This window comes from Impatiens glandulifera, chromosome 8, assembly GCF_907164915.1.
Source record: "Impatiens glandulifera chromosome 8, dImpGla2.1, whole genome shotgun sequence".
Lineage (NCBI taxonomy): Eukaryota > Viridiplantae > Streptophyta > Magnoliopsida > Ericales > Balsaminaceae > Impatiens > Impatiens glandulifera.
In genome coordinates, this window is record NC_061869.1 from 10,493,244 (window position 1) to 10,565,332 (window position 72,089).

The following is a 72,089-nucleotide window of genomic DNA, read 5'->3' on the forward strand; positions in this document are numbered from 1 at the left end:
CACGATTCTTATCCAAAGATCGTCATCTTCTAATTCCTTTTTGCTTAAATATACATGTTGTCTATCCCATAATTGAAGATCAAAATTAAGCATTCATAAATTATTGATTTCCAAAAAGTGACTAAAATGAAGATCATGGTCTTGATTCTGTTGTTGGTGGCCGCATGCTGCAATATTGCTATTGAAACTCTCGCGGATGAGCATGGTCTCCTCCGCGAGGGCTTCAGCAACTTCACGACTGATGGTGGTACGAATTATGATTATAATACTATTTATGAAGACGAGGAGTTCTTGATGGAATCAGAAGTGAGTCGGAGGATTCTGGCTCAGAATGATGGTATTGCTGATAGAGCAACAATGAATGACGGACCCTATTGTAATGCTTTATTGTATTGCAATTGCATTAATGGGCCAAAATGTATCCAAAGAGGGATTAGTAATTAATGGTTGTTCTGAATTATAGACCAGTGGCATTAGTGACCATCCATGAAGAACATGACCAGTTATTGGTTGCATATATTGTTAATTTTTCATATCTTGTTGTTGTTGTACTAGCTAGCTGCTATTCGATCATACCATGGATCGATCTATTGTCTTGTTTTTAAATATCATGTCCAACCCTTACATGGTTTTCGTTTTGATTTCAAGAATAATTGATTGATTGAAGATATGAAATTGTATTATTCACTTCCCAGATTTGTTTGAAGAATTAAGGTTTGATTCAGTTTATCAGAGTTTATTCAGATTATTAGATATAATTCAGATTATTTTAATACCTAAATTTATTTATTTTTTATACTTATAATAATATTTAATAATTCATTATTTAAATTAAAAAATAATCTATTTTATAATACATTATATTAATATATAATTTTAAATATATATATATATAAGTTTTTATTATGATTTATATATATTTTTTATTGTCTATTTTTATCTATTATTTAATTTATTTATTATAAAAGTTTATAAAATTTAATTTATTAATCCTAATTAACAATTATAAAACCAAAAAATATATAATATTGTTAATCTCCATAACTAAATTGTAAAATCTCTAATCTTACTATGTGTTCTATAATTCAGTCGTTTGAAACTCAGTTAATATTTTCAATAAAGATAGGGTATATCTAGATTTGTTTTTTGAAACTCATTTCCCTCTTTTGGGTTTAAATGAAATGAAATCAATTTATTTATTTTTTAAAAAAATCTAATCTTATTTTCTTTTTTAGTTTATTATGTGTTATCTATAAAAAATTATAATTAATATTTTTAAAAATAATATTTTAATATTTTAAATAATGAATAAAAATAAGGTGAATATATATATATATATATATATATATATATATATATATATATATATATATATTTATAATTTGAACGAGTTTAGTTGTGTGTAATGGAGGAAGATTGAAGAAAAAGAATAGATATGTATATGTTTAAATATAAGACTTTATTATTATTATTATTTTATATGAATAATTAATTAATAAATATATATATATATATAATTATTTGATGATTAAAAAAATTATATAATAAAATGATAAAAAGATTAAAATAAAATAAAAAATAGAAATAGAGAATAAATAAAAAAAATATTTAAAAATTAATGATTATTTTTTTGAGATTATAAGTTTTTAAGTTAAAAGATATATTAGAAAAAAATTAAATTTAAACGCAAAATATGTTTAATAATAAATTTTACATTAATTTATTAATTAAAATTATTATAACAAATTATTAAGAAAAAAAAGTTAATCCCGAATTTAAAGTTGAATTAAACCTGCACTTGTTTGAAATTAAAATGTATGCACTAAATGTGTTTACTAGAAAATAAAAATTTATATAGAGATTTTTATTCTTATGGAAAATAGAGTCAGTATAATTTTTCATGTTTACATATGTATATGTAGCAGGTTGTTTGATATTCTACATATTTTGAAAATATTATATATATTGAATCATGCTAAAATTTATTAAATACTTTGTAAAATTTGAAAATACTAATTTAACCTAAATTTTAATTAAGTATATTAAACGTTTTAACTTGTAAATAATTAAAAAATTATCTCATTTCAGATGAAGACACTAAGAAAAATAATATAAAACATGATGAATAACCCTAAAAAAGTGAAAATTTGTGGATAATGCAGACAAGAATGACATACCAGACAAGAATGACATACAAGACAAAGTTTGTGATGTATATTTATTATATTTTTTATTTTCCAGCGTATTTTATTTTAATGTTTAAGTAAAGTATTTTATTTTAATATATATATATATATATATATATATTTTTGTAGTATATACTATTTTATTTTAGTTTATAATATTTATTTGAATAATTTAATTTAGTATGTTTAGTTTTAGTTAATATATTTTATTTTATTTAGTAATTAAGTATTATTAATTTAATTATATATATTTTATATTTATAAAATAAAGTAATTAACGAGTTTAAAGAGACATAGATAGTTAATAGGTTTAGAGATAGAAGAATAATTAGTATGGTTATTAATAGGTTTAGAGAGTGAAGTTGAGTATTTTTCAATGTTTTGAAAACCGTTCTAGTTATCAACTCGAATTTATGAGCGAAATTCGGTTTAAACGGTTCTACCGGTCTGACCACTGGTCTGATCTTTCTTTATTTTATAACCCTAGATTAAACCTGGCCTATTCAGGATGAAAAAAATAGGAAAATATTTAGAAAGGCACGTTCAAACATAAATGAAAAGAAGAAGGACCTCCTCTGACTGACAGAAGAAGAAAGGACACGACGTCATTTAATGTGTCCTCCTCTCAAAAGCAGAGCAGGACTCAAGATCTTTTGTCATCTGTCCCGATTCATGAACATCGTCTGAGCTCCTAACGACCGCTCGATCGAAGACCGGACCTCCCTCGTTCGCAGATCAGGATGCAAGATCTTTTGTCATCTGTCCCGATTCACGAACATCGTCTGAGCTCCTAGCGACCGTTCAATCGAAGACCGGACCTCCCTCATTCGCATAATTGACATGCCATGTTATGCCAAGTCTCGTTAAAGATCTCCTCATATAGTGATTCAGAAAAACAGAATTTATACACTTTAATATGTATTTATATGTTATTTATCAAATAAAATTCAACAATTATATAAATTTCTTAATTAATTACGTAATTTGTTTGTTATTTATGTATTATTTTTTTATAGCAATTATGGGTTTATAGAAAAGATAAGAAATTCGTTCAGACATTGCTTTTCGGCGGTTGGAGAGAGGTTACGATCATAGACAATAAAAAAGATTCTCTCTTTACTGTAGATTTGCAGCCTCTCTCTAACTATATTAATAATTCATTGTTGGTCGTGGAATCAATAGACCGTAGTCACAATCCATCGGGAGAATGATCACCCTATTTGTAACCAATAAGACCGGAGTTGCAAACGGTCATAGTCATGAGAGAGAATGGTCGCCCTATTTGGAACTAACCGGAGCTGCAAACGCCCACAGTCATTGGGGAGAGAAAGAAACGCATCATGTAGGAGATAAACTTTTGAATTGGAAAATTCTAGTTCAGATTTTTCGTCGAATCATTCGATTAGATCGGATTTTGATCGATTCAAAAGATAAACGTATTAGAGTTAGAATTTGGACCGTTCATTTAACCGATTAGCGGTTGGACCGGTTGAACCGCGTAATTTAAAATTATTAAAAGTTTAGAATAAAAATGTAGGTATTATTTGAAAAAATAAAACATGAATAGACACTAAATTACTTAACTTTAAGAGTCAATGTGCAGCTAGTTGATTGGATTGATCCATTGATGTAATGGCCAATTTGATTTTAGGTCTTGTGGTTAAGTTTTGGACTGATTGAGTAGTTTTTTTTCTATAAAAATCAAACATTATCAATCACATCATTTAAATTATTATCCAAAATATTAAAATATTTTTTATTTTAAATTATTATTTTTTATTTTATTTATATATATATCAATAATTTTTAAATTTTTTTATTAAAAATTATTTCTCAAAATCATCACCATTATTTAATTAATCTTCTTTCTTAGTTTTTTTTTTTTTTTTTTTTTAGAAAACTCACCACCAAACCATGTCTAATATTAAGAATAATATTTTTTAATTTATTTATTTAGTTTGATTTATTTAATTTGTTTAATTATTTATATTTATATTTTATTTAAATAATTTATAATTTAATTATTTTAAAATTTAGTTAATAGGGGTATCCCGTAAAAGAATTTATAAAATAATTTCAATTGCCTCGGAAATATTTTTAAATTATAAAATGGGATACAAAATGACTGTAGACATCATCTAAACACTAATTAGAATATATATATTTTTTTTTTATTTTTAGTATTTTATTAAATTTGGATTTGTAAGCTTATAGTAAACTATGAACACCGGGTCATATATACCCAACTTTTCTAGTTGGCAGTATTTTAGCATTTAGAAACTTATTTAAATTTGCATTTAGCAATGTTTTTGCACATGATTTAATATTAAGCAATAATTTCAATGTGTTTAATACTATAAAAAAATTATAAACTAAATGTCATTTTTTAATTTTTTAATATAAGTCAAAATATTATGATCTGATGTGAAATTAAATTTATGTCATAGGTATTTGTTATGAGTATAAAGTGAAAATATTTTTAATTTTATGAATAACTAAATTATGAATAATCAAACTAAAATAATTAATATATTAGTTATTTTGTAATGGTAGTGATTCTTGTTTGAGTTACAATCATTTTTTATATCTAAGAAAAGAGAAAAGAAGATTAAAGAACATTTTTATTTAAATGAAATAAAAGATTATGTATTAAGTTATTCTTCTGTAACATTCAAATTTAATTTCTAACCATTTAAATTATGATCTAATTCGAATAATTTTACGTTATAAACTCTTAAGTAAAAAATGAATTAAATTGACAAGAGCCCGCCTCAATCTCCGAATTAAGTTTTTAAAGTAAAATTAAAATTTTATTAATGAATTTGTGATTGTATTTGTTTCATTAAAATAATTAAGAATTAAAAGACAACAAAAACCAAATCTTTTTTGTGGACTAGGTTTTGTCGAGAATGAAAAGTCCAGCTAGTATTCTGGTATTTCTAGTAACATTTTCCTTTTGATTAATAGTTTTTCATTAAAAATATCTCAAAATAGGAAAGATATATTCATTTTTTTTTTGACAAAACAAATATTTATCTCAATATATTCGAAAATTTTAAATGTAATTAAGCAATTACATCAAAATATTATATAAGAAGGGGCTCGAGATAGTTTAGTTCTGTAAAATTTGGCCGTTTTCTTTCTTTGATGTTATCCTCTATATAGTCAGTGCCGTTTCTGAGATTTTTTAGGCCTTAGGCGAAAGCACAAAATTGGGGCCTTACGCATAAACTTCACTTGTGTTTCACCGTTGATCTTCAATAATCTTCCAATATCTACAAAGATGCAACATAAATTGTCAACGAAAGTGACTTCTTTTTGCATTTTTAGATTCAAAATCATTGATAATTATATCATAATCAATATATTCCAAAAAAATCTTTTTCAATACATAAAATAGCAAGTCCATTCAATCTATCTTTAGACATCGAAGATCTTAGATAATTTTTCAATAATTTTAACTTAGAAAAACTTTTTTCAGCAAAAGCTACCGTAACAGACAATGTTAGTAAAATTCGATATATAATAGAGACATTAGGATAGCAATCTATTGACATTACAAAATCACGAATTTCAGCAGCGGGCATATTCAAACTAAGTAAAGCAACTTGTAGTATTTTTAGTTCAGAAAACAAATCACTCAAATTAACATCACACGTACCTTCATTAGAAAATACATTACAAAATATTTTTTCGGCGCCATCAAACAAGTAAACTATTTTCAAAGATTTTTACGGCTTAACCACACAAATACACAATCTCAAAACAAGGCATAAAAATAAATAACAATCAAACTCTGATGTTGAATTTTCACTTTTAATGGTTAAACTTTACCTCAAGGCTCAATCCAGCGAAACAGAGCCACCGTCGAAATTATTTTGTTGTCGGTTTCGTTGTGAGTTTCGTTGTTGGTTTCGTTGTCGATGTAGGATACAGAGACTGAGAGAGACAGAGAGTAGGGTTTTCAATTTTTTGTTCTGATAGTGTTAGTTTGTTTCTCTATTTGGGCTATAGAGCCATGGGCCAAAAAATCTAACATAATAAAAAAAATTAAAGAATAAGAAACTAAAAATCCTTACTAATACCTAGCATATATAAAAAAAAAAAATGGGCCCCTTTTTGGTCCTAGGCCCTAGGCCGTGGCCTAGGCTGCCTAACTCTCCGGGTCGGGCCTGTATACAGTAACAGGGATCAACATCCAATATTGCTTGTAATCATGTTTTTTTTTTCAATAATCATTCTAAATGTGATATATATATATATATATATATATATATATATATATATATATATATATATATATATATATATATATATAATAAAGATCCAATAAAACTAAATATCAGTGTCAACCAAAACATATGAATTAAAATGTTTTAACCATCAAATGAAGCTATAACAAAAATATGTTAAAATTAGAAAGAGAATATTAGCAATATGGGCTTTTGATTTCAATAAAAGACTGGGAAGTAGGCCAATGAATGGTCACAACTCACAACTCAAATAATGATAAACTTTAGTACTTTTACAAAAAATAAAAACAAAAACAAAAAGTAAGATTAGAATCTTTTGGTAAGTAACCCGTGAACTCATAAATATATATATATTTTTAAATATTTAAATTGTTAATGCTCGAATTCATGACATTGATTATATAAATTTTAGTGTTTTTAAATAGTTCGGTTTAATTTTTGAGTTGGCTAAATTATCTCAATTAGAGTGTTTTTAGAAGAAATTGAATTTTAATTTTTTTTATAAAACTTTTGACATTTGAATTAGTATGAGTGTTAGATACTTAAAATAAGGTAAGTTGGAAGTTGATTTAATATGGGATATAAATCTAAGGGGCAATTTTATCCTTAAATAAAGTACAAGTGTTGTATTGAAAAGAGATTAATTGTTTATTTGTTGCCCTAAATTTTCTTTTGTAAAGAAGCCAATTGGCTAGATTTCTTTTTGACTGAAGCACGTGTCGAATCATTATTGGATAGTACAAATACATACGTGACAAATGAGTAGATATGGCATATTCAATGACAGCAAATACACTACTGTTGTTCCGTACACTATTCTATTACAATCATTCCATAACAATTTTAAAATAATATTATTTGTCATCTTATTTATAAGAAATAATTGAAAGAAAGAATTTGAAATAGTCAAATAATTGGAAGAAATAATTTGAAATAGTGAATGACGTGATACAATTAAAAAAATAATATATTTTTTTTCAAATAATTATTTTAAATTAGTTAATATTAATCTCAAATAATTTAATTTTTTATCTTTAATTCCTTATTAATTACATAATTAATTAAAATAGAAATATAAGAAAATGAATAGTACAAAAATAATAATAATAATAATACATGGAACATATTATTAAACGAATTCTTATCATATATTTAAAATAGTTCAAATAATAATAATAAATAAATAATGTAAAATTTTGATACAAATTGTCTAATAAGACTCCTACTGGGCCCTTTTTAACTTTATATAGAAGGAAGCCCAACTTTACTCAATAATTAGATTATAATATACAAATAATTTATATATCAAATAAAATAGAAGATAATGAATTGTTACATCTTAATTATTTCAAAAATTATAACAAAAATATTAAATTGTGAGCCCATGACATTTTATCTTTTTAAAATAAAAATAAAAATAAAAATTAATTAATTTTCATAAAACTGGTTATTAAATTTGATTGATTAGCCCAACTTTATAATATTTATACATATTCCCAAATATTTACCTGTATTATCTCAATATAATAATATTTAATGAGACAACATCACATATAAATAAATTGGAGATTAACTACAATAATTTTTTCTCATTAGGGTTAAAGTTATATCAAATAAAATTTCATTAATTATCTAAATAATATTTATAAATAAATAAAATATATATATCACTAATTTAACTATCTAATTTTAACTAATTATAAATTTTAATTATAAATTCTCCAAAATTCAGTAAAAATATTAATGAAATGAAATATTTGGTTATAATTTTTTTCTATTAACATGTGGTTATGGCTCTATTTTAATTTAATTTTTTTTAATATAAATTCAATCTAAAATATTAATTTTAAATTATTTGATATTATAAAATTTAACTTAACATTTTAAATTATTCATGAACAGTTATTATTTATAAAAAAAATATCCTTACATTTATTTGATTACATTAAATCTAATATATATATATATATTAAATAATATGTATATTAAAAATATTAAATAAAAATAAACGGGCAGAAAAATTTAGAACGTTCTAAAATTTTGAATAAAAAATTACTTAATCCCTTAATCCCGAAGTAATTTAAAAGTTTCATTTTAATAATATTTGACTATAAAATATTCTTATTATAAATATATCAACAATTTATAATAGAGAAATGATATATATATACAACACCATTATATAGCCCCTACTTAATTTTGTAAGAAAAAGAAATATTTTCTCTTTTTTACCAAATCAAGTAGGTGCTGCATAAGAGTATTTTCTATTTCTTACCAAATCAAGTAGGTGTCGTATGAAAGTGCTGTATAAGAGTGATGTATATATATTTCTCTTTATGATAATATATATATATATATATATATATATATATATATAATGATACTTAATTTTTAAAGTGTCCGGATTGTCGGGTAGAGAGTTGTGGTTAATTTTGATATATATATATATATGTGAGAGTAAATGGATTTTTGGATCGGATTGTGGGTTGACCCGCCCATAAACTTAAAACGGTTAAAAATAAAATTAAAAACGCTATAGATATGGTTCAAACTTGCAACCTAACACAATTAGTATAACCCTTTAACCAATGGGCTAATAACACTTTATATTTTAAATTTAACACCAAATTTGATGAACACGGTGGTTCATCAATAGTTTTTAATCCACCATAATTTTCTTTTGACTCTGTGCTATAGATTTTACTATTATTAGTGAGCAATAATGAAAGAACTTCGTCACATTTATAGAGATAAGAGACATAATTCATATGGATATAATAAGTCTCGTTTGCGCTACTTTAATTGTAGTTTTAACATTTTCTCTTTCACTCGTAATATGGGAAAGAAGTGAACTCTAGAGGTCAAACTAAATGAGTTGAGGAATCAAACTGTATCAATTGTTTTAGAGATCATTCGGCAATGTGAGAGTAATGGATACTTGAGTCGGATTGTGGATTGACCCACCATAAACTTAAAATGGTTAAAAATAAAATTAAAATTATCACATTTTTACCGTAATATTTTTTTCATAATTTTTTATATTATTATCGGTGCAAATGCACGGAATACATGTTATTATTATATAGTATTTCAAATAAATCATAGTAATAAAACATTTCATTATAGGTCCTTTGTTTATATATCTATTTACATCCTCTTTTTAATATTGTTCATTTATTTAATAAAACATTTCATTATAGGTCCTTTGTTTATATATCTATTTACATTTTCTTTTTAACACTGTTCATGTATTTAAAAACTTACAATCAAATATATTTTTTCTTAAAAATAAAATAAAAAGAAAAACAGTTATTCATTATACAATACTTAAAAAGGGAAAAATAAATAGAACACTTTTACTAAATTCTCTCACAACATATCATCTATCCATCATCTTCTCCACCACCCCTTTCTCTCTCTATACATTCTTCACCTTTATCAATGGCAAATATCTTTTCAAATACCCATATTACCCTTACCATCATCATTCACTTTCTTCTTTTCTCCACCATTACAGCTGTAAACATCACCGATCTCTTATCCCCATTTCCAGATCTCTCCGATTTCAATAATCTCTTAACCACCACCGCCGTCGCCGGCGATCTCTCCACCAGATCCTCCCTCACAATCCTCGCCGTCCCAAACTCATACCTCCGTTCATCCGACCTCTTTCGTCGGTCCTCATCACCGGTCAATCTCGCCGATGTAATCCGTTACCATGTCCTTCTCCAATATCTATCATGGTCGGAAATCCAAACCATTCCAACATCCGGCAAACTAATCACAACCCTTTACCAAACAACCGGTCGTGCAACCAACAACTTCGGTTCTGTAAACATAACTAACGACTTCACTATTCGTTCAACAGATACCAACTCACAATCGAATGCAACAATCTTAACACTAGTCAAAACCATTCCTTATAACTTCACCATTTTCACAATCAATTCAACGCTAATTCCATTTGGATTCGATCTCACTGCATCGGAGACACGGCAGTCGTTAGGAATCAACATTACTAAAGCATTAATCGACGGCCATGATTTCAACGTCGCCGCCGCTTTACTCACGGCTTCCGGTGTTGAACAGGAATTTGAAATCGATGAAGGTGGTGCAGGAATTACTATCTTTGTTCCGACTGATGAAGCGTTTTCTAACCTACCGGCGACGGATAATTTTCAGTCACTTCCGGCTGATGATAAGGCTGTTGTTCTTAAATTTCATGTTCTTCATTCTTATTACCCACTTGGATCGCTTGAATCGATTGTGAATCCTGTTCAGCCGACTTTAGCGACGGAGATGATGGGTGCTGGTAGCTTTACATTGAATATTTCTCGGGTAAATGGGTCAGTCACCATTAATTCCGGTATTGTTCAGGCGGCTGTTACAAGAACAGTTCTTGATCAAAACCCATTAGCAATTTTTGGTGTTTCTAATGTTTTATTACCAAGAGAGGTTTTTGGTAACAAACCCGTCGCCGGCGGCGGTAGCGGCGGTGGGGAAGAAGAAGATAATAGGCAATCGAATGCTCAGCCTCCAGATGTAGCGTTATCACCGGCGATTGCGGTGGCGTCGACTTCTTCTTCTCCGGGGATAGTTGAAGAAATCCGGTCAGGTGCGGCGGCGACGGTGGCGGCGGAATGTGGATGGATTATTTGTGTTGTTTGGTTTATAGGAATGTATGGAATGATATACTATTAAGGATTTGAAAATTAATTAGTGGGTAATTAATTAGGTAATTTATTATTTATTTAATTATTATTAACACAAAATTAATTGTATTTTTGAGGTTTGAAAAAAGTTACCATTTTCAAGGTTTTTAAATTCAATATATATATTTTTTTTGCTAAATTTAGAATTGGAGACTAATTATTTAATTAACTTGTTTTTAGTGTTAGAATATTAATTTTAAAATTTTATTTTTGTTATTATTATTATTATTATGAGTTCCATTGAATGATTTTTAGGTGGATAGGATTTTATCTATTTAAAAAAAAAATTGTTTATTGAATTAATTACTATTTTTAAATACTAAAATACCTTTAATTTAATTTTAATTTTTTTTTTTGATAATTAAACAAATTTAAGACTTAAATAGCATATACTTTTATCCAACAAACAAAATTCTAAAAAAAACTAAAAAAAAAAAAGTAAATGCAGATAGTAATATTAATAAACAGGACTGTTACAAGTACTTTTGGTCAATGTCTTATTTTTATTTGGAATATTATTTATTTATTTATTATAATTCTTTTTAGTTTATGTTATAAACATTAAAAATATTATTTTTTATGTACTAAAGTTATTATAAAATTAAAATTATTTTAATAAGTATAGTTTAATAAATTTTCCATTTATTATAAAAAAAAATACAAACAAAATTAAAAATATTAATATATAAATAAACAGTATAAAAATAAAAATTTATTGTATATTAAGCAAGTGTTTGTAGTATGGATGAATTTTTAGATAAATTTTACTATATCTGTTATAACCTATTAAAATCATAAATTTGATTTTAGTTATTTCCGACATATTGGATTGAAGTATCATTGTTTAGATATTTGATCATATCAATTATAATTCATATTTAAAATATTTTAAAATAGATAACTGATCATATCAATTCATATAAAATAATTTTAAAATAGATAACTGAACAAAAGCAATTTTAAAAAAATTAATATAATAACAGTTATTTTTTTTGAACGTTGGATGACATCCTAATTAAATATTAATAAATAAAATATATATTAAGAAATTGTTAAATCAAAAAGGCAAATAATATAAGCTAAATAAAAAATACGCTGAAGTGTGAAGAAAGCATTGTTTTCTTTAAAAGAAAAAAAAGTTTTTTTTTATTGTATAAAGTTAGATTATCTTTATAAAATTATTAAAATATTAATTTAAAAATGTTTTATTGATGTAATTAAAAAAATGATGTTTAATTGAATAACTAAATAATTTCAAATAATTTATATCAAATCAGTTTTTTTTTAAGTCTGATTTCGAGGTTAAAAAATAAATTAAATATCATTCTATTTTTTCTCATTCATCAAGTTAATTATTTTATTAATTAAAATATTAAAATATTTTTTATTTTAAATAATATTTTTTATTTTATTTATTTATATACATCAATATGTTTTAAACTCATTCTATAATAAAAAAACCATTTTCACCTACTCAAAATCATAATCAGTCATCATTTATATTTTCTTTAAGTTATTTAAACAATTTATAATGAACAAACCCTAAAAGTGTTTACCTGGTTCTAAATAAATAAAAGTGGGAATATTGAGTTTTTAACAATTTGACGCAACTTATTTTGTTGTTTTGTGCGTAGCTTTTATAAATAAATAAAAAATTATATTTTATTTATTTTCAATTATTACAATAGTTATAAAATTTAAATAAAAGACATATAATAATTTAATCAATTAAAAACTCAAATAATTTATTTTTTTATTAAATACATTTTTTAACCAAAATAAAAATCCCAAATAACCCGATATCAAACAAGCTCATATTTTGAGATTCTTTACCTCAAAATGGTCCACCTGATGCAGACCTATTTTAATTTTTTTTTTTTAAAATGAACTACTCATTATTTTTGAAAATGATTCAAAAAATTATAATATAATAATAATAGAATGGAATGGAATGGAACAAACCCTTGGCAAGTTGGATGATTGGTCCTACATGGGCCCTATCATGTAAATTTGGGCCTCAGCCCATTTTATTGTCATATGGGGACCTCTCTAATGTCTACTCTGTTCTCTTCATGTTTTCTACTAAAGTCAAAAATAACAAGACTAATAATCACTAATATCTTTCCAGCTATTTTCCAGATCAGATTTACTTTTTTTTTTCTTTATTTCCAACATAATAATTTAATAAAATACAATTAATAATTCACCGCTATAATATAGTACGATTTTGTTAATTCGGTAGGTGAGTTGTTCAATAAAGAGACGACGAAAATTGAGAGATTCGAAAATAGTAATAAAATTTGTATTATTTGTTTCCATTAGATGCCTTGAAGGCTAGGTCAATTTAGAGTATGCTAAAGTTCTATAAGAAAATGATAATAATTCTAAAATATAAAATACATATAAAATGATGGGAGATATTAAGCATAAGAAAAAGTATGAAAATAAATATAAGTTTATCCTGAAATGATTGAAATAATATTTTATCAATAACTTGTTATTTTGAATTGTAGTAATTATTGAAGTACAAATAAATGTGAGGGAACAAATTTTGAATTATTTGTTCCCATTTTCCATTCTACATAAATTACTACCATGTTAGGTTAGGATCAACAAGCATTTGCTTATTCTAATCCTACCCAAAAAATAAAATAAAAAATCGATGAATTAGAAACACTTTCTGTGCACGATGGAAGGCCCCGATTCATCGTACTCTGCCTTCGCTATCCACATCTGTAAAACGAAAGAAAAACGAGTTTATACACTTATTTCATTTTAATTTAACATAAAACGTCTTCAATATACCTGTTGGAAAGTGCTAAGGGATGCCAAGATAGAACCTCCAATCCAAACACTATACTTCCTTTCGGGAGGAGCCACCACCTTTATCTTCATGCTACTCGGAGCCAATGCGGTTATTTCCTTGCTCATTCGGTCAGCAATTCCGGGGAACATTGTCGTTCCACCACTCAAAACGATGTTCCCGTACAAATCTTTCCTGATATCCACGTCACATTTCATAATCGAGTTATACGTAGTTTCGTGTATTCCCGCCGCTTCCATTCCGATCATTGATGGTTGGAATAAAACTTCGGGGCATCGGAAACGCTCTGCCCCGATAGTGATCACTTGCCCGTCGGGCAGCTCGTAACTCTTCTCCACAGAAGAGCTAGTCTTGGAAGTTTCGAGCTCTTGCTCGTAGTCTAAAGCAATGTATGATAACTTCTCCTTCATATCCCTCACGATTTCTCGCTCGGCCGAAGTGGTAAAGGAGTAACCGCGCTCAGTCAAGATCTTCATGAGCGCATCGGTTAGGTCTCGACCGGCTAAGTCGAGACGTAAGATGGCGTGAGGAAGGGCATATCCTTCGTAGATGGGAACCGTGTGGCTAACACCATCTCCCGAGTCCAACACAATTCCTATAAGTTAATCAACATGAGTACTAGTCTTCTCTATGGAATAAACTATGGTTTACAATAAAGACCAATAACTACCCGTTGTGCGACCGCTGGCATAAAGGGATAACACGGCTTGGATCGCGACATACATTGCCGGGGCATTGAAAGTTTCGAACATGATCTGAGTCATCTTCTCCCGATTCGCCTTAGGGTTAAGAGGCGCTTCGGTTAGGAGAATAGGGTGCTCTTCCGGAGCCACACGAAGCTCATTGTAGAATGTATGATGCCATATCTTCTCCATATCATCCCAATTGTTAACAATTCCATGTTCGATAGGATACTTGAGAGTCAAGATACCTCGTTTGGATTGAGCCTCATCCCCGACATAAGCATCTTTTTGGCCCATACCAACCATCACACCGGTGTGGCGAGGACGACCCACGATACTCGGAAATACAGCTCTCGGGGCATCATCTCCGGCGAAACCAGCCTACGAAAAGACAAATGTGTTGATAATAAAAATGAATGGAGATAATTAATTTTATGGTGGTTACCTTAACCATTCCAGTTCCATTGTCACAAACAAGTGGTTGAATATCTTCTGAATCTGCCATGGTTCTTCAATAGGAGATTAATGGATTTCAAAACAACATATTTATATATATTTGTATTGTTCATGAAAAATGTAAGAAGAAACAATAGTATTTGGAGTAACGGCCACGAATTTGTTGTCTATTATTATGGAGAGCCCCATAATATTTACTTCCATCACCCTCTTGACACTTGCATGTTTCTCCCTCCCACATTGCAATTATTGTGTATATATGTATCTAAGTCTCTTATAAAATTGCTATAAATTTTGAGATAAAATGAAAAACATGTTTTTTTTTCAAAATAATTATCTGTTGATATCAAGTGAATTATGAGTCTACTTCTTATTTGAACCTTATTGAATCTTTTCAAAATAAATTTGTCATATTTGAAGGATTTCAAGTTTTTTTTTTTCTCATCTATCGTGAATCTTGGATTCCGCCTTATAACTTTAATGAATTTTAATCCTCTCTTCTAAAGGCAATAAGAAGTGAATACTCCTAGCCTTCTTGAGGTCTTGAGTTTGAACCCGTGAGGTGTTAAGTACTGTATCTGATTAAATGGTTAAGTGTACATATTGTGTGTTTTATCTGTGGGGATTCGCCGCACTCTAAAGAGAATCGGAACTCAGCGTTACCCAAAAAAAAAAAATCTTTAATGATTTTTAAATGTAATTGTGATTTAGTATCCACTTTTTTATGGGTTTTGATCAATAACATGTGAATGAAATTTCCACCTTCAAAATTTTGAAACATGGCACCAACTTTTATAGCTAGCTATTAATAAAACAAATATAATTTGAGGGCTTGAGAAAAGTTTTATACCAAAACTTTTGACATAAACCCTTTTAAACTCTTTATAACAAAAATAAAATAAAATTACCAAATCAATATAAGTAAAATCTAGACTGCAAACATATATGTTAGTTTAATATTTAGGTCAAAATTTAGATAGTAATGAATTATGTTAATATGATAAAGGTTAGGATATGAGATAGGTTAAGGTGAGAATTTTTTATAAATAAGGTAAAATAACAAATCAGTGAAAAAAAATTACTTAGAAAAATGTTAGTTATATATTATTATTAATATAACAAACAATAACTAAAAACAATCATGATTATAAAATTAATCACATTAAATGCTTATTTTTTCTAAATTATAACTTTATTTTTGTAATATCATAAAATTAAAATAATTTATAAATCAATAAAATCTTAAAATTTAAATACCATAAATTAAGAATTGAAAGAATTTAGTTAATTTAAAAGTTAACCTAAATCAAACTTGCTAGCTTATTTTTTTAAATCGTAAAATAAAAAAAATTAACTGCTTATACAATAATCTTATAAGCTAACTTCAACATAGAAACCCTAAATAAGAAAAAAAAAATCACATGGCTTAGCAATAAATCATCTTAAATAAAATCATTTTTAAGTTTTAAGCATTTGGATCTGAATGAAACAAAAATAAGACAACTTTTCAACAACAATGATAAAAGAGTAAAAAATAAGTTGAAAGCAATCCTTTTGAAAGAAGTAAACCAAAAGACAAGTACTTGGTTCAAAGAACACAGGTCTAAGCCCGAGCAGTTGCTGCGGGTGCACCACCAGCTGGGCGTGGACCTTGACCTTGACCAGCAGGCTTCGGCTGATCCTCCTGCAGAAAAGAAAGTATTCATTTTAGATAAAATAAAGTTTTAAAATCATATAAACTTTGTAATCCTCCTTCAAAACTTCTTTCCTGATCTTTGTTCCATTTAATTAGTGCTATCAAACTCATGACTTTTGGTCTTAGGTTGACTTTTTCCACTTAACCACTCTGATGGGGTTAATATAGTGTTTATAGTTTTTTTGTTTGAATCTAGAAAACTAGCCAGACCCTTTAGGTGTACTTAATAAAAATCGAACCTTTAATCTCTTAGGCAAGACAATTTTCCCTAAGAGTTAACCACTAGCTCTTCCATAAAGGATTTCACACCAACAAAACTCATAATTCTAGTTTGATTGTTGGAATAAGGTAAGTGAAAACTAGAATTAGATTTATTAGATAGAAATGGATAAAATCTACTTGGGTGTGTGACTTTGAACATTAAAACTAATATATCCATAAAAAAAAGACCATGATGTGGGCAAGAAAATCTAGATTCAAACTAAAGTTCCATCAAATTCATTTATATACCCATAAAACAATATAACAAGAACTGCATGAAGATCAAATATATTAAACAAGAGAAGGATACATACCCTGCGTCTGAACCGCTGTGGGGGCTCACGGTTTCTCCTATCCACACGAGATCGAACCCTAACAACCTTAGAGTGAATAGCACATGAGACACAATATTGCATCTTCAAGTACAGCTTGGGAAGTGTATAAGCTGTAAAGAAAAATCAAAATTGAAAATGTTAGTCATCATCATTTTCAGTTACATATGCTATATACAAAACCAAATGGGGGAAAATAAACAATTACATTCAAAAGCACAAGCTTCTTGTACATCCCTAACTGCAGCTTGTTCAACAATGTTCCTCACAAGAAATCTCTTGATAGCCTTATCCTGTTTCATTTTTTTTAATTGCAGTCTCAATTAGTAATGGCATCGATAAATTGAGGATAAATTACAACTTCGATTCATTATTTACATTGAAATTAGCAATTCATCAGATTCATATAACAGTTTATGACATTTAGGTCAAGTAATACATATATATATTATGAATTAGTGCAGAAGATGGACTAATAAGTATATATAGAGGATGACCTTGGGACAGCATTTTCCACAGTTGGAGCAACGGATGAACTTGACATGGCCACGGCCATGCTTGTTACGGCCACCGTTTCTTCGCTTAAACGTCTGCAAATGTTGAATTTGAGTTAGAATGGAAGATGAGTGATGAAGATAACTGTAAAACTTTAATCATTGAGATCACTCACCATCTACAAAATGATCGGAGAATTCACTCTGCAGAGAACGTTTGCGGCTCCTGCGCGCTAGCTAGGGTTCTTCTCTCAGGAAGATGGAAAAACGGTGATGAAGGGTTTATAGCGGTTTTTATCGGGTCGGGTTATGTGGCCCATTATAAGCTTTTTTTTTTTAAATTATATATAAATACTGTCCCTGAATTTTGACTTAAGAACTAAATAAGTCCATAATGTTTGGAAAGGACAAAATAGCTCAAAAGCATATAAGAATAATACAAATACTATACCATTAATTAATTAACTCTTTCTAATTATTATTATTACTATTACTATTTTTATTAAATTAGTATAATACTACCATTTTTCACCTCTATTTAACCTATTCTGAGTGGGTAACATTTTATATCGATTTGTAGCTATTAGACGAATTATTTGAAGAGGATTGTTAGCAATTAATCATGTCAAAAGCATGAAAATTTGAGCGTTTTTTTTATCACGAAACTACCAAATTTCAAATAATCGATAATCAAAATTTTCGACTAACTTAAATTTAGTGACATTAATTTTCATTTATTTATAAATGTCACGTAGATAATAAGTTAACAATGTACAAAATCGATAAGACAAAATAAAATCTTGTTTTTTATAACTTTAATCCGATGCCCAAATTATAAGCTTTAAAAAAAAGTCCAAAATCTCAATTTGACAATTCAATAAAAAAAAATGAAGCTATTAAAAAAATGAAGAAAGTAGTCTTAACAAGAAATTTGCAAAAATTTAACTGAGTATAAAAAAATTTCACAAACATGAAATACTTTTATTTTCTTAGTTGAACACTTGAACTCAATCCAGTATATAGATTCTTCCTTCACCTGTAAATAATGATAAAACCCCCTATAACTACTACCCCTCCTTCCCTTACATTGGCACAAACAACTATTTCTTACAAGAAAAAAAAACAAAGCAAAAAACAGTTACATCAAAAGATAGATTCAATCAAACCATTAAACGACAAATTCCTTCAAAATTTTGATTAAACAGTAGTGCAATCTTGTTTTTTCTTATTCCCTCGATGATGATGATGATGGCGTAAAAGGAATCACCTCTGTTATGGATTCACTTTGACATTTGGTGGGAATGAATTAAAACAGATTGACTCATTGATTGATTTCATGATGTTTTTAGGCATGTAGATCCTTGTTTGAACTCCAAGCAGGGCCTTTTGGTCCGGTTATATTGTCTGTCAACGATTTGTTTGTTCCGTCTTCCTCACTTAATAGAGGATCCGACTCGTTTTCATTCACCTTCACCTTTTCACAAGAAGAAACAAATTACTTTCAGTAAGTGTTTGCAAAAACAAAATCTGCATTTGTTATGTTAATCACAATAATACAGAAAATAACTTGGACCATAACTTCTTCTATATGAAATGAAACAAACAATTACACTAATTTGGATCATGATGTAAAAAATATCCAGATCATTAGAAAATCGACAAAGTAAAAAGTGAAAGTAATTTTTTCTTTTATATTTGATATGAAATGTGTGATGAATTAGATGAAACTTCATTCGTAACAGAAAAGCTTTAAGCAACTTTTTTATCCACTTTCTATATTTGAATTTTTACCAGTGTATTGATTATTGTTTTGTAATGAAAGGAGGAGGGTATTTAGGACAAATCACTTCTTTTTTTTACTTAGGAACAATTGGAAGAATGTGCCAAATTTTGGAATGTAATTTTTGTTTTGTTTCTTTTATCATATAGACAAAGATATAAAATAAAAATAAAACTTTTCAATTTTCAGTTTGAAGATTGTGACGGAATATAATTTTCCAAATAGGCTCATTAAATAAATAAAATACAGAACGATGAATGGATGAAGTACCTGGGAAAGTTGTGTTGGGGCTTCAATTGCCTTTTGTTGATTTTCTCTGCTGCAAAAGAACGAATATAGTACCATGCCTATTAACGCAATAAATATGCCCATAATGTTTCTCCATCTAAACGGGTCGTGAAGGAGAACATAACCGAATGCCAAAACAAGGCATGTCTTAAGATGACCCAAAACCTGATAAGTAACAGGAGACGTCTTTCCTATTACAAGAAAGGTACTGAAGTTCACCGAAACAGATATCAGGCAAGATAGAACAATGAAGGCCTGCAAGAAAAATCACCATGTGAAAGACAGTTACATTCATTTTCTACTGCAAAGGGAAAACAAAACTTGATTCTTCGAGAAGTATCGTTGGGAAGACAATCTCACCAGGACTTGAGGGGTGTACTTGAATGCAAACACATTTTGATTTGTCAAAAGTCCATCAAGAAATGGGCCTACTAGGAATAAAGTGATTGCCTGATAAGGGCATGATTGGTACAAGAGCTGGGTTGAAGAAACTTTGAATTTTTTTTGGATTGTGTTTGTCATCTAATTTAATTTGGTTAAGGTCTTACAACATTATCATAATTTTCAAATCAAACAAGGGAGAAATCCACAAGCTTTTTAGTTTTAACTCTGGGAAAAATATTAAATAGAATAATAAGGATACAATCTGAGCTATGCAGGTGGTGATAACTGCCAGAAGAGACAAGACAGATCCTAGGGCATTGAGCTGAAGATCAGTGACAGTTGCAACCCCAACACCCATTAGGAGGACAGTTAGTGAAAGCTGTACATTTCGGCTGCACATAGTGAGGAAATGAAGTGTTAACTCCACAACATATAATGCTGAACAAAAATAAAAATAATGGATCAAATAAACTACAAATGAAAGTCCAAGTTCAAGTCCATGTACAATAACTTTATCAGCATAAGTTTCACTTAGAATGGAAATGCTTTTTTATTCAGATATCGCATGGATCGATCACGTTTGGAAACAGAAACTTAGTCATAATCCGAATTTATTGGAGGTTTCTCATTTGGATTCAAATTCAGATCCTGAAACAAGAAGTGTTTCCAAACACTTGCATTACATTATAACAGTGGACATAAAGTTTAGCAAATGTTAGAACACTGTTGATTTCATAATGTGACTATGTTACAATACCAAATTATAATAGATAGAATTAGCATAATTCTTGACTTAAGCGAAATCAATAGTAGTTTTTTGTGAAAAATAACCAGGTCTGATACCATGTAGATATAATTCACATAATAGGTTTCATCTACATACAAATATTAAATCTGATTTCTTTCAATCAGATCAATGAGGATCTCTTAAAAGTTAAATCCTCCTAACTTATTCTAACATATCTAGGAAACAAAATTAGGAGATAAAACTGGAAGGAAATTTGGGATACAATTAAGCCTACATTGATATTTTCTGCATAAATCAATGTACATAAGTCTTTGGTATTATTGATATTTTCTACATAAATCAATGTACATAAGTCTAGTATTATCAACTGCCAATCCATATGGTCAATAAACTTGTGATTAAACATACAGACTGAACATACAAGAAAATGTATAAAAAAAGTGGAGAGAAATAATTCAGATATATTTGCAAAATACATAATTGTGCCACAATTATGACAATACTTACCTGAACTGTTTCCTGAAAAAGATAGTCTCCAAAAGTACTGTACAGGGTATAATTGCTAGCTTTGTCATCTGGAGGCAAACACAAGAAAAAAAATGTTCAAATTCAACTCTTAGTAAAAAGAAAAAGAAAAATTAAAAAATAAGATCACCATTTAAACCATTTGAACCATGGAAATGAAAACTATTTTTGCTTTTCATAAGCTTTCCAGATCGGAGGCCAGTGCCACAATTTTGAAAATTCAACTAATACGCAATATGATGAATTATTGTTTCATGTTTTTTTTCGTAGGAAAACTGCACTATCCTATATATCATATAGCACAAATTACCCTTTAACGAATTTATCCCTATAATTGAAAACCCGGGTACACAAAAGACTGATTGTCCCCTGGAAACAACACTGTGGAAAACAAAAAGGATACCTATCAAAGGAAATGTGTACACCAACAATAAAATATTTTACCTGGTAAAAACCAACAGAGTTGAAACCAAGACTAAGATTGAGAAGTCCAATAGAAGTTCCATTCAGTATGCCAAAGCCCATCACTGCTCTTGGATCAAAAGGCTTGTGCTCAAACAATTTCATCCATAGAGCAATATGGAGAGAACAGAATGTGACTAGAAGGTGCCAACTTGTCAGTGTTGTAGCTGATACAAAAGACAAAGAAGACAAGAAACAGAAAGATTTAAGTATTGTGCCTATAAAACCTCTGAAGCCATACCTCATGTTTAAGCAACACATTGATAAACATCCTTATAATCATTCTTTGCAAGTCACTACCTTGGAAAATTGTTCAGTTCTCAAACAAAGAATTAGCACTATTTTTTGAAAAGTGAGAATCTTTTCATTTTCAATGATCCACAGTCAATGCGAAAGTCACATTAACCGTGGGGAAGAATTAACACTATTATCATATGGATATCCAATTGATTATCCTTCTTAATAGATAATTGAGGGTGAAACACATTGAAGCATTGATCTTACATTGGACATGAACACAAATCATCAGATCATGGCTTGAGCTAAGAAGGATACTGAAATAGATTATCAAGTCTAACAAGACAAAATATATTTGTCCAAAGTTGAACATTAATGCTACATCTATCTGATAAATACATATGCATTAAACATTTTAGAAACCTTATTCACAGATAGACCATGTATCTAAATACAAAACAAATTGAGGTGCCTTCGTTTTCTTATAATTGAAATGAAATTATTTCCAGCACTTTGGAGGTATAGACAAAAAGTTTAACATGACATCTACAAAAAGCTAACACTTTCTACACTGAAATGAGAATGCTAACTCCCTCACTTGATATTGTGTAGTTACACTGATCTATCTTAGCAAGATCCTAATGTGGCAGTATGATGCAATACTACTCCACTACATCTTAAGTACCAATAAACGATGAAAAATGATGTTTAAGAACATAAAAAGTGAGGACTTCTAATTTGAGGTTACAGTTGTCTATTTGGAAAATCCCAAATCCAAATCATAAACAAGGTTGGAGATATACTTTATCAGAAAATTCATCTTAAGCACCTTCCTTACTTATTCTACGACCTTGTATATTCCTATTAATACTATACACAAAGATATCAGCTTCACAAAGTCCTCAAGATAGAATGATTCCAGGTCTTTAAACTGTTTGCTGAGATTATAATTTGAAGTCCACATGTAATTTCTTCCAGCCTCGAGTAAATGCACATAAGTAGATCCACTAATTCGGCGGACTAGTTAATTTAATCTCAGAAGATCTAACAAAAATACAAGCAATAACATCAATTTTGTAGCTGATGAAGAGAGAAAAACAACTCACCGAATGTAAAGCCAAGAGTGCTAATCAGCGCCTTGTTGCAAATAACTATTGACACCGAAGAAACAACAGACAAACCTAATGCCCCCACAGTTCCCAGCTGAAACCGCTGGTTATCACTCATCTTCTAATCCCTAAGTAATATAAGAACTTCGATCTCTTCCTCTCACTCACAATCTGGTCAATCAATCAATCAATCAATCAATCAATCAATCAATAACCGCATCCATATTAAACACGTGAATCTCAAACCAGAACAGAACAAATAATTCAACTAACCTGCTCTTGATACTCATCAAAATTGAGACGGAATCGGAAATACGAGCAAGCTGAACTGCAAATGGTGAGAAACAATTCAAATTACAGTTTAGAGAGAAAGAAGAAAATAATAATTAGAGAAGAAGAATCACACGAATTCGGTGGTCTGAACCTCAGATCTGCTTGTTCGAATGAAAAATGCTCAGCAGGTGTAATGAACTGAGATGTTTCACATATTCATATCAATATGCATATAGATATATATAGATATATAGAGAGAGAAAGGTGGACTTACTTGAAGAAACACGAGATCAATGGAATTAATGGAGCTTTCTGAGCAAATTTCTAAACGATCCAATTTGCAATTTGGAAGTTATTTGCACTGGTTAGAGAGAGAGAAAGAAAGAAGAGAGAGGAAGATTATTACAATAATGATTTTTCTCCTTTTTAATGAAAGAAAAAAAAATATTTTTTTTAAATGTTAGTTTAGATTTTTTATTTTCTTTCTAAAACATTATTTATTATTTATTAATTGAGAAAAGATGAACAAACATAAAGATTAATGATTGAGAGTTTATCCTTTTGAATAATTTCGAATATCAAAAGATGAAAACAAAAGAACGGATATGATAAATCTAACTAGGGAACAAAACCACGTTGAAGATAACAAGAAACACAAAAAAGTATGGATGAATGATGATGCGTAAAATTATGTATAAGGTGTTAAAAATTGATCATCGTTCGGGTGTGAGGGTTGGAGTTTGGAATTCATTCGGAATGTTATAGGGGTGAATCGAAAGCTTAACATTTGTTAAGGTTAGAAATGACTTGTAGTTACATTATTGATTGAATATTTTGTTTGGAATGAATTGAAAGACACTCCGATTTAAAATTGACTTTTGAAATGTGGTTTAAGGCTTGAGTGCTTAGAATAAACAAATAAGTATTTATGACTATCTACATGGTTTAGAAGAAAATTTTCTTTCAAGCTATATGAAAATGTTGCTACTACGATAATTTGTACTTATATTATATGTTCGATTCTAAAATCAGTTTATTCTTGTCTATCGATAGTTAAGATGTTGTTTCCGTAAACCATTTTCAAGTTAATTGTGTTATTGGTAAAGAGTGGTATTTTCGTCCCTATCAAATAAAGTAGAAGGTGAGAATTGTCCATTCCACCCTGGTAGCTAGGTAAAAAAACCAAAAGATAGAATTTGCATTCAAGGGTTGGCATTGAATGAAAACGTTTCCTCATCTATGTAGAGTCATTTTTCAGTAGAATGATTGCAATCAATATAAAAAATAAAATTCCCTCATTTATAATCGTTTTAAATTTAAGTGAAATTCTGTAAGATAATGTTAACTTTTTACATTAAAATAAATAAATATATTTATTTGATCCAAAAAGTCAAGATGCTTTTCCAGCTGAACCCAACGGTGGTTAAGCGAATACTGGTATTAACATCTAAAGTTTCAACTTTTATAGCCCTCAAAAGAATTTGAAGAGGGACAAAGGAATTTTACAACATATAAAAATGTCTTTATAATCAGATGCCATGCTTAAGTCAGACTTATTGGATTTATTATCATCTTCAAATTTATACATAAAGTTTTTTTTTTCATTTCTTCAATATATGCAGCTATCATCTACTCTTTGGTTAGGTTTTCTGACCTCATCTTGAATTTCTTGGAGATATAATCAAACGGAGACGGGGCCTCAACTACTTTTCGTCTTTCCTCATATAAGATTATTTGTTTATTTAGGAGATCCATTGTTTCCTTCCCAAATCTTTCATTCGTATCCAGGTCTATCCTCGTCATTTTATCCCAAAATTTGTAATGAGATATTTTGAATAAACAAGAAATTCCTATTTTGGTATAACCAAATTCAGGTACCCATTTCCAAATCTAAGGAATGGATAATTTTGTGAAGAAGAATGAAATTATTCCTTCAATGTATAAGTTTGCTTCTTGTTTCTTCAAAAGTTGTGGGGAGATATCGCTCTATTTATTAAAGAAGACTTTAATTTCTTCTAGTAGAATTTTTGGAGTAGGACCAAAACAGTAGAACCAGTTAATAAACTAGTGGGGTATATCTCCTCTATAAATATTTGAGCATACCTTGATGAACTAGGAATGTTTATACCTATTATTCTCGTAATTGAGTGACTTAGTGAAGGCATCATAGTAAAATCCCAATAATTAAATTTAATTGTCATTGTTTTATTAAACAATAGTTCTCTTTCTTTCATTAGGGATATTCCCCAATCTTCTAAGGATATTGCCTTTTTGCGATCATTTTGCTGAAATTATAAATTTTTTTTATTAGCACCAAATAAGTGTGATATTTCACACGATCCGCTTTGACCAAGTATTTGTTCATAAAATATTCGGGACTTATAAGTCCTTGATGGTGAGGACGAATTGTCCAAATACCTCTATATTATTGTCCATGGGTCATTTTTCCATCTAAGGTCTTTTTCTTCTAGGAGAAATATGTATTCGTTTATTGTAAATCCAGTATTATTGGATTCTATTTCATCATCGCCAAATATTTTGGCATAGGTGGGCTGATCTTTTTGACTCTCGAGATCCTGAGAGAGATCCATTTCTATGAGCTTTTGTTTCCCATATTGAGAAATAATTGCCGGTGTCATGCATCGCCTCTTCCTCTAAGAGAGGAGGGTCCCCTTCCTCTATTAGAGAAAGATTCATAACTCTTTATGCTCATTCCTATAAATTTATAAACTGACGAGTCAAAAAATCAAGGTGCTTATTATATTTTCCCTTCTTATACGTTATTTTAAAATCAAATGGGGCCAAATGAGCTTGCCACCTGTCAAACATTTGTTTTGATACATCATGTTTAAAGTCTTTTTGAAACATAAATTTAGATGTGTTGCAGTCTGTCAATTTAATAAATTTTTGATTATATAAATCGTCTTGAAATTTTAAAACACATTTTATTATAGCGAGTATTTCTTTGGCGATTGTTACATAATTCTTTTTGGATTCGTTCTATTTCTCAGAATGGAATCTGACAAAATAGACTATAAGGATTGAAAATATTATTTATTATCTTTTGAAATTCAGAGGGAGCATTTTTTAATCCGATCATATGTCCAATAGGAACATTAAAAACTGTCTTATACCTATCAGACTTTTCAATCTAGATTTGTCAATATCTTGATTTTAAATCAAAATTTGAAAATATTAGACTATCATATAGTCTGTTTAGTAAGTCTTTTTTTATTAGGAATTGGATGTCTAATCCATTTTAATACCTTGTTCAGGGGTTTATAATTAATTAATAATCTTAGTACACCCCTTTCAATTTCTGAGTGTTTATTCACGTAGAAAGCTGTACATCACCAAGGGGATTGTGATGAACTTATTAGCCTTTTTTTGAAAGAGTATCTATTTCTTTTTTACATAATTCTAAATATTCCGAATTCTTTTGGCAATGTCTTGCCTTTGTAGGAATATTCACTTCATTAAAATAATTTTCATAAGGTAGTGAAACCATATGTTTCTTTCTATCCCAAAATGCATTAGGATGCTCATTACAAATTTCTTTTGAAATTTTATCTCTTAGTAAAGTATTTTTTTCTTTTAATCTGGGGGCTTCCTAATTGTTCATCAATTGTTACAAGACTTATTTCTTGTTTTAGAAAATATATTTGATCTGGCTTTGATACTGATATATACTATGTAACATTTTAGTAAATGGTTCAATAATAAATTCTAGAAAAATACATTTTCTTGAAAGGTTCTTGTAATGCCCTTACTATCGATTTTATTAATTGGATAAATAATATTTTAAAATGGGGTACCAATTATGACCTGGTTAGAGATATCTTTAAAAAGTATAAAACTTTGGACAATGCACTTATTATCGGTACATATGTAGGTTTTAGGAAATTTATATTGGATTTAGAGTTTATCTCCACATGCATACCACGGGGTGTGCTTTGTTTTAAAAAAAATATCTAGTCGGAATTAATCCTTCTTGTATAGCATTTAGATCTACTCTGCTATCAACAAGAACAATAAGTCGAATTTGTATAATGATTATCAATTAAAAATGATATTTTTATGTGTCATTTCTGAGATTTGACTATTTCTATTGTGGATAAGAAATTTTCTGAGAAGATGTTTTCTTTAATTTCTTTTTTCTCTTTTCTTTTATGATAAGTTTGATTGTTTTTTTTGAGTTTTATTCTCAAATTTAGTGATTCTTGATTCCTGTATAATATTTTTATGTTTTAATATTTTAATTTATTCTTTAAGATTATTTATTTCTTTGTAAAGATTTTAGATAGATATACTATCTTCTTTGTTCTAGTATTTGTTCTTAAGTTGGTTCATTACCTCAGTCATATTATAAGATTTATTATAATTTAAAATCTTGCCTTATGGTTCTTCTACTCTAGAGGACGAAGTTCCTTCTTCAGTATTGAACTGATATATGATTTGCCTTTTTAATTCTGGACCCTTAATTTGCTTTTAGTCATTCAAAAATATGATTAGAGCTTAAAACATTAATTTTCATATCTGAGAATTGAGATATGATTTTATATAATTCAAATTTTTTGATATTTTGATTTTGGTCAATTTTATTAAATTCTTTATTGGGACATCTTAGTCCCGATTGGCATGGCTCACATTCGGAGTCTTCTAAGCTTAATTCAGAAATGTTCTCATTGTTCAGAACATCTAATCCTGAATTACTACTTGTTGAATCTGATTCGAATTCTTCAGATTCTGAGTTTTAAAGAGTTTAAATAATTAATCGTTTTGTATCTTCTGGGATTTCAAGATTATTATTTTTTTTCTTTTTCCCAACAGTATTTTGATGCGTGTCCAAATTTTCCACAGTTGTGACATTTCCTATTATTTTTTAAATTATTCGGTCTTGTTTGAGATTTTTCATCCCTCCTTTGATTTTTCATTTATAAATGTGTCTGGGAGGATTTTCTATATTTACAAAATTTATTGTATGTTAATCCTCTATCTTCGCTAAATGTAGGGTTATCTAGACCGAATTGTAGGCAGAATTGACCTAATTGTTTCTTTCATTTAAACTATGTTTTTTTAATTTATCGACTTAGCTTAATCTCATTACCCGAGGCTAATCCTTCTTGAATACAAGTATCTATTATTGCACCATATGTATAGTTTTCATATGGTATCATTGTATAATTCTTTTTGAGATGTCTTCTAACTCTATCAGCAAATAGGGCTTGAGATTCCGTCAATAAATTTTGATTTTTAGTATACATTATTACATTCTGGGAGTTCCATGAATCTACTAAGAAATGTATCTTTATATCATCTAAAGTTTGGAAGTGTTTTACACCTTAAATTTTGTAATAATATTCTTATGGTATCACGATTATCACTGAACCTTCTTGTGAAGTGTTCAATAATATTAACTGCATGGAAATGATAGAAAGTAGTGGAGGAAAGTGAAGAGGAGACTATGAAAGTAGATCGCAGTAACTCAGACAAAGTTGAAGCCAATGAATGCGCAACTCACAAACAAACATCATCATATGCAACAGTTCAATCACCAATAGTAAAGTCTAGAGCCAAACATGTGAGGATGCGACGTAAATATAATCGCTGGAATTCGAGGAATACAAATTGGGATTCTAAAGTAGAGTAAGAGTAGTCAAAGAGGAAGTTCACTACAGAATCATAATTTTAAAATTGTAGGTCTTGTATGCTTTTGTTGTTTGTTTGTTTATTTCCAATCAGATACTCTAGGATCGTTGTTTGTCATCCTTTAATTAAAACTATAAATTGTCTAACTTTGATTTTGACTCTTTCCCACTTTTGAACTTTTTAATGAAATAACGCTAAACTGTTTAAAAAAAAATATTAACTGCTAGTGTATAAACTACATGTTCAACAAGACTGTTGTTTTCTTGTTTTACAGTGTTAATGATTGAATCTCTATCATCTTGGGAAAAATAATTATCCCACTATCCCTTTAGTTTGTCTTGTAAACCCAACAACAATAATTGTAGCTATAGTTTTATCAAAAATTTTACTATTATTACAAATGGTTGAGTACATCAACATTCTATGTACTGTATTATAAATTTGTTTGTTTAAATAACCATACATTTTCAATTCATATATCTTTTTACCAGAATAACTGATATTAATTGTATTCTTCATGCAAGACATTCATTGGGGTCGGTTTGCTATGATAGAATTTTCTTTGAATGAGTTTATCAACCCATTTATTGATTTTATTAATCTGGTCTTTGAAGACTTATTTTTGATCTGATTTTTCAATCAAGTTAAATTGTAATTCTTTATCTAGAGTTGTTATTCTCAGTTTGCTAAATTTTTCTTCAAGAATTTTTTCTAGTTCTCACATTGACCTTAATTTGAAATCAGATATTATTGGCGGAGGTTGAAAGCTTGGAGAAACTTCTTTTTCTTTTGGGGATATTCTTATGACACCTGGTTTGATTTCATTTAGTGAACTTATTATTTTTTCAACCTTATTATCGATGGATTGTAACTGTTCTCCTAGAATATTTAGGAATAAATTTATATAATTTTGATGTTCAAACATGTTATTAATATGTTTACAAGTTACTGACAGTGTATCATTTTCAATTAGTTTTGAAAATGCCGTAAAATGTGTTTTCCACTTTTTTCAATATAAAAAGTTTGTTGAGGCGGATATATTCCTATGTAGGTTTTGCCTGGTTCTAGCCTATAATTTCTTTCAATAACAACTATATAATTTTTTACATAAATGCTTATAAACTATGAGATAAAGAGAATTAAATCATTTTTTCATGTTCAGAATTCATAGAATTCTTTTTCAAATTGTTGTATTTTTGAAATATGAAAACTTTCAAAAAACCATTTCCTGAATTGGGTATAACCCGGATCTTTAAATTCTTTTGGAATAATTTTTTTATCTGGGGACCCAATACTGAAATCTATTATGGGTTTATAATTCATTAGATAGAAAAGTCCATTTCCGACATTGTCGATTCTTATCCGTTTAAGGTTTGAGTGTGGGTGTTATTTTCTCTAAAAATATTTTGTTCATTAATATATATATTTTTTGTAATCGGAGTTGAATCTTTCGAAAATGTCGTTTCTCTTATTTGAGATGTGGATGTCCTTAAGGGATATTCAACTTTATAGTCGAATGGTGAAATATATGATCTAACATAGTTGCATTTTTGTGAAGGACACAATTTCATATTTGTATCAAATCTAATTTCTACATTTCCTTCATTATTTTAAGAAATATCTAATATATTATTATAATTCTGAACATGTGGTTTTAACATTGACAACTTAGTTGATTTTCCAGTTGTCTGGAAAAGATCTTTCTTCTCATTTAATAGGTCTTCTTTTAGTAATATTTGATTTATCAAAATTAATTCGTATTAAGATTGTCTCATTATTTGGTTTATCAACTCTCCTACATTGTGGATTTAAAGTAAATAAAGGTTTATACACTAGTAGAAAAAAGGGTATTAGTAAGGGCTAAAACCGTTACTGAAAGCATCGAACGCCGTTACTGAAACTTATTTGTAACAGCACATAAAACCGTTACCAATCGTTACAAAAAATTACGTTACTGAAACTTCAAAGGTATCAGTAACGGCGTTCGAAAACCGTTACTGATAGTCATTGAATAACAGTAACGGTTCTAGCCGCGTAAAAACCGTCACAGAAACAACGCGAGTATCTGTAACGATTATATATAACCGTTACAGATAGTAATGGAACAACAGTAACGGTTTTAGCCGGCTAAAAACCGTTACTAAAACACTGATTTTATCTGTAACGGTTTTCGAAAACCGTTACAGATTCTCGTGTTGTTTCTGTGACGGTTTTTTATTTCTTAAACCGTTACAGTTAGATTTTTATTAACGGTTTTTGTAATTATTTAACCGTTACTAAACCCTAATAGTTTTTTTTTTACAAATTTTTACCAAATTAAAACCTTAATCATTAATAACCAATAACCAAAAACCAAAAACCAAAAACTACAATCATCATTAACCAAAAACCCAAAAATACAATCATTAATTCAAAACAATAATCATCCACAAACTACAATCCATCCAAAAACTATAATCCATCCAAAAACTACAATCATATCACAAATTCACAAAAACCATTAATTAACGTATTTCAAATTACATTTCAACTGACCAGAATTGAAGTGGGAAAGCGACGATCACGAGGAAGGGGATCATCTCTAAGTAGGAGGGGCATCATCTCGAGTGGGAGGGGCAGGTGGAAGTTGATCACGGGGAATCCTGGATAATAAGAAGTTCATTGTCGCTCTCATCTCAAGCATCTCATCCCGCATTCTCTCACGCTCTTTTCGAGCTTCTTCACGTTCATCTTCACGCTGCATCAATAACTCTTCGCGCTCCATTTCACGCTGCCTTTGTGCTTCCTCACGCTCCATTTGACGCTCGAGTAAGGCTTCTTCGCGCTCTCTCCGTGACTGAAGCTTCTCAGCTTCACGCTCCTCTCGCATCCTCTGTATCTCCTCAAGTAAAAGTGCGTTTTGCGTGTCACCGCGCTGTGTGCTAGTACCACCACGAGCATCAGGTCTAAAAGATCTAGGTGTGACACCGGAGCCCAAACCCACAACTCGCCCATGTCCCTGAGACCCGAATGCGCACTCAGCCAACTACAATTCATTTCTATTCGGGTGTTCTTCTATAGCAGTTCGCAAGGCAGTCTACAAACACAAATTACATTCGATTACATACATACATAAAATAAATAAAAGAAATATAACTAATAAACACGACTTACCACTTTTTCTTGAATAATAGGGGGAACCTCCGGATTTGGATCTTGTAGAGTCGGTTTCTTTGTATGAGTGTGCAGAAATAATTCTGCAAAATTAGGCGACGTACCGGTAGTCTTCTCCTGTACAAATTTAATTATTAATAAAAACTTAATAACTTTATAAACTTTGTTATTCAATGATAAAACGAACCATTTGCTTCTCCACTTGCGAAAATGAGATGCTGCCCGCATGATTCTTGTACACAACATGCGACCTATTTTGCGCATTCACAGCACTTGTTTTCTGCAAATAAAAAACATTTGTGTTTAATGAATGATTAATGTAAGAGCTATTTATAAACACATTAATTTACCTTGAATTCCGGCGTGAGAAAGCGACGATCAAGTAGATAATTCCAATCACTAATTTCGATCTCGGGAGGGGGATTTGCCCTAATCGCTTGTTCGTCACCTTCACGGGATTTAATGTACATGGTGTTCCAATGACATCTCCATCTATCCCATAATTTGTTGGCTTGAAATAAGCTTTGTCTTCGATATTTGTTGATGTCATCCCCCACAGCCACGAAAGGATCCTAAATAGTTTTCATTAAAATACGATTATAGATTGTGTTGAATACATAATGGACTTAATAATATAAAAAGTTATATACCGTGATAGCCATCCATATGTGATCTAGCTGTGTGGAGCTCAGGTCCGACCAACGCAAAGTCCTATGAGGTAGTGCATTGGAGTCTCGAATGACACTCCCAATATGCCTCGACCAAGCTGTCCTATTCTCGCACATTGGTTTACCATCAACAGGGTTAAATTGAAGAGTCATCTTTTGCCCCGCTTGCAATCTACCAACAGCTTTATTCTTGTTCTTTCCCCGTCTCCTTCTCGAAATAGATCCTAAAATTAAACAAAAAATTATATAGGATCACAACAACTAACTTAAGCAAAAACACAAGTACCTCCATCTTGCTCCTCAGACGGGGGCTGTGTCTCATCATCATCATCATCATCACCGGGGATAGTGTTGGGTACACTATCAACATTCATAACATCATCAAAGTCCAAATCAATTTCCCCGACAGAGTTACACAATTGCACGGGATCTTCTGAATGCTCCTCGGTCCTTCGTACAAGCTCGTGTAGCGCGCTGCTTAAACTCTTACCTTGCATTCTTTTAGGTGCCATGATAGCTGCAAATATTGAATGTAATGTTTATAAGACAAATTTACAAGTAACCCTTCATAGAAATTAATTCAACCTTAATTAGAATAACGGGGATTTATTGGTGTCACAATTTTCCATTCAAGCCTTGATGCCATATCTGTAGAGTAAAAGACTTGTTGTGCTTGGCTTGCCATTATGAATGGTTCATTTAATTGAGTCTGTAGAATCCTGTTGATATTTATACTAACATAACCATACTTATCAACTTTAATGCCCCGATCTTTGTGATAAACATCAAACCATTTGCATTTGAAAAGAATCACTCGTCTTCCACAAAAGAATATCACTTCTATGATTTCATTGATCACTCCATAGTAGTTAATAGTCTCGGTCCCATTATTACCAACAACCAAAACCCCGCTATTTTGGGTAGTCAAGCTCTCGTCATGTTTTTCAGTGTTAAACTTGTACCCATTTATTTTGCACGAGTTATATTTCTTTGCATACAATGTAGGCCCACGTCCTAAAATCTTAAGATTCGTTGTCCTATCGGATTGATCGGTTAGTTGCTCCACCTATATATTCATTAGAAATTATTGTTAAACTAATTGTCATATACTAAAAAGGAAAATTGATAGCACGATTACTTACTCTTTCTTGGAAATATCTAACGTATTGTTTATCCCGAGCCTCATTGGAAATATTAGGAGGGCATGATTGAACGAAATCGCTGCCCAAATGACAGATTAAATTATTATTTAAATCATAGCTCATAAGGACATTAATGACATTAATGGACTTACTTATAATATTCTTCAGCTTCGCGACAATTTTTTAAAATGTACCAATGAGCACGCTCACAATCACCCGGTTCATATGTGTAGGATGTGCCATTAGATAAGTCTTCCATAGTGATGAAAATGGAGAATGTTGTACTTGTATTTATGGATTCATCATTTGACTCTTGATCGTCCAAATATCAGGCACACATGCTCATACTCTCATTCAAAAGGTAATCTCGCTGATTGAACCTTCTGGAAAGTTCCTATTCCTAAGGTATTTCTTGAGTGTGCTCATATATTGTTCAACTGGATACATCCATCGATACTGAACGGGCCCTCCAAGACAAGCTTCAAAAGCTAAATGAACTGGCAAATGCACCATAATATCGAAGAAAGAAGGTGGAAAGATCTTCTCCAATTTGCAAAGTGTCAAGACAATGTCGTCATGTAATGTTTCCAATTGCCCGTGTTGTAAACTTTTTTGGCAAAGCAACCGAAAGAACCTTGCTAAATTCACCACGGCATCGTACACATCATCGGGAAGTAGGCCACGTGTAGCTAGTGGAAGGAGATATTGTAATAGAATGTGACAATCGTGACTCTTCAATCCTGATATTTTTTTCTCCTCCATGTTTACACACGCCCCAATATTTGAACAAAAACCGTCGGGCATTTTAATATCTTTCAAAAACTGACATAAACGTTTCCTATGTTCTAAGGACAATGCATAGGGGGCCGGCGGACACCGAAGAACACCATCAACTTCAACCGGATGTAAGGAATGTTTTATGTTCATTATGACCAAATCTTTCCTTGCTTTAATTCCATCCTTGGTCTTTTCTTTGAAATTCATTAAAGTTCCCAACAAACTATCACATATATTCTTCTCAATATGCATTACATCCAAATTATGTCTCAACATCAAAGATTTCCAGTAAGGCAATTGAAAGAATATACTGAATTTGTTCCAATTATCACCTCGGGATTCATGTATAACTTTCGTTTTCTTAGGCAGGTACTTTGTCAAACAAATTTCCTTTAGATCTCGCGCTTGCAATTGAATTTCGGAACCCGATAATAGTACAGGAGGATCTCTATGCTCCGTATGCCCGTCAAACGTATCGGTCTCTTTGCGCCATCGATGATTAGACGGGAGGAATCGTCGATGATTCATGTAACACTCCTTCTGGCAATTGGTTAACCTCAAAGACGCGGTGTTCTGATTACAAGACGGACATGCCAATTTACCCTTTGTACTCCATCCAGACAAATTTGCATAAGCCGGAAAATCATTAATAGTCCACATAAGAGCTGCTCGTAAATTAAAATATTGTTTTCTGCTTGCATCGTATGTCTTCACACCGGTATTCCACAATTCCGTCAACTCTTCAATAAGTGGCTCTAGAAATACGTCAATACAATCACCGGGACTTTTTGGTCCTGGAATGAGCATTGAAAGAAGAAAATTGTTTTTATCCATACATGTGGTAGGAGAGACGTTGTAAGGGATTAGAATAACTGGCCAAATGCTGTACGATGTTTTTCCGCTAGCAAAAGGTTGAAAACCATCACTAGCCAAACCAAGTCGCACATTTCGAGGTTCTGTTGAGAAATTTGGGTACAAATTATCAAAGGTCTTCCATGTCATTGAATTAGCAGGATGCCTCAACACATCATCTTCGGGATTGTTATCTTTATGCCAAATCATGTGTGGAGCAGTTTTGGAACACATGTATAATCTTTGCAACCTCGGTTTTAATGGAAAATAGCGCAGCGACTTGTTGGCTATATACTTACCATTCACCTTCGTTCGAATTGCACCATTAGATTTATTGACATTCCACCTAGAAAGCCCACAAACTTTACATTGCTGCAAATCCTTATCCTCTTTACGAAAAAGCATGCAATCATTCTTACACGCGTCAATTGTTTCGTACGATAGGCCCATGTCTTTAATGAATTTCTTGCACTCATAATACGAATTCGGTAGTTGATTATGAATTGGCAGTATTTCCTCCTTCAATAAACTCAACAATAAATCAAATGACGTGTTTGTCCACTGACCTACATTCTTGATGTGAAGAAGTTTAAGAAGAGTTGAGGCTTTGGAAATGCGAGAACCTTCATACAAAGGTAGTTTCGAATCGTCCAACAATTTGTAAAACTTATTAGCATCATCAACGGGAGGCTCATTTTCACTCGACCGTTCATTATCAATGTTGACATTAGGGTACATATCACCAATAATATCTTCCATTAGATGATCCTCAACAATAATATCTTCCATTAGATGATCCTCACAAACTTCATCAGGTTCGTCTTCCATGATATTAGTCTCGTTATTTGGTGGTTCATTGATCGGTTCGTCTTCAATTTCATCATCTGATTCATCTTCCTCCATATTCTCGGTAACAGCATTTACAAGTTGACGTCCAATTGATCTCTTTTCACCGTGAAAATACCAAAAACCATAATTTTGTCTTATGCCGTATACAATCAGATGGGATCTAACCACACTCTTATTCTCATATACTCGATTTGCACACCTTACACAAGGACATGCAATCGATGACCTACCCGTAGACCTTTCAGCAAATTCTATGAATTTGTCAACCCCCTCACTATATTTAGGATCGGTACGAAGTATAGTCATCCATGTTTTGTCTGGGATTTCCATCTAACCTAACATACAAATTAATAATCCAACAACCTAACATCAATAATGAAACATACAAATCATTTATTCATCTACTAATCCAAACATGCAATAATCTAACATACAAAATATCTAACTTAATCTACCAATCCAATAATCTAACATACAAATTATCCAATAACCTAACATACAAATTATCATTGAATATTATCTAACCTAACATACAAATTATCCACTAACCTAACATACAAATTATCCACTAACCTAACATACATATTATTCACTAACCTAACATACAAATTATCCACTAACCTAACATACAAATTATCCACTAACCTAACATACAAATTATCCATTAACCTAACATACAAATTATCCACTAACCTAACATACAATCCATCAATAATCTAACATACAAATTATCCACTAACCTAACATCAATAATCTACTAATAATCTAACATTGATTGTAAATAAAAACTAACCTGGATTTTGAAGTGCAGACTGCAATCCGCGGCAGCAAAGACAATGACAATTTGAAACAACAAGAATTGAAATTTATGCAACCTGATTAAACAAATCAAACGCAAAAAGTGAATCAATCTAATAAAAATTTATTAAGCATAGTCTACCAATCCATTCACAAACTAATCAATCTAATTCATACACAAACTTCAACAGCCCTACATCTCAGTCAATGTCTAAACTAAACAAAGTACAATACCAAATTTATTTAGAGAATATAGATTCAAGCACATATCTTTACGTTAAACATTTAGCAATGAAACAGATAGCCTGTTTACAGAATATAGATTTAAGCACATGTATATATAGGCATTAAACAAGAATATCAATTAAACAGATTCTAATAGATCAAAATTTTCATTTAAAGCAGAATGGTGATTTCAAAACATATATATATATAGCCTAAATCAATCACGAGAATCATTCAGTTATTCACAGAAAGAAACTGGATAACATTGTTTAGACTGTTTCAACAACAAAAAATAAACCGAATAACATCAGTTCTTATATAGCCGCTTCAATGCAGTCATATCAGTAATTGAAATCAATCACGAGAATCACTCAGTTATTCACAGAAGGAAAACTGGATAACATTGTTTAGACTCTTTCAACAACAAAAAACAAACCAAAAAGGCAGCAGTTCTAATATCATTAACATTCATTATATTCTATATAGAGACGATGACCATAAAAATACAGATTATACGAAGAATCGAGCATTCTCTATCTGTTTCTCTACCAAAAGACATATATAGAGTTACCTTGAGTATGTATATATGATTACTGCTTCGACATTTCAGAATAAGTCAAATGTACAGAATCCTAAATCAGAATCCTAAATCACTCCCGGAGAATAATCGAATAATCAATCAAAATCTAATAAAAAATCCTAAATCAGAATCCTAAATCAATATAGTCAAATGTACACAATAGACAGCGGATGGAGAAGAGATCGTTTAACTTACCCGGAGAGATTTGGTTCAAAGAACGGCGGTCGGTTGGAAGAAAAGAGAATCGTTGATCGGCGGCGGTTCGATGATCGATCGGTGGAGGAAGAATAGGGGAAGGGAAGAGAACTTACCTGGCGGCGACTTCAACGGCGGCGACTTCAATAGACAGCGGCGCTGATCGGGAAGAAGAGGAGCGAAAGCGCGGAGGAAGAAAAGAAAGAAAGAAAAGAAAAGAAAAGAAAAGAAAAGAAAGAGTTCGCGGGTTTATTACAGACTATCTGTAACGGCTTTTGGAAACCGTTACAGATAATTAACCGTCTTTTCGTCTTCCTTTACCATATCTGTAACGGTTATTGAGACACCGTTACAGATACCTGATCCAAAAACGTTTATTTAATTAATATCTGTAACGGTTATGATGAAAACCGTTACAGATATGGAGATGAAAAATGGAAGGACGGCTGGCTTATTTGTAACGGTTATTAGGAATCCGTTACAGATACCACATCTGTAACGGTTGTGATGAAAACCGTTACAGATATGCCACAATATGAACGTTATAAATGAAGGCATATCTGTAACGGTTAATGAATATCCGTTACAGACACTCCATTAGTAACGGTTATGATGAAAACCGTTACAGATATGCCACAATATGAACGTTATAAATGAAGGCATATCTGTAACGGTTAATGAATATCCGTTACAGACACTCTATTAGTAACAGTGTATTGAAAACCGTTACTGATATGCAGTAATAAGAACCGTTAAATTAAGTGATATTTGTAACGGTTTAATTGACCGTTACTAATGTAGTACTATTTGTAACGGTGTTCTATAGCCGTTACTGATAAAATATATTAGTAAGGGCGCTTGAGCGCCGTTACTGGAAGGCGTTACAGAAGACATATTTTCCACTAGTGATAGTATATTCTATAACATACCCACATTACCTCCATTCCAGGAGCATAGTTATATTCGTATGCCTTAACATTTAATGTTAGAGAATCGGTTATATTAACGTTTGTAAATTTTGAAAAACGTTAAAATAAACTAGTCCATGGGCTAAACTAGATTACATGATTCCCATTAGAGATTGTTTCAATTTAAGTTTCTAATATCTCTTAAAACTGCAGTAAAACTTTTTGATAATCCTTTTAGGGTTAAATAATTAAATGCAACTTGTAATAGTCTTATTTTTACCTATTCTATATTCATATCTCATAGTAAATTTATTATTAGGCCATTATTATCTAAAAAAAACTTATTCTTTAGTTGTCTTTATTATTATTTTTACTCCAGTCATTATATATACAGAGAGTGAATGAATGAATGTATAATTAGATTGAAAATTATTTCAATGATAAGATAAATATTTTATGATTTTATATTTTTAAAATTTGTCTAAATTTTAAAGATCTTCAAAATGAAAATTTTGTGTAACTATACAATTTATCATATATTGTTTAATAATATAACTTAACATTTAACCTAAATAAACAAAATTTATTTTTATTTAATTCATTTAATAATTATTATATAAATTTACTTGATTTTTTAGATTAAACTAACAGATAGAAAATTGACATAATTTGTATACTATAAATGACTTCAATATTAATTTATCTTTGTTGACTTAAATTATTTATCCAAGGATCTGGTCCCATCATTTTAATTGCAGATGAGATTTATTGAAGTCATATGAGATGTGTCAACACTAGATCTGATGATATAATCTTATTATTATATTAAGTAATATATTATAATTAATAATATATATATATATATATATATTAACAAATTATAATAATCATGTGAAATATTATAATAATATATATTATTATATTAATTTTGTATATATAAATAATGCTTAATTTTCAAAGTATCTGTATTACCGGATCGAGAGCTGTGGTTAATTTGAATATATACGTGAGAATAAATGGATACTTGGGTCAGATTGTTGTTGACCCGTTCATAAACTTAATACTGTAAGAAATAAAAATGTTATACGTATGATTCGAACTTACAACCCAACAAAATAAGTATAACCATTTAACCAACTATGTTAATAAATTTAATGTACGCGGAACTTTTTAATTATATATATATATATATATATATATATATATATATATATATATATATATATATATATATATATATATATATATATATATATATATATAAAATGATGCTTAATTTTTAAAATGTCTGAATTGTCGAGTTGAGAGATTTGATTAATTTAAATATATATGTGAGAGTAAATTAAAAATTGTATTACATTTTTACTTTTCGATTTTATATAATTATTCTTGCATTTGCACGGACCAGGTACCAGTATTATATAATGAGAAAATGATATTAAATGAAAAATATTTTAGTATGAAAACTTAAAACTCTAAATATCACTTTTTACAATTGTAAGTACTCAACTCTCATAAGAAAGATAAATGAATGACTTAAGAAGTAGAAGTCAATGATTTAAGAAAGAGATTGGATAAATATAATTGTATTCTTCTTTACTTTTTACTTTTTAAGAAATTACTCTCGAAAAGTTTAACCTTTTTCATAAAGAATAAGATTCATACAATATTTTTATTAGAGAAATGCCTATATAACCAAAGTTTCACTACACAAAATAATAAAATCTAAGAAGATTAATACATATTCATAGAGTTTTTTCTTTAAAAAAAGAAATAACATTGTTGAAATTAGTCATGTATTCTCAAGTAAAATTAACATTTTTCATCTTTGTATTATCTTTAATAATGTTTAGTGTATCTGCATCGCCTACTATAGCCACATGGTATGGACCTGCCAATGGTGCTGGTACTGATGGTAAAAAATCATTTTTTATTTACAACATATGTTATTAAATTTGTTAAAACGAAGAAATTTATGTCTTATATGTAATATATATAAAGGTGGAGCATGTGGATATGGTAATACTGTCGAGTCAAATTATGGAAAATTTGTAACCGCAGTCGGTAATGGATTATTTAAAGGTGGCCAAGAATGTGGTGCTTGTTATCAGGTTCATTTTTTTTATGTTGTTCATATGAGATGAAACAACTTTTAGATCTATTTATTCAACATATCTGTATATAGGTGCAATGTTCGTCACACCCAGCATGTTAAAAAAACCCGATAAAGGTGGTTGTTTCCGATCAATGTCCAGGATGTAATCCTTTTCAATTTGATCTGAGTGGCACCGCATTTGGAGCCTTAGCATCTACTGGGAAGGCTGCTGAACTCCGTAATGCTGGGAAGATCCAGATAAATTACCAACGGTATATATATATATATATATATTTATTTATTTATCGATCTTTTTCTTTTACATGTGTTTTGATATTTTTCGACACAATTTATATGGTATGGGTGCAGGGTTCCGTGTCAATATGGGCAAAAAATAAAATTTGTAGTCGATAAAGGTTCGAACCCAAATTATATAGCCGTAAATATAGAGGAAGAAGGTGGAGATGGCGACCTCAGTAAAGTAGAGATTAAACAAGGATCGGGCGAGTTTCGAGTTGCACATCAGATATTCGGGGCTACATGGGGTATCAACTCCTTGGTACCGGGTCCTTTATCTATTCGTCTCACCACAAGCAGTGGACGATCTGTCATAGCTAATAACGTTATACCAGCCGGTTGGCACCCTGGTGCAACTTATATTTCCTCCGTTCAATTTTAAAGTTATTTTAACTAAGACATTATTCTAGCTAGCTAGTATCGGAGGGTGGTTATAATCTTGTTTAAGAGATTCAAATAATAAAATAAGTTTAGTCGTTCTCTTTTATTAATACTTATTTCTTATATAAATTATAATACTGAATAAAAGTTTGGTGTTAGAATGATATTAAAACACGTTATAAGACTTGAAAAATGAAACAAGTATTTGTTCGTAAAACATTCGGGATTTATAAGTCCTTGATGGTGAGGACGAATTGTCAAATACCTCTGTATTATTGTCCATGAGTCATTTTTCCATCTGAGGTCTTTTTCTTCTAGGAAAAATATGTATTCGTTTATTGTAAATCCATTAATATTGGATTTTGTTTCATTATCGCCAAGTATTTTGGCATAGGTGGGCTGATCCTTTTGACTTTTGGGATCTTGAGAGAGATTCATTGCTATAAGCTTTTGTTTCCCATATTGAGATATAACCGTTGGTGTCCTGCCTCGCCTCTTCCTCTAAAAGAGGAGGGTCTCCTTCCTCTATTAGAGAAAGATTCATAACTCTTTATGCTCATTCCTATAAATTTTAAAACTGACGAGTCAAAAAATCAAGGTGATTATTATATTTTCCCTTCTTATACGTTATTTCAAAATGAAATGGGGCCAAATGAGCTTGCCATCTGGCAAACATTTATTTTTATACCTCATGTTTAAAGTCTTTTTGAAACATAAATTTAGACGCGTTCCACTCTGTCAAGTTAATAAATTTTTTATTATATAAATCGTCTTGAAATTTTAAAACACATTTTATTATAGCGAGTATTTCTTTGGCGATTATTACATAATTCTTTTGGGATTCGTTTTATTTTTCAGAATGGAATCTTACAAGATAGACTATAAGGATTGAAAATATTATTCATTATCTTCTGAAATTATGAGGGAGCATTTTTTAATCCGATCTTAATGTCCAATAGGGACATTAAAAACTGTCTTATACCTATCAAGACTTTTCAATCTATACTTGTCAATATCTTGATTTTAAATCAAAATTGCAAAATATTATACTATCATATAGTCTGTTTAGTAAGTATTTTTTTTTATTAGGAATTGGATGTCTAATCCATTTTAATACATTGTTGAGGTGTTTATAATTAATTAATAATATTGGTACACTCCTTTCAATTTCTGAGTGTTTATTCACGTAGAAAGTTGTACATGACCAAGGGGAATGTGATGAACTTATTATCCCTTTTGTAAAAGAGTATATATTTCTTTGTTACATAATTCTAAATATTCTGAATTCATCTTGCAAGGTCTTGCCTTTGTAGGAATATTCACTTCATTAAAATAATCTTCATAAGCTAGTGAAACCATATGTTTCTTTCTATCCTAGAATGCATTAGGATTAGGATGCTCATTACAAATTTCTGTAATTTCTATTGAAATTTTATATCTTAGTAAAGTATTTTTTCTTGTAATCTGGGGCTTCCTAATTGTTCATAAATTGTTACAAGACTAATTTCTTGTTTTAGAAAATATATTTAATTTTGCTTTGATACTGACATATATACTATGTAATATTTTAGTAAATGGTTCAATAATAATATTGGTACACTCCTTTCAATTTCTGAGTGTTTATTCACGTAGAAAGTTGTACATGACCAAGGGGAATGTGATGAACTTATTATCCCTTTTGTAAAAGAGTATATATTTCTTTGTTACATAATTCTAAATATTCTGAATTCATCTTGCAAGGTCTTGCCTTTGTAGGAATATTCACTTCATTAAAATAATCTTCATAAGCTAGTGAAACCATATGTTTCTTTCTATCCTAGAATGCATTAGGATTAGGATGCTCATTACAAATTTCTGTAATTTCTATTGAAATTTTATATCTTAGTAAAGTATTTTTTCTTGTAATCTGGGGCTTCCTAATTGTTCATAAATTGTTACAAGACTAATTTCTTGTTTTAGAAAATATATTTAATTTTGCTTTGATACTGACATATATACTATGTAATATTTTAGTAAATGGTTCAATAATAAATTCTAGAAAAATATCATTTTCTTGAAAAGTTCATGTAATGATCTTACTATCAATTTTCTTAATTGGATAAATAATATTTAAAAATGAGGTACCAATTATGACCTGATTAGAGATATCTTTAGCAAGTATAAAACTTTGGACAATGCACTTATTATCAGTACATATGTAGGCTTTATGAAATTTATATTGGATTTAGAGTTTATCTCCACCTGCATGCCACGTAGTATGCATTGTTTTATAAAATATCTAGTAGGAAGTAATCCTTCTTGTATAACATTTAGATCTGCTACGCTATCAACTCGAATAGTAAGTGGATTTGTATAATGATTATCAATTAAAAATGATATTTTTATGTGTCATTTCTGAGATTTGACTATTTCTATTGTGGATAAGAATTTTTCTGAGAAAATATTTTCTTTAATTTCTATTTTCTCTATTCTTTTATGATAAGTTTAATTATTTTCTTGAGTTTTATTCTCAAATTTAGTGATTCTTGATTCCTATATAATATTTTTATTTTTTAATATTTTAATTTATTCTTTAAGATTATTTATTTCTATGTAAAGATTTTAGATAGATATACTATCTTCTTTGTTCTGGTATTTGTTCTTAAGTTGGTTCATTACCTCAGTCATATTATAAAATTTATTATAATTTAAAATCTTGTCTTATGGTTCTTCTCCTCTAAAGGACGAAATTCCTTTTTCAATATTGAACTGATCTATGATCTGCATTCTTAATTCTGAACCCTTAGTTTTTTTTAGTCATTCAAAATCATAATTAGAGGTTAAAACATGAATTCTCATATTTGAGAATTGAAATATGATTCTATATAATTCGGATTTTTTGATATTTTGATTTTGGTCAATTTTATTAAATTCTTTCTTGGGACATCTTAGTCCCGATTGGCATGGATCACATTCAGAGTTTTCTGAGCTTAATTCAGAAATGTTCTCATTGTTCAGAACATCTAATCCATATTTACTATTTGTTGAATCTAATTCGAATTCTTCAGATTCTGAGTTTTGAAGAGTTTGAATAATTAATCGTTTTGTTGATGGAAAAATTTATCAATATCCTAATCATGAATATAGACTATAATTATAACACAGCGGAAGCGTACCTGAAGATGATCCCATTGTAAATCCGGATTGATCTGTTCTTGAAAGGAATGGCTAGGTCTTCCAAGACTAAGTATTATCCGTTCTCCTCTTATATTGACGGGGGAAATCAAAGGACAAGAAAATGGAGGAGAGTTGAGAGAGAGAAGGCGTGAGAGTTCTTCTTTGAATCTCCCTCTCTTGTTTCTTAAATAATACTTGTCTTAAGGAATTAACCTTAGTTGAATCCCATATATTGTTAAAGCCCACAATATAAGAAGACCTACCATATTATTAATACTTGTTTTTGTCACGTCACCAAATAAAAAAAATACTAAACGGGTATCTACAATTATTCATTTCATAATCATTAAGCCCATGACTTTAATCTAATAATATGTTCTACATATATATTTAAATCCAAAATCCAACAATCTCCCACTGGATTTAATATGTATCCGAATGAACACATTATTCTTCAAGAGCTCAATTTATCAGTCAATAAAAATAAAGTGCTTATAACAATCTGGTTCATCAATCATAGCAACATAGGACTAAAGAAGCATTCGTCATATTTATGGCTAAACTAACAATAATCACTGATACTACTGCAATCAAATGACATAGATCAATTATGAAACACGTAGAGAGAAAACCACATTAATGTGACCTGAATATGTCAATTTTCTCTGGTCCAAACTTGATGAGATCGTTATCTTTGAATATAATGTACAAAAGTGTCAAAATAAAAATAAACTTTATTTCTGATCAGAAAAGTGCTTTAGAAAACATCGCGCAATTGACAAAAAAATAATTGTAGCATATTCTCCCACTATTATGAAGCTTCCTTAAATTGTAACACACCCATACATACAGTATGCGCGTAAAATACCATAGGTGTTACACCTTTAGTTAGGGGGTCTGCTAACATAGATTTTGTTACTAAATGCTCGATGCAAATATGACCACTTTATACCATTTCTTTCACACGTAGGAACTTAATGTCAATATGCTTTGACTTCGACGAGCTCCTATTGTTATTGGAATACAAAACAAGTGAATTATTGTCACAAAAAATCTTAATAGGTCTTTCGACCCCCGAAATAATGCACAGTCTTGTGACAAAATTCTTTAACCAAATTCCCTGATGTGATGCTTCAAAACATGCCACAAATTCAGCCTCCATAGTAGAGCTGGTAACAAGTGTCTGTTTGGCACTACGTCAAGAAATGGATCCTCCAGCCAATGTATAAACGCAACTAGATGTAGATCTCATACTGTCTAGGAAACCCGCAAAATTAGAGTCAGAATACCCAACGATCTCCAAATGGTCTAACCTCCTATATGTGAGCATATAATCCTTTGTTTTCTTTAGGTATCTCATCACCCTTTTAGCTACTTTCCAATGATCCATTCCAGGATTATTGAGATATCAGCCTAACACACCAACTATGAACGCAATATCCGGATGCGTACATACTTGTGCATACATAAGACTTTCAACTGCATAAGCATATGGAATCTTTTTTATTTCCTGGATGTCTAAACTTGATTTTGGACATTGATTTAAATTGAATTTGTCTCCTTTGGCAACAGGGGTATTTCCTGGTTTGCAATTCTGCATGCCAAATCGTTCAAGCACTTTATCGATATAGCTCCTTTGAGATAACCCAAGAATATATTGTATATTTGGATCCTAATACAAAAGATGCTTCACCAAGATCTTTCATTTCAATGTTATTCGAAAGAAATTTCTTAGTTTCGTGAAGAAGCTCATATCGTTTGTGGCAAGCAGAATGTCATCCACATACAAAACCAAAAAAAAAATTTACTCCCACTAAACTTTTGATAAACACAATCATCAACTACATTCATTTCAAAATCGTATGAATGAATTATTTGATGAAATTTGTGATACCACTGGCGAGACGCTTATTTTAGTCAATAGATAGATTTTCTTAATTTATAAACCATTTGTTTCGGGTCATCGACCTCAAAACTTTCAGGTTGTACCTTATAGATTGTTTCATCAATGTCACCATTCAGAAACGTTGTCTTTACATCCATCTGAAGAAACTCCAAATCAAAATGTGCCACTAGAGCCATGATTGTCCTAAAAGAGTCTTTCGAAGAAACCGGAGAGAAAGTCTCTTTATAGTCAATTCCCTTTTTCTGAGTATATCCTTTAGCTATAAGACGTGCTTTATACCTCTCCACATTACCATTAGCATCCCATTTGGTTTTAAAAATCCATTTACAACCTACGGGTTTTGCACCTTCTGGCAATAGGACAAGTTCCCAAACCTTATTGTCTTGCATTGATTTATACTCATCACGCATTGCTTCGATCCATTTATCCGAATTAGGACCCTTCATGGCATGACAAAAGTTGATAGGATCATCCTCATGCCACCATTGTCCTCATTTTCTTGAAGAAATATCACATAATCATTCGGAATGACATTTCTCCGTTCTCTTGTGGATCTACGTAATAGCGTTGGCTCTTGAACAATATGTTCTTGAGTTTCTTGAGTTTGTTCTTCAGCTACAACTTGGTGTTCCCATTCAATTTGAATGGGTTCCTCAATTGTATCTTGAAACTGTATGGGAGTCGGAATGACTAATCCTTCTTGAGGTGTCAGGTCAATCACTTTAGTGATTTCTTGATCCTCTAAAGAAAAGTCTAAAACTGTATTTCTCCCCCCAAACTTAACATTCTCAAAGAACGTGGCAGTACCCGTCTCAAAAATGTTTCTTGATGTGGAATCATAAAACTTATACCCCTTTGACCGTTCCGAGTAACCAATAAAGTGACTACTCACCGTACGAGATGCTAGCTTTGGTTCATTTGGCATATAACGCCTTGCCTCAGCTGGACATCCCCACACCCTAAAATGACGTAAGCTGGGTTTACGCCCAGTCCAGAGTTCATAAGGTGTTTTGATTGTCGCCTTAGTCGGTACTCGATTAAGAATGTAGACTGCAGTTTTCAATGCTTCCCCCCAAAAAAGATTTTGGCAAAGTAGTTTGACATATCATACTTCGAACCATATCTTTTAATGTGCGATTACGTCTCTCTGCAACACCATTCATTCTAGGAGAACCCGACATGGTGTATTGAGGGACTATTCCACACTCTTTAAGGAAGTCAGCAAAATGGCCTGGACGTTGTTCACCCGATCCATCATTTCTACCATAATATTCATCTCCACGGTCAGATCTGATGATCTTAATGCGTTTGTTGAGTTGATTTTCAACAACCTTAAATGCTTTGAACATATCCACAACCTCATATTTTTCCTTATGAGGTAAAGATAGCCATATTGAAAATAATCATCTGTGAATGATACAAAGTATTGTTGACCATTAAACGAAGGTGTGGAAAATGGCCCACAAATGTCTGTATGTATCAACTCTAAGACTTCTGTAGCTCGATAAGCACCTGTCCTCTTCACTTTGGTTTGTTTACCTTTAATGCAGTTAACACAAACCTCAATATCCGAAAAAACTATGGAATAAAGGATTCCATCCTTAATGAGTCTTTCAACTCGATTTTTCAAAATATGACCTAAACGTTTGTGCCATAATAAACTTGAATTATTTAATTTTCGCTTAGTACCTCTCATTTGCAAATTTAGGGTTTCATGATATGAAGTTAAAGTGTCAAGCATGTATAAATTGTCATTCAACATAAAAATACCAAAACCAACCAAATTTGAATTCAAAGACAATGTAACTTCATTGTTTCCAAACGAACAATAATAACCGAATTTGTCCAAATAAGAAACAGAAACCAAATTCCGTCTAAATGACGGTATAATAAAAGTGTATTTTAATTCAAGAAAATGCCCAGTACTTAGCAACAATTTAAAATCGCCAATTACTTCCACTTCGACCGATTCCCCATTTCCAAAGTAAATGCGTCTTTCAGCATCAATTGGGCTTCGGTGGCTTAGGCAACCCTGCATTGAAACACTGATGTTAGTAGTTGAACCAGAGTCTAACTACCAAGTGTTTCGAGGCACTGAAACTAGATTAACTTCAAAACAAACCAAAGTAAGAACAGTACCTTTCTTCACACACCAATTGTGATAGATGGTACAATCCTTCTTTTCATGTCCAGTCTTCTTGCAAAACAAGCAAGATTTCTCCATAGGACGAGCCTGAGGAGTTGGAACTGGAGCCTTAGCAGTCTCAATCTTCACGGCCTTAAACTTTCTTTTATTGCTGCTGACATATTTCGAGGTTCCAATCATATGTACCTCCTCAGTCCTTTTGTGCTTCATTCTTTCTTCCTCTTCAACACAGTGAGAAATGAGTTCATTAAGAGTCCATTTCTCCTTTTGACAATTATAACTAACTTTGAACTGATCGTATTGAGCAGAAAGTGAGAGCAGGACCAATAGGACTAACATGTCCTCTGAAATGTCTAACTTGAGTGCTCTCAGTTTTGAAGCGGCATTGGACATATTAAGGATGTACTCCCTTATGTTCCCCTTCCCGAGATACCTCATGGTAATGAGTGACTTAAGAAAAGTACTCATTTCCACCTTATCGCTTTTAGTAAAGAGTTTTTCTATCTCGATGAGAAATTCTTCAGCCTAAGTGATAAGAGTTTTCTGGAATGCTTTTCTTTATGATTATCAGACTTAAATGATTAAACCTTTCTCACTTCTCAAACATCTTCCTTTGATCAGCAGTGCTTACATCCGTAAGAGGAGCGGGTTGGTCTATCCTTAATGCTAAGTTCAGATCCATACAACCCAAATGAATCAAAATAGATTTTTTCCAGTTCTTAAAGTTGTCCCCGATAAAATGGGGGCTGGATAGTTACCAAATATCAAAGAACCAAATCCTGAAGTTAACAAAAAAATATAAACACTCACATTATTACAAATATTTAAATAATAAACAAATTATGGTTAACCCCATCGCAAGATACCAAACACAACATTAAAACCAAATCTTTTGATAATAATTTTAATTGTAAGCGGTACTCTTGTTTCAATAATAAAATCTTAACAATAAATTCTGTAAAACTAATAAATTTATCTTTAGATAAAAGTATAATCCACATGAAAACTTTATAACTGTCACAGATTTATTACCATGAGTATGTTTATATTTCTGCGTATTGATCAAACTTTGGGTTAATCAATAAACGCATGAAATAAAAATATATATATAACCATCGTTAAGAATTTAAATAAAACAATTACGAAATAGAGGTCACTTTGGTGACATCTGAGATGAAATTATTTTATTTAAATGGAATAAATATTAGATTATTAATATTATTATCTAATTTAATAAAACAGATTCTAATAATTCATTTCTTAGCCGTTAATATTATTTAATATAATATAAATTCTTTATTAATGATGATAAAAATAAATATTATATTATCAATTTCTTATTTATTTAATGATAATAAAAAATATTATATTATTAATTCCTTATTTATTTAATTAATAAAAAAAATATATATATTATCAATTCCTTATTTATTTTAATGATAATAGAGAATATTATTTCCTTATTTATCTTGTAGTTTAGTTTAATAGTAATGATAATAAAAATAAAATAATATATTTTATTTATTATTAATTAAAAAATAAATAAATAAACCAATCCAGATTCAAATACGATCATTATAAAAATTATCATAAAAATTATCGATTCATAAATAGGATAGTTCTGATACCAACTCATGGAAAATTTATCAGTATCCTAATCATGAATATAGACTATAAATATAACGCAGCGGAAGCGTACCTGAAGATGATCCCATTGTAGATCCGGATTGATCTGTTCTTGAAAAGAACGGCTAGGTCTTCCAAGACTAAGTATTATCCGTTCTCCTCTGATATTGACGGGGGAAATCAAAGGACAAGAAAACGGAGGAAAGTTGAGAGAGAGAAAGCGTGAGAGTTCTTCTTTGAATCTCCCTCTCCTGTTTCTTAAATAATACTTGTCTTAGGGACCTAACCTAGTTGAAGACCATATATTGTTAAAGCCCACAATATAAGAAAGACCACCATATTATTAATACTTGTTTTTGTCACGTCACCAAATAAACAAATACTAAACGGGTATCTACAATTATTCATTTCATAATCATTAAGCCCATGACATAATCTAATAATATGTTCTACATATATATTTAAATCCAAAATCTAACATTTGTATCTTTTAGGATTTCAAGATTATTAATTTTTTTTCTTTTCCAAACAACATTTTGATGCGTGTCCAAATTTTTTACAGTTGTGACATTTACTATTATTTTTTAAATTATTCGGTCTTGTTTGAGATTTTTCATCCCTCCTTTGATTTTTCATTTCTAAATGTGTCTGGGAGGATTTTCTATATTTATGAAATTTATTGTATGTTGACCCTCTATCTTTGCTAAATGTAGGGTTACCTAAACCGAATTGTAGGCAGAATTGACCTAATTGTTTTCTTTCATTTAAACTATGTCTTTTAATTTTGGGAGTTCCATGACTCTACTAAGGAAGGTATTTTTATACCATTTAAAGTTTGGAAGTGTTTTACACTTTAGATTTTGTAATAATATTCTTATGGTATCACGATTATCACCAAAACTTCTTGTGAAGTGTTCATTAATATTAATTGCATGGAAGTGATAGAAAGTAGTGGAAGAAAGTGAAGAATAGACTATGAAAGTAAATCGAAGTAACTCAGATAAAGTTGAAGCCAATGAATGCGCAACTCACAAACAAACATCATCATATGCAACAATTGAATCACCAATAGTAAAGTTTAGAGCCAAACATGTGAGGATGCGACGTAAATATAATCGTTGGAATTCGAGGAATACAAAATCGGGATTCTTAAGTAGAGTAAGAGTAGTCAAAGAGGAAGTTCACTATATAATCAGAATTTTAAAATTGTAGGTCTTGTATGCTTTTGTTGTTTGTTTGTTTGTTTCCAATCAGATACTTTAGGATCGTTGTTTGTTATCCTTTAATCAAAACTAAAAATTGTCTAACTTTGATTTTGACCCTCTCTCACTTTTGGGTATTTTAATGAAATAGCGCTAAACTATTTTCCCCAAAAAAAATATTAACTGCAAGTGTATAAACTATATGTTCAACAAGACTATTGTTTTCTTGTATTATAGTGTCAATGATTGAATCTCTGTCATCTTGGAAAAAATAATTGTCCCACCATCTCTTTAGTTGTCTTATAAACCCAATAACAATAATTATAGCTATAGTTTTATTAAGTTGTCTTATAAACCCAATAACAATAATTATAGCTATAGTTTTATTAGAATTGTTACTATTATTACAAATGGTTGAGTACATTAACATTTTATGTACTGTATTATAAATTTGTTTATTTGTATAACCATCAATATTCAATTTATATATCTTGTTACCAGAATAACTGATATCAATTCTATTTGTGTATTCTTCATGCAAGACATCCATTGGGGTCGGTCTTCTATAATAGAATTTTCTTTGAATGGGTTTATCAGCCAATTTATTGATTTTATTAATCTGGTATTTGAAGACTTGTTTTTTATCTGATTTTTCAATCAAATTAAATTGTAATTCTTTATCTAGAGTTTTTATGTTCAGTTTGCTAATTTTTTCTTCAAAATTTTTTTCTTATTCTTGCATTGGCCTTAATTTGAAATCAGATATTCATTGCGGAGGTTGAAAGCTTGGGGAAGCTTCTTTTTCTTTTGGGGCTATTCTAATGACACCTAGTTTGATTTCATTTAGTGAACTTATTATTTTTTCAACCTTATTATCGATGGATTGTAACTGTTCACCTAGAATATTTAGAAATAAATTTATAAAATTTTGATGTTCAAACATGTTATTAATATGTTTACAAGTTATTGGCAGTGTATCATTTTCAATTAGTTTTGAAAATGTTGCAAAATGTGTAATTTTTTCACTTTTTTCAATATGAAAAGTTTACTGAGGCGGATATATTCATATGTAGGTTTTGCCTGATTATAGCCTATAATTTATTTCAATAACAACTATATAATTTTTTACATAAATGCTTAAAAACGATGAGGTAAAGGAAATTAAATTATTTTTCCAGTGCAGAATTCATAGAATTCTTTTTCAAATTGTTGTTATTTTTGAAATATGAAAACTTTCAAAAAAACCATTTCCTGAAATGGGTATAACCCGGATCTTTAAATTCTTTTCGAATATTTTTTCTAGCTGGGGATTCAATACTGAAATCTATTATGGGTTTATAATTCATTAGATAGAAAAGTCCATTTTCGACATTGTCTATTCTAATCCGTTTAAGGTTTGAGTGTGGGTGCTATTTTCTCTAACAATATTTTGTCTATTAATATAGAGCTTTTTTTTAATCGAAGTTGAATGTTCCAAAAATGTTGTTTCTCTTATTGGAGAGGTGGATGTCCTTGAATGATATTCAACTTTATAGTCCAATGTGAAATATATAATCTAACAGAGTTGTATTTTTGTGAAGGACACAATTTCAGATTTGTATCAAATCTGATTTCTACATTTCCTTCATTATTTTATTCTAAGAAATATCTAATACATTATTATATTTTGAACCTGTGGTTGTACATGGACATCTTAGTTTTTTTCAAGTTGTCTAGAAAAGAAATTTCTTCTCATTTAATAGGTATTCTTTTAGTAATATTTGATTTATCAAAATTAGTCTATATTAAGATTGTCTCATTATTTGGTTTATCAACTCTCCTACATTGTGAATTTAGAGTAAATAAGAGTTTATAGTATATTCTATAATATACACACATCACCTCCGTTTCAGGAGCATAATTATATCTGTATGCCTTAACATCGTTTATATTAACGTCGGATAAAGATAATTGTAAGTTTGAGAAAACGTTAAAATAAACCAGTTCATGGGCTAAACTAGATTATATAATTCCCATTAGAAATTGTTTCAATTTAGGTTATTAATATCTCTCAAAACTGCCATAAAGCTTTCTGATAATCCGATTAAATATTTAAATGCAACCTCTGATTCTACATATTCTATATTCATATCTCATATTAATTTTATTGTTAGGTCATTTTTATCTTAAAAAAATTGATTTCTGTTTTCTTCACTATTTTTTACTTCAGTCATTATATATATATATATATATATATATATATATATATATATATATGAAAATGATTGTGGACAATGAATGAATAATTAGATTGAAAATTATTTTAATGATAAGATAAAAATTTTATATTTTTAAAATTTGTCTAAATTTTAAAGATCTTCAAAATGAAAGTTTATACCATTTATCATATATTGTTTAATAATATAACTTAACATTTAACCTAAATAAACAAGATTTATTTTGATTAAATTCATTTAATAATTGTTATATAAATTTACTTGATTATTTAGATTAAACTAACAATAAATAAGATTGAAAATTGACATAATTTGTATACTATAAATGACTTAAATATTAATTTATCTTTGTTGACTTAAATTATTAATCCAAGGATCTGGTCCCATCATTTTAATTGCAGATAAGACTTACTGAAGTCATATAAGATGTGTCAACACTAGATCTGATGATATAATCTTATTATTATATTCAGTAATATATTATAATTATTATATTATATATATATTAACAAATTATAATAATCATGTGAAATATTATAATAATATATAATAGTATGGTAATTTTGTATATTTATAATTTATTATTTATAAAAGAGATATATATAAATAATGCTTAATTTTCAAAATATCTGGATTACCGGATCGAGAGATGTGGTTAATTTGAATATATATGTGAGAATAAATGGATATTTGTGTCGGATTGTGGTTGACCCTAGGGGTGTAAACGAGTCGAGCCGAGTTCGAACTAGCCCTAACTCGAGTTCGGCTCGAGCTTTTAATATTAAGCTCGAACTCGGCTCGATCAAATAACCATAGGCTTGAGTTCGGCTCGATAAGCTTGAAGCTCGAATTTAAATATATTTATATATAAATATCTTATATTAAAAAAAATATAAATCGTCATTCATAATTCACTAGTTCACCAAAATAATATTTCATATTCTTAGTTACATATTAATAAAAAAGACAACCATAAATCAAAATATAGCTCATAAAACATTAAATTTCACCGGCATGCGTCATGCGTGGTCATCTCAAATTTCAACAATAAGCGTGGTCATCTCAATAAAAATTCTCGATCATACAACCTGTATTACTGCATACATTCATTAACATAAAGTTATAGTATACTCAAATAATAATATAATAATTGCACTAGAAAAACAAATTAAAAAAATTAGAAAGAACTAAAATATAATTTACCTTAAGAGTTGGATGTTAAAAGAATAATTTCTTGATAAGTTTTTTCCTTCTGTAAAAAGAAATAATCATATAAGTGATTAAAATTTAGTGATATATAATGGATTAGGTCAACAACTACTATACAGATTTAGTGCTTAAAGAGAGCAATAACTGAACAAGATTTAGGGTTTTACCGGAGCGAGATTTAGGGCTTCGAAACAAGATGTAAGTTTGTTGAAGAAGTATCAATGTCTTGAGTCTTCTTATAAAATAGTTTTGAAAAATAAAATACTTTATAGTAAAATAAAAATATCTTTATATCTTATAAAATATAATATATTGAGATTACATATATTAAATAATATTACAATATACACGGCACGATCGGCACAGACGACACGATTTATACAGCGGCACAATAGGCACAGACAGAAAGGCACGGACGACACGATATTGTCCTGCACCGTAAGTCATCAAACCGACATCGGAATTACCATTAATCAAAGTAAGCACCATCGGCACAAGCGACACGACACGATCGGCACAGGCGACACAATAGGCACAGGAAGCACGGGACGATCGACACGGGCATCCCGATATTGTCTTGCGTCGTTCATTAAGTGTTGCTAGTCTAGGGTTTCTTGTACATTTGTAAGCGCCGTTAGATTTTGCCTCGATTGCGGTTTACTTTTGATTATCTCTTAGGGTTTCTACAATTAATTTGTTCTATTACTCTGCCTCTACCATTATGGGGAAGGGGAAGAACAAAAGTAATAAATCAAAAGAAGTTATGGTGTGTTTGATGAGGGGGAATTGGAATTGGAATTGGAATTGGAATTGGAATTGGCATTGGCATTGGCATTGGCATTGGCATTGGCATTGGCATTGGCATTGGCATTGGCATTGGCATTGGCATTGGCATTGGCATTGGCATTGGCATTGGCATTGGCATTGGCATTGGCATTGGCATTGGCAATTGCATTGGCATTGGCATTGGCATTGGCATTGGCATTGGCATTGGCATTGGCATTGGCATTGGCATTGGCATTGGCATTGGCATTGGCATTGGCATTGGCATTGGCATTGGCATTGGCATTGGCATTGGCATTGGCATTGGCATTGGCATTGGCATTGGCATTGGCATTGGCATTGGCATTGGCATTGGCATTGGCATTGGCATTGGCATTGGCATTGGCATTGGCATTGGCATTGGCATTGGCATTGGAATTCTAATTCCAATTCCATGAGAATTGGCTTTGAATTACAATTCAATTCCTATGTTTGGAAACATTATAGAATTGTAATTCAATTCCAATTCCTATGTTTGGGGAAATTATAGAATTTTAATTCAATTCCAATTCCTATGTTTGTAAAATAAAATATCGGTTCAAAATGTTAACTTCCTAAATATGTTTTCACGTTTTTGGCACGTTTAATACGTTTTTGACATTTTAACACATTTAACACGTTTTTGACATGTTTAATACGTATAACATGTTTTTACACGTTTAACACGTTTTTAGCACGTTTAAACACGTTTTTGACACGTTTTCACACTTAAAACATATTTTCACACGTTTAACATATTTTCACGTTTTTGGTATGTTTAACACATTTTTGGCATTTTTAATACGTTTAACATTTTTCATACACTATGACTTTAGCACGTTTTTCACATTTTTGGCACGTTTTTGACATGTTTAACACATTTTTCACACGTTTAACATGTCTTCACGTTTTTGGCACGTTAAACACATTTTTGGCATGTCTAACACGTTTTACACATTTTTGACACGTTTAACACGTTTTTCACGTTTTGGCACGTTTAACACGTTTTTCATGTTTAAAACGTTTTTCACACATCTTTCACGTTTTTGGCACATTTAATACGTTTAACATGTTTTCACATGTTTTGATAAGATTAACACGTTTTTCACATTTTTGGCACATTTAAACACGTTTTAGACACGTTTTCACACTTAAAACACATTTACAGACGTTTAACATGTTTTTCACGTTTTTGGTGTGTTTAACGTATTTTTGACATTTTTAATACGTTTAACATGTTTTTCACACTTTCTGACAAGTTTAACACATTTTTCACGTTTTTGGCACGTTTTTGACATTTTAACACGTTTTTCACACATTTAACATGTTTTTCACGTTTTTTGCATGTTAAACACGTTTTTGGCATGTTTAACACGTTTTACACATTTTTGACACGTTTAACACGTTTTTCATGTTTTAGCACGTTTAACACGTTTTTTACATTTCGGCACTTTTAACACTTTTTTACACGTTTTTGATATGTTTCACACATTTTGACAAGTTTAACACATTTTTAGCACGTTTAACACGTTTTCACGTTTTTGGCATGTTTAACACATTTTAAACATATCACAAGTGTGTTAAACGGGCCAAAATGTATTAAACATGTCAAAATGTGGTAAATGTGCCAAAATTTATCAAACGTGTTAAACGTGCCAAAAATCTGTTAAACATACCAAAACGTGTTAAACGTGTCAAAAACATGTTTAACGTGCCAAAAACATGATAAATGTGTTTAATGTGTTAAAAACGTGTTAAACATGTCAAAAACGTAAAAACATGTTAAACGTATCAAAAATGTGTTAAACATGCCAAATAAGTGAAAAACTTGTTAAACGTGAAAAACGTGTCAAAATATGTTAAATGTGTTAAAAATGTGTCAAGCGTGTCAAAAACATAAAAAAATATGTGAAACGTGTCAACAGCGTGTTAAACATTTTTAATGTGTTAATAACGTTTTAAACGTGTTAAAAACATGAAAACGTGTTAAACGTGCCAAATATGTGAAAAACTTGTTAAATGTGTCAAAATGTGAAAAACGTGTTAAACGTGTCAAAAATGTGGTAAACGTGTCAAAAACATGGTAAACGTGTCAAAAACGTGTTAAACGTGTCAAAAACATGATAAACATGTTTAATGTGTTAAAACGTGTTAAATGTGTCAAAAACGTGTTAAATGTGTCAAAAAAATGAAAACGTGTCAAAAACGTGTCAAAACATGTTAAAATGTCTGACTTGCCGGGTTGAGAGATGCGATTAATTTAAATATATATATGTGAGAGTAATTAAAAATTGTATTACATTTTTCCTCCTCGATTTTTATATAATTATTCGCGCATTTGCATGGACCAGGTACTAATATTATATAATGAGAAAATGATATTAAATGAAAATTATTTTAGTATGAAACTTAAAACTCTAAATATCACTTTTTACAATTGTAAGTACTCAACTCTCATAAGAAAAGATAAATGAATGACTTAAGGAGTAGAAGTCAATGATTTAAGAAAGAGATTGGATAAATATAATTGTATTCTTCTTTACTTTTTACTTTTTACTTTTTAAGAAATTACTCTGGAAAAGTTTAACCTTTTTCCTAAAGAATAAGATTCATACAATATTTTTATTAGAGAAATGCCTATATAACCAAAGTTTTACTACACAAAATAATAAAATCTAAGAAGATTAATACATATTCATAGAGTTTTGTTTAAAAAACATTGTTGAAATTAGTCATGTATTCTCAAGTAAAATTAACATTTTTCATCTTTGTATTATCTTTAATAATGTTTAGTGTATCTGCATCACCTACTATAGCCACATGGTATGGACCTGCCAATGGTGCTGGTACTGATGGTAAAAAATCATTTTTTATTTACAACATATGTTATTAAATTTGTTAAAACGAAGAAATTTATGTCTTATATGTAATATATATAAAGGTGGAGCATGTGGATATGGTAATACTGTCGAGTCAAATTATGGAAAATTTGTAACCGCAGTCGGTAATGGATTATTTAAAGGTGGCCAAGAATGTGGTGCTTGTTATCAGGTTCATTTTTTTTATGTTGTTCATATGAGATGAAACAACTTTTCGATCTATTTATTCAACATATCTGTATATAGGTGCAATGTTCGTCACACCCAGCATGTTCAAAAAACCCGATAAAGGTGGTTGTTTCCGATCAATGTCCAGGATGTAATCCTTTTCAATTTGATCTGAGTGGCACCGCATTTGGAGCCTTAGCATCTACTGGGAAGGCTGCTGAACTCCGTAATGCTGGGAAGATCCAGATAAATTACCAACGGTATATATATATATTTATTTATTTATCGATCTTTTTCTTTTACATGTGTTGATATTTTTCGACACAATTTATATGGTATGGGTGCAGGGTTCCGTGTCAATATGGGCAAAAAATAAAATTTGTAGTCGATAAAGGTTCGAACCCAAATTACATAGCCGTAAATATAGAGGAAGAAGGTGGAGATGGCGACCTCAGTAAAGTAGAGATTAAACAAGGAACGGGCGAGTTTCGAGTTGCACATCAGATATTCGGGGCTACATGGGGTATCAACTCCTTGGTACCGGGTCCTTTATCTATTCGTCTCACCACAAGCAGTGGACGATCTGTCATAGCTAATAACGTTATACCAGCTGGTTGGCACCCTGGTGCAACTTATATTTCCTCCGTTCAATTTTAAAGTTATTTTAACTAAGACATTATTCTAGCTAGCTAGTATCGGTGGGTGGTTATAATCTTGTTTAAGAGATTCAAATAATAAAATAAGTTTAGTCGTTCTCTTTTATTAATACTTATTTCTTATATAAATTATAATACTGAATAAAAGTTTGGTGTTAGAATGATATTAAAATACCTTATAAGACTTGAAAAATGAAACAAGTATTTGTTCGTAAAACATTCGGGACTTATACGTCCTTGACGGTGAGGACGAATTGTCAAATACCTCTGTATTATTGTCCATGAGTCATTTTTCCTTCCGAGGTCTTTTTCTTCATGAAAAATATGTATTCGTTTATTGTAAATCCATTATTATTGGATTCTGTTTCATTATCGCCAAGTATTTTGGCATGGGTGGGCTGATCTTTTTGACTCTTGGGATCCTGAGAGAGATTCATTGCTACAACAAAAATGACTTTCGGCGACGCTTAAAAAGACTTCTGCCAACCTTTAAAAGTGTCGCCAAAAACATTACCGACACTTATTCTTGTGTCGCCAGAATCAGGGTGGGCGCAAGATTTTACCACGCTTATTTAAGCGTAGGTACAAGCGTTGCCGAAAGGCGAATGTTTTAACGACGCTTATTTAAGCGTTGGCAAAATTAAAAAACGTCGCTAAAAGTCTATTTTATTTTTAAACTTTTTTTTTAATTTGTTTTTTTCTATTTTCATTTTAATTGTTATTTTTTTATCTCTACTATTATCACATTTGCCCTTCATCTCTCAAGTACCTTATGAACATAACCCTAAACTCTTAGGGTGAACCATATTCCAACACATTATAACCCTAAAAACAATTCAGAAACTAATGAACTCTCTCATATTTTATATACCAAAAACTTCTTCTTTTTCTCCGATGTGGGATAAATGTCATATTAACACTTCAGAAACTAATGAACTCTCTCATATTTTACTTTTCATTTAATTAAATTTAAATAATAATTAAATAAAAGACATATATTAATAATACTATAAAAAAATTTAAAAATTATGTTATATAAAAAATATTAATTAAATTTTAATGTTAACAAAATTTAAGTCAAATTTAATTTTAAAAAAAATAAAAAAATTAAAATAAAATATTTACAAAGTTTAAAAATAAAACATAAAAATTATTAAAATTTAGAATATTTAAATTATAAGGTTTTAACAAAGTTACAAAGTTGGTATATAAAAAAAATAAAGGTGGTGGTATAGATATAAAGGTTGGCAAAAGTTTTTTTCTTTTAGTTTTTACCCACGCTTAATATGGGTTGGCATATAAGGGTCGCTGAAAGTATGTTTTGTTGTAGTGGCTATGCGCTTTTGTTTCCCATATTAAGATATAACCGTTGGTGTCCTGCCTTGCCTCTTCCTCTAAAAGAGGAGTGTCTCCTTCCTCTATTAGAGAAAGATTCATAACTCTTTATGCTCATTCCTATCAATTTAAAAACTCACGAGTCAAAAAATCAAGGTGATTATTATCTTTTCCCTTCTTATATGTTATTTCAAAATCAAATGGGTCTAAATGAGCTTGCCATCTGGCAAACATTTGTTTTGATACATCATGTTTAAAGTCTTTTTGAAACATAAATTTAGATGCGTTGAAGTCTGTCAATCTAATAAATTTTTGATTATGTAAATCGTCTTGAAATTTTAAAACACATTTTATTATAGCAAGTATTTCTTTGGCGATTGTTACATAATTCTTTTGGTATTCGTTCTATTTTTCAGAATGGAATCTGACAAGATAAACTATAAGGATTGAAAATATTATTCATTATATCTGAAAATCTGAGGGAGCATTTTTTTAATCCGATCATAATGTCCAATAGGGACATTAAAAACTGTCTTATACCTATCAGACTTTTCAATTCTTGATTTTAAATCAAAATTTGAAAATATTAGACTATATGTTTATTAAGTATTTTTTATTAGGAATTGGATGTCTAATCCATTTTAATACCTTGTTGAGGGGTTTATAATTAATAAATAATATTGGTACACTCCTTTCAATTTTTGAGTGTTTATTCACGTAGAAAGCTATATATGACCAAGGGGAATTTGATGGACTTATTAGCCTTTTTGTGAAAGAGTATATATATATTTTTTTTACATAATTCTAAATATTCCGAATTCATTTTGCAAGGTCTTGCCTTTGTAGGAATATTCACTTCATTAAAATAATCTTCATAAGGTTGTGAAACCATATGTTTCTTTCTATCCTAGAATCCATTAGGATGCTCATTACAAATTTCTATTGAAATTTTATCTCTTAGTAAAGTTTTTTTTTCTTGTAATTTTGGACTTCCTAATTGTTCATCAATTATTACAAGACTTATTTCTTGTTTTAGAAAATATATTTAGTTTTGCTTTGATACTGACATATATACTATGTAACATTTTAGTAAATGGTTCAATAATAAATTCTAGAAAAATATCATTTTCTTGAAAAATTCCTGTAATGATCTTACTATCAATTTTTTTAATTGGATAAATAGTATTTAAAAATGGGGTACCAATTATGACCTGGTTAGAGATATCTTTAGCAAGTATAAAACTTTGGACAATGCACTTGTTATCAGTACATATGTAGGCTTTATGAAATTTATATTGGATTTAGAGTTTATCTCCACCTGCATGCCACGGGGTATGCATTGTTTAATAAAAATATCTAGTAGGAATTAATCCTTCTTGTATAACATTTAGATCTACTCCGCTATCAACTCGAACAGTAAACGGATTTGTATAATGATTATCAATTAAAAATGATATTTTTATGTGTCATTTCTGAGATTTGACTATTTCTATTGTGGATAAGAATTTTTCTGAGAAAATATTTTTTCTTTTTTTTTATGATAAGTTTAATTATTTTCTTGAGTGTTATTCTCAAATTTAGTGATTCTTGATTATTGTATAATATTTTAATTTTTTAATATTTTAATTTATTCTTTAATTTTTTAATATTTTAATTTATTCTTTAAGATTATTTATTTTATGTAAAGATTTTAGATAGATATACTATCTTCTTTGTTCTGGTATTTGTTCTTAAGTTGGTTCATTACATCAGTCATATTATAAGATTTATTATAATTTAAAATCTTGTCTTATGGTTTTTCTCCTCTAAAGGACGAAGTTCCTTTTTCAGTATTGAACTGATCTATGATCTGCATTCTTAATTATGAACCCTTAATTTATTTTAGTCATTTAAAAGCATGATTAGAGGTTAAAACATGAATTGTCATATTTGAGAATTGAAATATGATTCTATATAATTCAGACTTTTTGATATTTTGATTTTGGTCAATTTTATTAAATTCTTTCTTGGGATATCTTAGTCCTGATTGGCATGGATCACATTCAGAGTCTTCTAAGCTTAATTCAGAAATGTTCTCATTGTTCAGAACATCTAATCCAGAATTACTACTTGTTGAATCTAATTCGAATTCTTCAGATTCTGAGTTTTGAAGAGTTTGAATAATTAATCGTTTTGTATCTTCTAGGATTTCAAGATTATTAATTTTTTTCTTTGCCCAACAGTATTTTGATGTGTGTCCAAATTTTCCACAGTTGTGACATTTCCTATTATTTTTTAAATTCTTCGGTCTTGTTTGAGATTTTTCATCCCTCCTTTAATTTTTCATTTCTAAATGTGTCTGGGAGGATTTTCTATATTTATGAAATTTATTGTATGTTGACCCTCTATCTTTGCTAAATGTAGGGTTATCTAGACCTAATTGTAGGCAGAATTGACCTAATTGTTTTCTTTCTTTAAACTATGTCGTTTAATTTGTTGATTTTATTAATCTGGTCTTTGAAGACATGTTTTTGATCTGATTTTTCAATCAAGTTAAATTGTAATTCTTTATCTAGAGTTTTTATGCTCTGTTTTCTAATTTTTTCTTTAATAATTTTTTCTAGTTTATGCATTGGCCTTAATTTGAAATCAGATATTATTTGGGAGGTTGAAAGCTTGGGGAAGCTTCTTTTTCTTTTGGGGTTATTCTAATGACACCTGGTTTGATTTCATTTAGTGAACTTATTATTTTTTCAACCTTATTATCGATGGATTGTAACTGTTCTCCTAGAATATTTAGGAATAAATTTATATAATTTTGATGTTCAAACATGTTATTAATATGTTTACAAGTTATTGGCAGTGTATCATTTCAATTAGTTTTGAAAATGTTGCAAAATGTGTAATTTTTCCACTTTTTTCAATATGAAAAGTTTACTGAGGCAGATATATTTATATGTAGGTTTTTTTTTTTTCTGATTGTAGCCTATAATTTATTTCAATAACAACTATTTAATTTTTTACATAAATGCTTATAAACTATGAGGTAAAGGGAATTAAATCATTTTTCCAGTGCAAAGTTCATAGAATTCTTTTTCAAATTGTTGTATTTTTGAAATATGAAAACTTTCAAAAAACCATTTTCTGAATTGGGTATAACCCGGATCTTTAAATTCTTTTGAAATATTTTTTCTACATGGGGATTCAATACTGAAATCTATTATGGGTTTATAATTCATTAGATAGAAAAGTCCATTTCCGACATTGTCTGTTCTAATCCGTTTAAGGTTTGATTGTGGGTGTTATTTTCTCAAACAATATTTTGTCTATTAATATAGAGCTTTTTTTTAATCGGAGTTGAATCTTCCGAAAATGTTGTTTCTCTTATTTGAGAGGTGGATGTCCTTGAAAGATATTCAACTTTATAGTCGAATGGTGAAATATATAATCTAATAGAGTTATTTTTGTGAAGGACACAATTTCAGATTTCTATCAAATCTAATATCTACATTTCCTTCATTATTTTAAGAAATATATAATATATTATTATAATTCTGAACATGTGGTTGTACATGGACAACTTAGATGATTATCCAGTTGTCTGGAAAAGATTTTCTTCTCATTTAATAGGTCTTCTTTTAGTAATACTTGATTTATCAAAATTAGTCTTTATTAAAATTGTTTTATTATTTGGTTTATCAATTCTCCTACATTGTGGATTTAAAGCAAATAAGAGTTTATAGTATATTCTATAATATACACACATTATAACCTCCGTTCCAGGAGCATAATTATATCTAAATACCTTAACATTTAATATTAGAGAATCGTTTATATTAACATCAAATAAAGATAATTGTAAGTTTGGAAAAACGTTAAAATAAACCAGTTCATGGGCTAAACTAAATTATATGATTCCCATTAGAGATTGTTTCAATTTAGGTTATTAATATCTCTCAAAACTGCCATAAAACTTTCTGATAATCCGATTAAATATTTAAATGCAATCTCTATTAGTCATATTCCTACATATTCTATATTCATATCTCATACTAATTTTATTATTAGGTCTTTATTATCTAAAAAAATTGATTTCAGTTGTCTTTACTAATTTTTTACTTCAGTCATTATATATATATGAAAATAATTGTAGACAATGAATGAATGTATAATTAGATTGAAAATTATTTTAATGATAAGATAAATATTTTATGATTTTATATTTTTAAAACTTGTCTAAATTTTAAATATCTTCAAAATGAAAGTTTTGTGTAACTATACAATTTATCATATATTGTTTAATAATATAACTTAACATTTAACCTAAATAAATAATATTTATTTGTTAGAATTTTTAAGGTCACTAGTATAATAAATAATTGTGTAATTGTCATATTTAATATAAGCCAAAATAATGTGATCTAATGTGATTAAGTTTATGGCTTATGGGTATATTTGTCATGAATATAAAGTGAGGATATCTAAGTGGAATTTCTAATTTTATGAAGGGGCTGAATTAGAAATAATCTAACTATATTAACTAACTTAATGTTAGTTATATGTAACGGTAATGGTCCCCATTTGATGTAACATAAATTCTCCTTTGCGTCCCCATCAACAGAGAGAGAAACATATTGTCGTACTCATCAAATGGAAGAACTATTCCACATAAATAAAGTGTAAGGAAAGAGAAGATTAAAGAATGATTTCATTCATGCAAAGTCTAATAGAAGATTCAAGATTCATCAAATTAAGGTACGCTTATGCCGCTTTCAGATTTTAATTTCTCACACATTAAATTATGATCTAATTAGGATAAAATTATGTGAGAAAATTATATCAATTATGTGATAAAATTATATTAATTATGTGAGAAAACTATATCATATATATGCATGAAATTTATATGCATGCAATTCGTAATAAAAATAAAAGCATGTTATTAGGAATATATATATATATATTAATTTGGTATAAAGATATAAAGATTTATCGATTTATGAATATTTAGATTCTCTTGTTTCGTTAAGTTCTTAGATCTATGGATATTTAGATTCTTTTTTTAAGTTTCTTTAAAGAGGAACGGTTATATATTAATTAAGATTGTATGATGTTATCATGAAGATTTATGTGAAAAAAAGATATTTGAATTATCTCATAAGATTCCTCCTCGATTTTGGGATATTTAGATTCTTAGGAATCATAAATATATATATATATATATATATATATATATATATATATATATATATATATATATATATATATATATATATATATGCATGAATTTATAGATAATTTCATGTTTTCGGATTATATATATTGGTTTTGATAACTTCAAACATAATATTAGGAATATATATTGATTTTGATAATTTCAATAAATTATGATGAGAATATATATATATATATATATATTTGAAAATTTTAATCGGATATGTATATATATAGATTAATAAATTAAGGGATATTTGAATTTTACGATAATTTAGATGATAAAATCCCTAAAAATGAATATTTGAAATTTCTCTCTATTTCGGAATATATGGATATATTGATTTTTGATAATATCCAATAATTGAGTTAAAAATATATAAAGATTTATGATATTATTTAATAATGTTTATTAAATTTATGGATAGTTAGATTCTCGTTTAAATTTTCTCGTTAAAGGAGAAATTTTCTGTTTTAAATTTAAATTGACGGTTGATATTTGTTGTTAAGAGATTAAATAATATATAATATATTATAAATCAAAAGAGAATTAAGGAGTAATGTTTAAGGTTATATATATATATATATATAAATCAATATATAATAAAATTTTAATTATATCTTTTATTTTTTATTTTATGATTAAAAGATTGAGGTTAATGATTATTAATAAATTAATAATTGGATTTTCGCTAAAAATATTTGAAATTTGATCAAATAAATCTTAAAGATTTATTATTTAATTGAATTAATATGAGACATTACAAATTTCAAAATCAAGTAAGATTTGGTCTACGGTATAATTTTATTTTTTAAATTACATGTTTCTTGGAAAATTATATATTATTGATTTGGGTTATATACAATAATATGACATTTAAATTTAAAATAATGATATTATTGTTCATTATTTGGATTGTATTGATTGATACAAATAATCACCAAAGTGACAATGTTTGTTAAAATTAATTCAAGACAAATTTTGAATGGTAGTATTGTGTAATTCATGTGATTATATTATTTAGCCCAAAGGCTGATAATTAATTGACGGAATTGCATAAATACTTGTAATGGTAAATATGTAATAATTATAAAGTCTTATTTATGTGAATAATTAATCCATCCAAAATAGATTGATTATTTGACATGTCTTATTATTAATGTTTGATCATTACATCAAAATACTATTAGCAATTAATATTACTGTTGCATTAAGTATTTTGAGATGTGATAAATCATTATTTGAATTTAGTTGTTACTTAAGTTTATAATTTGTAAGAAATTAATTTATTGAATAACTTAAATAATTAAGGGCTATAACATATATTTTTTTTTGATGTCAAGTTAAAGATAGTTTATTTTTTTTAGACGAGACTGCAATATTTTTTTTGAGGATATTGAGTTTGAGAGGAGAAATGATTTTGTCTTTAAAAATAATTTAGATCAATAATTTATATTGTGAAAGATTTGATTTATATGTCAAGTATTTTTGACATTGATAAGGATTTTATTGATATTGATAATAATGTTCAAAAATCAAGAGTAACAAGACAATATCGATCAAATTCATTAAGTACAAACTCAATAACCTCAAAATCAAGTGTCTTTATGACATTCTAGTTTAATTGATTTTCTCTTTAAGGACAATTTATGGTACTCGTTGCATATTTTGATATGGAGCTTCACCATAATAGATGTTAAGAGGTTTTTCAATAGAGACATTGAAAAACAATTTGGTGCAATGAGAAAATTTTGTGTCAAGAGACCAAATAAATATAGTTTGCAAATTAAAGAAATTCATCTATAGACTTAAATAAGCGTCTCGTTAGTGATACCATAAATTCCACAAAATAACAATTCTCTCTTTTGGTTTTGAGGTGAATTTAATAGATTATTTGTGTATTATAAGTTTAGTGGGAGTACACATCCCTTTATGGTTTTATATATGGGTGATATTTTGTTTGTCATAAATTTTGTTTGACATTAAGTAGCCAATAATTATGAGATATTTGAAAAGAACTAAGAATTAAATGCTCACATATAGGAAGTCGGATAGTCTTGAGATCATTGAATATTCTAACTCCGATATTACGGGATGCCTAAACAGTATGAAATCCACTTCGGGTTATATTTTTCGATAGCTGGTTTTGTCATTTCTTGAAGAAGTGTCAAACAAACACTTATGATGTCATCCACTATTGCAGCGGAATTTATGACATGTTACTAAGCATCAAATTAAGTGATATTGACATCAAGTTTATTGTTATGAAAGAAATGATACAAAGTGGATAAATTTCTATAAAATATTTATGTACAAATTCTATGGTTATGAACCTCTTGATAATGGGTTTATCGTCCAGTATGTTTCATAAGAATATTGCTCGTATGAGTGTCGTAGAGATCGATAATCTTTAAGTTCAGTGGGAGTTTGTAGTTTGGTTGTCTTTGATTTAGTTATTTTATAGATATTTATGAGGTTTATTATTCTGATCAGAAATTAAGTATTATTCAGTTCATTATACTTTTTATAATTATGTTTAAAGTATGATCTCACTAAAGTCAAGTAGGACCAGTTGAAAATTGACATGAAAAGATCACCTTGCATGAAATTTTTATTCCTCAAATTCATGATATGATTTGTCAATTAATTGTATTGATTTATGTGATCATTGTTGGGTCTAGTTGTGCTTAAATACAACGACGATCTCTTTGGTCCTATATTGATATAATTAATTTAAAAAATTGTTTAATACAACATATGATTGAGATGACATAAAACTTCAAGCGCATTATGGTTGATACATTTAATTTTTGTACATACGTGACCCAGTGAGAGATTGTTGGAATTTTTAGGGTCACTAGTATAATAAATAATTGTGTAATTGTCATATTTAATATAAGCCAAAATAATGTGATCTAATATGATTAAGTTTATGACTTATGGGTGTATTTATCATGTATATAAAGTGAGGATACCTAAGTGGAATTTCTAATTTTATGAAGCGGCTGAATTAGAAATAATCTAACTATAATAAGTAACTTAATGTTAGTTATATGTAACGGTAATGGTCCCCATTTGATGTAACGTCAATTCTCCTTTGCGTCCCCATCAACAGAGAGAGAAACATACTGTCGTACTCATCAAATGGAAGAACTATTCCACATAAATAAAGTCTAAGGAAAGAGAAGATTAAACAATGATTTCATTCATGCAAAGTCTAATAGAAGATATTTATTCTCATTTAATAGGTCTTCTATTAGTAATATTTGATTTATCAAAATTAGTCTTTATTAAAATTGTCTCATTATTTGGTTTATCAACTCTCCTACATTGTGGATTTAGAGTAAATAAGGGTTTATAATATATTCTATAATATACACACATTACTTCCGTTCCAGGAGCATAATTATATCTGTATGCCTTAACATTTAATGTTAGAGAATCATTTATATTAACGTCAGATAAAAGATAATTGTAAGTTTGGGAAAACGTTAAAATAAACCAGGTCATGGGCTAAACTAGATTATATGATTCCCATTAGAGATTGTTTCAATTTAGGTTTTTAATATCTCTCAAAACTGCCATAAAGCTTTCTGATAATCCGATTAAATATTTAAATGCAACATCTACTAGTCCTATTCCTACTAATTTTATTATTAGGTCATTATTATCTTAAAAAAATTGATTTAAGTTGTTTTTACTATTTTTTCACTTCAGTCATTATATATATATATATATATATAATTGTAGACAATGAATGAATGTATAATTAGATTGAAAATTATTTTAATGATAAGATAAATATTTTATGATTTTATATTTTTAAAACTTGTCTAAATTTTAAAGATCTTCAAAATGAAAGTTTTGTGTAACTATACAATTTATCATATATTGTTTAATAATATAACTTAACATTTAACCTAAATTAACCAGATTTATTTTGATTAAATTCATTTAATAATTATTATATAAATTTACTTGATTATTTAGATTAAACTAACAATAAATAAGATAGAAAAATTTGACATAATCTGTATACTATAAATGACTTCAATATTAATTTATCTTTGTTGACTTAAATTATTTATCGAAGGATCTGGTCCCATCATTTTAATTGCAGATGAGACTTACTGAAGTCATATGAGATGTGTCAACACTAGAGCTGATGATATAATCTTATTATTATATTAAGTAATTAATCATAATTATTATATATATATATATATTAACAAATTATAATAATCATGTGAAATATTATAATAATATATATTATTATAGTAATTTTGTATATTTATAATGTATTATTTATAAAAGAGATATATATAAATGATGCTTAATTTTCAAATTATCTGGATTACCGTGTCGAGAGCTGTGGTTAATTTGAATATATATGTGAGAATAAATGGATATTTGGGTCGGATTATGGTTGACTATAGGGGTGTAAACGAGCTGTGCCGAGCTCGAACTAGCCCTGACTTGAGTTTGGCTCGACTCGTTTTTTAATGGCTCGGCTTGAGCTTTTAATATTAAGCTCGATCTCAGCTCAATCAAATAACCATAGGCTCGAGTTCAGCTCGATAAGCTTGAAGCTCAAATTTAAATATATTTATATATAAATATATTATATTAAAAAAAATATAAATCACCATTCATAAATCACTAGCTCACCAAAATAATATTTCATATCCTTAGTTACATATTAATAAAAAAAGACAACCATAAATCAAAATATAGCTCATAAAATATAAAATTTCAGCAGCATACCTCATGCGTGTTCATCTCAAATTTCAGCAATATGCGTGGTCATCTCAATAAAAAATTCCCGACCATACAACCTGTATTACTACATACATTCATTAACATAAAGTTATAGTATACTCAAATAATAATATAATAATTGCACTAGAAAAACAAATTATACAAATTATAAAGAACTAAAATATAATTTACCTTAAGAGTTGGATGTTAAAAGAATAATTTCTTGATAAGTTTTTTCCTTATGTAAAAAGAAATAATCATATAAGTGATTAAAATTTAGTGATATATAATGGATTATGTCAACAACTACTATATAGATTTATTGCTTAAAGAGAGCAATAACTGAACAAGATTTAGGGTTTTACCGGAGCGAGATTTAGGGCTTCGAAACGAGATATAAGTTTGTTGAAGAAGTATCAATGGACAGTCTCTTGAGTCTTCTTGTAAAATAGTTTTGAAAAATAAAAAATTTATAGTAAAATAAAAATACCTTTATATCTTATCAAATATAATATATTGAGATTACATATATTAAATAATATTACAATATACGCGGCACGATCGG

The 72,089-nt window shown here is 29.3% G+C and overlaps 5 protein-coding genes and 1 pseudogene across 7 annotated transcripts; 3 read left to right on the forward strand and 3 right to left on the reverse strand.

Moving 5' to 3' along the window:
- Positions 1 to 9,815: 9,815 nt before the first annotated feature.
- LOC124912290 (fasciclin-like arabinogalactan protein 4) lies at positions 9,816 to 11,260 on the forward strand. Its single transcript, XM_047452886.1, has one exon. It carries the CDS (start codon positions 9,881 to 9,883, stop codon positions 11,138 to 11,140), a length of 1,260 nt encoding a protein of 419 aa, XP_047308842.1. The 5' UTR covers positions 9,816 to 9,880; the 3' UTR covers positions 11,141 to 11,260.
- A 2,330-nt stretch (positions 11,261 to 13,590) lies between these two features.
- Positions 13,591 to 15,241, reverse strand: LOC124912120 (actin). Its single transcript, XM_047452681.1, has 4 exons — positions 15,104 to 15,241; positions 14,646 to 15,039; positions 13,957 to 14,570; positions 13,591 to 13,884 (listed from the first exon to the last, which is right to left on the reverse strand). Exons 1-4 carry the CDS (start codon positions 15,161 to 15,163, stop codon positions 13,819 to 13,821), a joined length of 1,134 nt encoding a protein of 377 aa, XP_047308637.1. The 5' UTR covers positions 15,164 to 15,241; the 3' UTR covers positions 13,591 to 13,818.
- A 1,278-nt stretch (positions 15,242 to 16,519) lies between these two features.
- On the reverse strand, positions 16,520 to 18,203 carry LOC124912344 (40S ribosomal protein S26-3-like). The gene is made up of 5 exons (XM_047452953.1): positions 18,074 to 18,203; positions 17,901 to 17,993; positions 17,612 to 17,696; positions 17,386 to 17,516; positions 16,520 to 16,798 (listed from the first exon to the last, which is right to left on the reverse strand). The coding sequence occupies exons 1-5, from the start codon at positions 18,074 to 18,076 to the stop codon at positions 16,718 to 16,720; spliced, it is 393 nt and encodes a 130-aa protein (XP_047308909.1). The 5' UTR covers positions 18,077 to 18,203; the 3' UTR covers positions 16,520 to 16,717.
- A 1,017-nt stretch (positions 18,204 to 19,220) lies between these two features.
- Positions 19,221 to 24,098, reverse strand: LOC124912284 (UDP-xylose transporter 2-like). 3 transcript variants are annotated; one of them, XM_047452879.1, is made up of 10 exons: positions 23,978 to 24,098; positions 23,855 to 23,901; positions 23,704 to 23,758; positions 23,428 to 23,601; positions 22,067 to 22,251; positions 21,605 to 21,672; positions 20,609 to 20,741; positions 20,326 to 20,487; positions 19,948 to 20,220; positions 19,221 to 19,371 (listed from the first exon to the last, which is right to left on the reverse strand). In XM_047452879.1, the coding sequence occupies exons 4-10, from the start codon at positions 23,546 to 23,548 to the stop codon at positions 19,243 to 19,245; spliced, it is 1,071 nt and encodes a 356-aa protein (XP_047308835.1). In that variant the 5' UTR covers positions 23,549 to 23,601; positions 23,704 to 23,758; positions 23,855 to 23,901; positions 23,978 to 24,098; the 3' UTR covers positions 19,221 to 19,242. The 3 variants fall into 3 exon arrangements, with proteins under 3 accessions (XP_047308835.1, XP_047308834.1, XP_047308836.1); XM_047452878.1 differs by having other exon boundaries at positions 23,837 to 23,901; XM_047452880.1 differs by having other exon boundaries at positions 23,704 to 23,753; positions 23,835 to 23,901.
- Positions 24,099 to 41,344: 17,246 nt separating this feature from the next.
- LOC124912956 lies at positions 41,345 to 42,273 on the forward strand (annotated as a pseudogene).
- A 17,046-nt stretch (positions 42,274 to 59,319) lies between these two features.
- LOC124912957 (expansin-B15-like) lies at positions 59,320 to 60,238 on the forward strand. The gene is made up of 4 exons (XM_047453587.1): positions 59,320 to 59,389; positions 59,476 to 59,585; positions 59,660 to 59,841; positions 59,929 to 60,238. The coding sequence occupies exons 1-4, from the start codon at positions 59,320 to 59,322 to the stop codon at positions 60,236 to 60,238; spliced, it is 672 nt and encodes a 223-aa protein (XP_047309543.1).
- The last annotated feature ends 11,851 nt before the right edge of the window (positions 60,239 to 72,089 follow it).

Excerpts from the sequence above, each read along its gene's own strand:
- LOC124912290 (XM_047452886.1), top strand. The coding sequence starts at position 9,881 with ATGGCAAATATCTTTTCAAATACCCATATTACCCTTACCATCATCATT.
- LOC124912120 (XM_047452681.1), bottom strand. The coding sequence starts at position 15,163 with ATGGCAGATTCAGAAGATATTCAACCACTTGTTTGTGACAATGGAACT. Across the intron at positions 14,571-14,645 it reads TGCCAGCGGTCGCACAACGG|GAATTGTGTTGGACTCGGGA; the intron begins GTAGTTATTGGT and ends ATTAACTTATAG. Across the intron at positions 13,885-13,956 it reads CCCTTAGCACTTTCCAACAG|ATGTGGATAGCGAAGGCAGA; the intron begins GTATATTGAAGA and ends TTCGTTTTACAG.
- LOC124912344 (XM_047452953.1), bottom strand. Across the intron at positions 17,697-17,900 it reads GTGGAAAATGCTGTCCCAAG|GATAAGGCTATCAAGAGATT; the intron begins GTCATCCTCTAT and ends AAAATGAAACAG. Across the intron at positions 17,517-17,611 it reads AGAAGCTTGTGCTTTTGAAT|CTTATACACTTCCCAAGCTG; the intron begins GTAATTGTTTAT and ends TTTTCTTTACAG.
- LOC124912284 (XM_047452879.1), bottom strand. The coding sequence starts at position 23,548 with ATGAGTGATAACCAGCGGTTTCAGCTGGGAACTGTGGGGGCATTAGGT. Across the intron at positions 20,488-20,608 it reads CCACCTGCATAGCTCAGATT|ATGACAAACACAATCCAAAA; the intron begins GTATCCTTATTA and ends AAATTAAATTAG. Across the intron at positions 20,221-20,325 it reads AGTACACCCCTCAAGTCCTG|GCCTTCATTGTTCTATCTTG; the intron begins GTGAGATTGTCT and ends TTTTTCTTGCAG.
- LOC124912957 (XM_047453587.1), top strand. The coding sequence starts at position 59,320 with ATGTTTAGTGTATCTGCATCACCTACTATAGCCACATGGTATGGACCT. Across the intron at positions 59,390-59,475 it reads CAATGGTGCTGGTACTGATG|GTGGAGCATGTGGATATGGT; the intron begins GTAAAAAATCAT and ends ATATATATAAAG. Across the intron at positions 59,586-59,659 it reads AATGTGGTGCTTGTTATCAG|GTGCAATGTTCGTCACACCC; the intron begins GTTCATTTTTTT and ends ATCTGTATATAG.